The sequence below is a fragment of the Vipera berus genome (assembly GCF_964194415.1).
Source record: "Vipera berus genome assembly, chromosome: 5".
Lineage (NCBI taxonomy): Eukaryota > Metazoa > Chordata > Lepidosauria > Squamata > Viperidae > Vipera > Vipera berus.
Genome location: NC_138207.1, coordinates 98027721 through 98090144, shown reverse-complemented (window position 1 = coordinate 98090144; position 62424 = coordinate 98027721). Strand labels below are relative to the sequence as shown.

The following is a 62424-nucleotide window of genomic DNA, read 5'->3' as shown; positions in this document are numbered from 1 at the left end:
TGCTGAATACTGACAAACAAGAAATGAAAAGAAAAACTGAAGGAGAAGGATGGAGGCTGTTTAATGAATATAAATGGGTTGAGCGTTCTTCCAAAAACACTTCAACCAAATTGTTTTCCTCATTCCATATAATATATACAAAAACAGAGGAAGAGCTACTTGATGATTTAAATGCACTGACTTAGAAAGTTATTTGGCAAAGGAAGAAAGCTAGAGTAAGACTGAAGAAAATTGAGGTTCTGACCTATTAGATGGGATATTATACTACTGAACAGATGTTTGACTCTGGCTAGGAAAAATAGATAACTGTTAGGAATAAAAGTATTATTATAATTAGAAGGATAGGGACCATGGCGGTCTTATAGTCCAACCTCTTGCTCAAGTCAGGGACCCTATACCAATTCAGACAAATGGCTGTCCAGTCTTTTCTTTAAAAAACCTCTAGTGATGGAGCACCCATGACTTCTGAAGGCAAGCCATCCACTGATTAATTGTTCTCACCGCATGGGAATTCCTCCTTATTTCCAAGTTGGATCTCTCTTTCATTCAGATCCTGCTTTTCTGAAGACATTTTAAGTAATTTATCTGGGAATCATTTTTTTACTTAATCTCCTCAACTATCCTGTAACACAAGTCGTGGTGAGAGACAATGTCACTAGTGAACTTGCTCTGCAAAGAGTTGACTTGAAGTTATTGTAAATCTTCTCAGTCCTAATTCAATGTATCAGCAACTACACCACATTACAATAATTCATTTTAGGGTTTTGTAGTTTTTGGAAATTGTATGCCATTGTATGTCAATTCTATTGTCATTCTCATCTGATGAGAACTAGGTCTCATCTGCTCCTTCCAGGTCTCACCAACTTTTGGGATGTAGAAACTAAGCCTCTTTGATTTCAACTACAAAACTGTGTCTCTTGTAAGTTCATACAACCTTCAGGTTCACAATTCTTTAAAAACTTGGCTATTCCAACTGGCCGTGAGGATGGTGGCTTGAGGTTGGTTTCATGTCTTATGACTGTTAGTGGACTTTGTTGTGTTCTTTGTTGTTGGGTATTATTATTATGGTTGGCCACATAGTCAGACAGATATAGCAGATGGGATTTAGATGGGATGTGACATTTTTAGCCACCTATCGAGTACTTCCCAATGACCTGGAATAGGCAGATGTTCTTGTTTGATGGTGTTACAGGATGTAAGCTGTTCCACGTAAAGCTGCATTTCGTAATTGACTGAAGGTGATTTTTGTCAATGGTGTTCAAGTGGTGCTCCCGATGGTCTGGAACTGCACCCAAGACCCGATCACTATTGGTACTATCTTTGATTTCTTTTGCCAGAATCATTCTATTTGTAGGACTTTGTATTTTGTGACTTTCTATCATGTTGTCCCCAGGTAGTGCCACATCCGCTATCCAAACTTTTTGTTTTTCTTACAAGCAGTTGTTAAATCTGGAATGTTGTGTCTCCTCCTCCTCTCTCTTCTCTTTCTCCTCCTCCTCCTCCTCCTCACTTTCTCCTTCTCCTTCTTCTCCTCCTGCTTCTCCTCCTTGACTTTCTTCTCCTCCTCTCCTCCTCCTCCTCTTTCTTTTCCTCTTCCTCCTTCTCCCTTTTCTCCTCCTCCTCCTCCTCTTCCTCCTCCTCCTTTTCCTGCTGCTTCTCCTCCTGCTGCTGCTCCATGACTGAGGAGGCACACAAGTTAAATTGATCAATCAGTCAATCTAACTATCTACCTACTGACTCATCTGGATGGAATGCTTCTGTTCCTCCTCCTAGCAGGGGCACGGATGGATAAATAGCTAGTAGAGATCTGCACTGTTTGGACCCTCAGCTGACTGCTTCTTTGCTTTCTCCTTCTCCTTCTCCTTCTTCTCTTCCTGCCTCTCCACCTGGTCATCACTGGAGTCTTGACGGCACAGTCCCTCTTCACTGCCTCCTGGCAAACTATCAAATTTGCTTTTGGTATGAGCACTTTGGATGCCTCTGCCCCACTTCTGGGCCCAGCAGCTGGCCCACTTCTCTTTGCAGTTGCAGCTGGCCTCCGAGGTGCACAGGTACATCCCGGCAGGTACCGCCAACACCATGGCACATATAACGACAATCATATGGATCACCTGCCCCCTCTGTTCCAGTTCACTGACGTCACTTCCTGTCACAAACACAATGCACTGGCTCTTTGGGGGCACCTGCTTCCTCAGACTTATGCACACTTCATATTTGGTAGCTGGGAGCAAATCATTAATGGAGTACGTATTGATCCCGGGCCCAATGTAAACGGTGTCTTTCTTAGCATCGTCATATTTGCCAAAATGGAGGGTATGCCAGGTTTCTTCTGGCTTTTCAGCTGAGGTATGCCATTCCAGAGTAATCCCGTAGACTCTCTGCTTGGCAATCTGCACATCAATGTAGGCCTTTTCATCTGTGATGGAGGAAGAATAAGAAGAGGTCGCTCGTTCAGGAGCTAGAACATCCAGCATTGTGGTAGCTGAGGCGTTGCCAAGGAAGTTGGCAGCTGTACATGTATAATTCCCATCATCCACAAGACGGGCCGAAGGAATCACCAGTTCTGATTCGAAAGACTCTTCGCTCACGTGAGTAGTGGAAACTAGAGAAAGAAAGACAGAAAGAGAACAGGAACAAGCAACTCAATTTCTATGTTCAACTATAACAGACATGTCAAACACAAGGCCCGGGGGCCAGATCCGGCCCGCGAAGTGGTTTCATGTGGCCCGTGAAGCCATCCTGGAAACAGTGAGGGAACGGCCCCCACTGCCTTGGCCCTGGCCCAGAGACCCTCCTTCTGCCAGAGACCCTCAGATCTGTCCCACTCCTGCCCCGGCCCCCATAGGCACCCTTGATGCCAACGATGTAGAGCTGGCCACGCCCACCCAGCAGGCCATATGCACTCTAGCCACGCCCACCCAGTAGGCCATGCCCACCCAGGCCACACCCACCCGGCCCCCTGAGGGCAACCGCAATGCTGATGCGGCCCTCAATGAAATTGAGTTTGACACTCCTGAACTATAACGACACCATGGAATGTGTGACCCCCCCTCTTCAAAATTGGCTTGGCAAAATGGACCCAGACAACACATTGTTTACTAAGCACGTATGACTTTGTAATAATAGAAAATTTTAAAAATTGGTTTGTTTGTGTTTTTTTTTTTAAAAAAACTACTGGTTTGGGCTTGGGAAAAGGATCATCTGGGAGATATTTGAGGGGTCTTTAGCGCTCTCTGAGCTTGGCTGTTTCCTTGCAGACGTTTCATTACCCAAACTAGGTAACATCATCAGTGTTAGACGAAGATGTTTATTTTCCAGGTATATTACAGTAGATGTGTACAACATAACTACCTGGCGGTAAAAAAAAAATCCATTTTTGAATTGAAAGTCCCATTGCTTGATAGAGAGAGAGGGCCAGCATACCAATTTAATTAATAAATAAATAAATAAATAAATAAATAAATAAATAAATAAATAAATAAATAAATAAATAAATAAACAATAAACAAAGGAAAGGGGGAAACCCCCCAAAATAGCTAATAATAATAATAATAATAATAATAATAATAATAATAATAATAATAATAATAATAATAATAATAATAATAATAATAATAATAAGTTGGAAGGGACCTTGGAGGTCATCTAGTCCAACCCCCTACTCAGGCAGGAAATCCTATACCATTTCAGGCAAATGGCTGTCCAGTCTCTTCTTAAAAACCTCCAGTGTTGGAGTGTTCACAACTTCTGGAGGCAGGTTGTTCCACTGGTTAATTGTTCTCACTGTCAGGAAGTTTCTCCTTAGTTCTAGGTTGATTCTCTCCTTGATTAGTTTCCACCCGTTGCTTCTTGTCCTACCTTTGGGTGCTTTGGAGAACAGCCTGGCTCCCTCTTCTTTGTGGCAGCCCCTGTGAGATTGGAAGACTGCTATCATGTCACCCCTCACCCTTCTCTTCGTTAAACTACACATACCCAATTCCAGAAACCGTTCCCGATATGTTTTAGCCTCCAGTCCCCCAATCATCTTTCTTGCTCTTCTCTGTACCCTTTCTAGAGTCTCAACATCTTATTTACATCGTGGTGACCAAAACTGGATGCAGTATTCCAGGTGTGGCCTTACCAAGGCATTGTAAAGTGGTATTAGTACTTCACTTGATCTTGATTCTGTCCCTCTGTTAATGCAGCCTAGCACTGTGTTGGCTTTTTTGGCAGCTGCAGCACACCGCTGGCACTTTCAGAGATTGGTGCCCCTTGCTCGAGATCTTTTTGTGAAAAATGAAGACTTCTTGATTTGTTTGGTGTTAACATCTCTAGGCTGCTCTTTTCCCACCAAATCTGATTGGTGTACTTCATCGACAAGGATTAAAAAGAACAGAAAAAGCTACATCAGCTATAACAGAGTTGCGCCATGAGGGAGATGGGCAGTTTCTAAATATTATATATAAATGTTAAAAAAAATGATGTGACCAATCAGAAGCGGACACCCCTAAAAGCTCTCTCTCAGAAACCAGGTTTTCGCATCTCTGCAGAAATACACGATCATCATCTATATACTGTATCTACGAGAGGGAACCATACAGGTAGGATTCTCTTGAAAAATTAGTTCCCAAGTAGGCCATCTCTTCCAAGCCTTATTGTATGGACAGATTCCTTTCTAAGCTAATAGTCTTGAAAACAGCCAGACCTTGATAGGGGATGGCTGTTCCCAAATTTAGTTGGTCATACATGTTTTATTCACCGTCAAGGCTGCTGATATTTCTGTTTGCAGTCATTAAATGTGTCTCTTATTCTTTTTTTGCCAACTAATTTTTTTTTGCTCACCAATGAGGTTTGCGTACCAATCTATTATATCTGCTTATTTCAGCAGTCTCCCATTTTAAAAAAAAAAATAATCCAAATGGGTTAGGGTTTGGGTAATATTGACTGATGGTTGACAGCTGGGTTTGTGAAGGGATGTATCCGCATCATAATCATCCACACCCATAACCATATAGGAGCCGTGACCAGGGGGGCTTGCGACCCTATCTGGACCGAGATGCCCTACAGACAGTCACTCATGCGCTCGTGACCTCCCGTTTAGACTACTGCAACACTCTCTACATGGGGCTGCCCTTGAGGACCACTCAGAGGCTTCAGCTGGTGCAGAATGCGGCCGCGCGAGTTGTGATGGGGGTTTCCCGATACTCCCATGTAACACCTCTACTCCGCGAGCTGCATTGGCTTCCGGTTGCCCTCCGGGTGAGATTCAAGGTGCTGGTGATGACCTATAAAGCCCTAAATGGCTTGGGTCCGGGATATCTGAGGGAACACCTGCTGCCGGCATCAAGTTCTCTTCGTCCAGTGTGCTCCCACAGGGAGGGTCTTCTCAGGGTGCCACCGGTAAGAGATTGCCGGCGGACGACACCCAGGGATAGGGCCTTCTCAGTGGGGGCGCCTGCCCTTTGGAACCAGCTGCCAGTGGAGCTGAGGACTGCCCCCGACCTCTGTTTATTCCGCCGGGGCCTGAAGACCTGGCTCTTCGAGCTCTCTGGCCCAGGCTGAGGATTAATCTTATTTTAACTGGGGTTTTATTTATGCAGGGACAAATATAATTTTTTTTAAATTTGTTTTTAACTTTTGTATCTTGGTTTTTTAATCACCTTGTAAACCGCCCTGAGTCCTTCGAGAAAGGGCGGTATATAAATGTAATAAAATAAAATAAATAAATAAATAATTAACCAAGCATGGCGGCTCAGTGGCTTAATGATTCTGGAGATGGTCTCAGCTCCAGCGGTTCGAGCCCTGATGCTTCGTGGCAAGTTGAGCTCTTGTCCCTCATCTCAGCTGCTGTCCACCATTGGAAAGCATGTTCTATGAGAGTAGATAGATAGGTACCACTTTGTTGAGGAGACGAGCTGGTGTTCTGTGCAGGCAGGCAGAGTCCTGATGACGCTGAACTTTCCTGGTTGCGTGTCTAGATTCCCAAGTCATCCAGGTCATAGCTGTCCCAAAGGTGCTTCTTCACGAGGCAACTGGACTTTCTCATTTTTCTCTTGAAGACGTTTCACTTCTCATCCGAGAAGCTTCCAAGAAAAACGAGATAGTCAAGTTGCCTCGCGAAAAAGAATCTTCGGGTTTCCTGGTTGCGGTGCCCGCTCGCAAGGCAGTTCCAGGAAGGGAGCAGCCTTTGGGTGACACTGCAAGAAGAGCAGTTCATCTTTCTGTCTGATCTGAAGCCAGCTTGCCCTCCTGTGGCTCACCCTGGGAAGCGTGTAAACATGTCCTATAACAGGGCAGGTAGCTGGGCAAGCCAAACTACTGCTCTTTAATATCATTGTGGTCTCCTGGCTACTGTAACAATGCTGTGAGCTAATAATCAACATCATAAGGTTAATATACCAATCAACTATGCCCATGTTGGGTGGACATGAGGTTTTAACACTAGTGGTGGTCAAACAAGGAACAAAACCCCTCCAATTTCCCCACACAGTGCCCTGACCCAGTCACTAAAAGGCAACATCTGAATGAGTGGCTTGATTCTACTCTGATCCTTAAATATGTAAAGATGAATAATGTAATATTGCCTAATGCATCCGTATCTGCCTTTCAGCTTTCGATAATGGCAAACAGGACGGATATGTTTTGAAAAAGCATGAGTCCTCATGAAGGATGGTGAAGAAAGGAGAACAGGATTGAAGTGTTACTCAGCTAGGTCAAATTAATGTCAATTGGAGGTAATCGTGATTTTCTTTGCTCAATGATAGCAGCTCAGTGCTGTTAAGAAAGCTTAGTTCCTGTGATTCGTATTCTGTACTGAGTGGCAGCTGATGTACAGAACAGACTTCAAAAAAAATAAATAAATAAAAGTAAGAAAGCAGATAATGTACTGTATATCGACTGTCTACTACAGTGATCAATGGTTCATCAACACTGGAAAAAATCCAATTAAATCCAATCGGGGTCCTCTAAATTGGACATTTAGAAGTTAGTTTATTGTCTCAAACACTTTGCCTATGTAAATCAGTCATGTCTATTCTTGTAGGCAGCAATTTTACAAGGCCTTTAGACAAGACTTACCAGTACCTGTGGCTTCATTATTTTAACCACAGACGACAAATATTAAGTGTGGGACTTCTTGTAAAGAAAATTATCCATCGGATAAAGATCCTGCCTTGAAATCAACACCGCATGATTGACAGAAGATTAAAGTTGGAGTTAAGAGATATGATTCAACTTATCAGATGGAATATTATATGATTAAACACTTGTTTGAATACAGTTAAAAAATATAAAGTTTGGATATAAAGAGGCCCTATAGTAAGATTATTAGATGGCGTACTATATGATTAAATATTTGTTTGAATATGGTCAAAAGAACAGACAACGCTTGGACATAAAGAGGCCCTAAGGCAAGAAGGGTAAGATATATAGGTAGTATAATGCTTTTATAATATATGAAATGTAAAAATATTGAGACGGTGTATTTGAATGAAAAGTTTGGATATTCAAAGGTAATGAATTTTGAGAAAATTATTACTGATAAGAGTGGTTTGAATACTGAGGGGAAATTAAGTTTCAATAAGAATCTTGAAAACAGGACATATAACGACCTAATAAGATGAACTTTATAAATACAATTGAAACATAAGCTGATGAGAAAAGATCTTATATGTTGATGTTATTATTATATGTACAAATACTAAAAAAAGTTTATACTCAACGTGGCATGCATTGAAACTATTAAGAATTATATTTGTTTAATCTAGATAAAAGAAGAATATTACTGTAAGAAGAGAGGATCAAGGAAATATATTGTTAACCGACATGTTGATTAATTTTAGAAATGAATTATTGTTGTTGTTAGCTGCGAAGTCGTGTCCGACCCATCGCGACCCTATGGACAACATTCCTCCAGGCCTTTCTGTCGTCTACCATCTTCTGGAGTCCATTTAAGCTCACGCCTACTGCTTCAGTGACTCCATCCAGCCACCTCATTCTCTGTCGTCCCCTTCTTCTATTGCCCTCGATCTTTCCCAGCATTAGGCTTTTCTCCAGTGAGTCCTTCCTTCTCATTAGGTGGCCAAAGTATTTGAGTTTTAGCTTCAGGATCTGGCCTTCTAAAGAGCAGTCAGGATTGATCTCCTCTAGGACTGACCGGTTTGATCGCCTTGCAGTCCAAGGGACTCGCAGGAGTCTTCTCCAGCACCATAGTTCAAAGGCCTCAATTCTTTGGTGCTCAGCCTTTCTTATGGTCCAACTTTCACTGCCATACATTGCAACTGGGAAGACCATAGCCTTGACTATACGCACTTTTGTTGACAGGGTGATGTCTCTGCTTTTTAGTGTGCTGTCTAGATTTGTCATGGATTGTTTTTAAATATATGAACCCAGACGACGCACCTTTCACTAAGCACCAAACATTGTTATTGTAAAACGTAATGAAATATATCACACACAAAAAAAGGAAAAGGCAATGTGTAAGTTTAAGAAAAATTGGAAAGGCAGGGTATGTTATGAGACCCTGTGTTTAAGGATCTACAACTGCTGGGACCATGAAAAGGGGCCTCCTTGGGGAATGGCTCCTTTCTATGGAACATATGCACAGGTATAGTATAGGTAGTACCTTACTCAATAGTAGTAACTGTGAGAGGGATCTCGGAGTCCTAGTGGACAATCACTTAAATACGAGCCAGCCGTGTGCTGCAGCTGCCAAACAAGCCAACACAGTGCTAGGCTGCATTAACAGAGGGATAGAATCAAGATCACGTGAAGTACTAATACCACTTTACAATGCCTTAGTAAGGCCACACCTGGAATACTGCATCCAGTTTTGGTCACCACGATATAAAAAAGATGTCGAGACTCTAGAAAGAGTGCAGAGAAGAGCAAGAAAGATGATCAGGGGACTGGAGGCTAAAACATATAAGCAGGGCTTTTTTTGTCATAGAACGCTCAGAACGGAGTTCCGGCACCTGTTTTGGATGGAACCTTGTAGGGTAGGCAAGGCAGGTTGTATGATGTGTGAGTTCCGGCACCTTTTTCTTTTACAAAAAAGCAGTGCATATAAGGAATGGTTGCTGGAATTGGGCATGTCTAGTTTAATGAAGAGAAGGGTGAGGGGTGACATGATAGCAGCCTTCCAATATTTAAGGGGTTGCCATTAAAAAGAGAGAGTCAAGCTCTTCTCCAAAGCACCTGAAGGCAGGACAAGAAGCAACAGATGGAAACTAACCAAAGAGAAAAGCAATCTAGAACTAATGAGAAGCTTCCTGACAGTTAGAACAATTAACCAGTGGAACAACCTGCCTCCAGAAGCGGTGAATGCTCCTACACTGGAAGTTTTTAAGAAGAGACTGGACAGCCATTTGTCTGAAATGGGATAGGGTTTCCTGCCTGAGCAGGGGGTTGGACTAGATGACCTCCAAGGTCCCTTCCAACTATTATTATTATTATTATTATTATTATTATTATTATTATTATTATTATTATTATTATTATTATTATTATTATTATTATTATTATTATTATTATTATTATTATCAAAGTACGAATGAATCCCCATACTCCTACTTTTATGAAATGCCCTTTAAAACCTGCTTCGGTCAGCAGGGCTGGGCCTCAGAAATTAACATGGTGTCATGGTTCCGATGAATGAGACAAATCAAACAAATGTCAGGCATATTATTAGTCTAAAATGTCTTAGTTTGACACATGGAGCTGATCAAATGGTTGAGTTGATTGTATAGTTTCTTCCATGGGAGGATGGGCTAGAGTTCTTTATGTTGTCGTTTTATGTGCTGGATTTTTAAATGCTGTAAACTGCTTGGGGTCACCTGTATATTAGTTGGGCATCTACATAAATTTGTTTAATAAATAATAAACAAATAAAACCGAAGATATCCTGATAAAAAAATATATATCTGATACCTCTGCTCTAATTCTGATAGCAGACTCAGGGCGACTTTTACTTGTATGAAAATGGTTCAAGCCTTGGGTAAGCTTTGTGTTGAAGCACTGACAACTCAGTACACCAACAAAGTAGAATAAAATGAGATAAACAAACCAGCCTAACTGTTATAGGGACCAATCCCCAATGAGAAGAATTTCCAAGAAGAGGAAGGGGGGAAAAATGACTTGCCAAATATTTACAATTGTTACAAAATAAGAATATTTTACGTTAGCCTGGAATCACACTCACCATTAAACCCCCGCAAGTGTTTTAGTGGATAGTTCCACCAAATCTTTGGAGAAGGATTAGCTTTTACCAAACAAGTCAACGTTGAATTTCCTCCAAGAAACACAGTAATGTTTGGTTTGGAAGATGTCACAGAAGGACTCCTGCAGCTGTTCAGCTCCACTCCATGGAAGTATTTCCCTGCCCTAGATTTAGGACCTGAGCACATTAAATAGGAATTTATGAGAACCATGGGTGGGCCTATGGAATTGATGAACTGGACAAACCCTCGCAGACGGCAGTCACAAATCCACGGGTTATCATGCAAAGACAAGACGGTACTAGAAACGGTTTCTGCTTTCTTCTCCAGCTGCTGGAGTTTTTGGTAGACAGGCCAATTATAGAACACTTCTTTGGAGATGACAGTAAGCTCATTGCAAGATAAGTCTAAGTAGGTCAACCTCGAAAGGTAGCGTAAAGCATGCTCTGGTAGGACATCAATCTTGTTACATTTGAGATCAAGAATTTCTAGAACGGGTGTCTCTCGGAATGCTGTCCATGGTACTGAACGCAACCGGTTCCCCTGAATTCTCAGCTCCTTCAGCTCTTTCAGGTGCTCAAGACTTCTTAGATCCATCACTGTGATGTTGTTAAAATTAAGCCACAGGTATTCCAAGGTGCTAACGTTAGAGAAGGTGCCGCGAAACAATTCGGTGAGCAGAGAATTTTCGATTCTGATTTTTTTGATATCTTGAGGGATCTCCTCTGGGATCTTCCTCAAAAATGTTGAGATGCAAAACAAACTCCTAAAAATCAAATCAGAAAATGAAACAATGTTGTGAGGGGTAGCTTGCATTCATTTTTAATTCCCTCTGTGTTGTGTCATACAGCGCAGTGGGTTTTCCCTTCCCTCCCTCATTCAGGAACCCTAACAGTGATAATGGTTATTCTTCATTTCCAAGTTATAAAACACAAACCATTATTTGTATAATAGCCAAAATCTCTCAATATTACAGGAATAAATCACATAAATATAATTCAAGCATACAATTATATACATATATAATATATAATATATAATATATACAATTATATACATATATAATATAGGGACTTCTGCCTGAGCAGGGGGCTGGACTTGAAGACCTCCAAGGTCCTTTCCAGCAATATTCTGATTATTATTATTATATCTGGGTTGAATCTGGCTGTTGGCTGACAAACATTTCCGCTGAAAACCAAGGAATGGTGTATGCTGATCAACCATATCCAAGTTTATTCAATTTCCTGTCTTCTATATTGAAATCTGGATAGGCCGTCAGTCTGGATATTTACTAATATATCCATTTCATGATAAGCCTCGGCTGAATTTCCCCCATAGGAAGCTATTCAATATTATGCTGTTGTCAGATATTCTTACCTTCCAAATGTATCGTTGAAACAGGAGCATCCTGTGACACAATCCGAAGTTGCCAGATATGTCTCGGAGAAGTAAAAGAGCAAAACAAGGGAAAACATGTGACTGGCGAGTTCCATCTCCTTCCTCAGTAAATAAATATGGTTTGGTTTTGCAACAGAGAGAAAGAGCTTCCCATAATCCTATTAGCTCTAATCTGTCTAAGCAGTAGGGCAAAACTGCTTCTGAAGGACTTGTGTGCAATGTGTTTCTGTGCAAGAAGTATCTGTGAAGGTTAGGTAATTTGCTGCAATGCTAAAAGGAGAATATATTCCATTCAAATGAGATTGAAATGAGTCACTAGCCAAAACATTCATGGCAGTTAAGACAGAACAGGATAACAGAGTTGCAAGGAATCTTCTAATGATTAGAATCTAATCCAACCGCCTGCTCAAACAGGAAACCCTAGACTCCGATAAATCTCAGTTTATCAGAGAGTTCTCTGTGCAGCCAGGCTGGTTTCTTTTGAAGTCTCTTATTTTTCTTCTTTTCTTTTTGTGTTAGACTGGGCTTTTATAATCTCACTTTGCAAAGTTTCCCAAGCTTCTTGGGTTATTTTCCCCTTGAGGATTTGCATCCATGGAATCTTTCCCAAGCTCTAAGTTTATTGAAACCAGTTCTCTTAAAGTCCATAGTTTGATTTCCTTTTTTTCCCCCTATTCCTTGTGCTTTGCATAATGTGGAATTGCAATATTGCTTGATCATTCTTACACACATCCCCAAAAGGTTCCTACAATTTGAATGCCTTTTATTATTTCATCTCTGTTAATGAGGATTAAGTCCAGTATGACTGGCTCTCTAGTTTCTTTCTCTACCTTTTGGGAGACAAATTTGTCTGCTAGGTTTGTCACAAATCTATTTGATCTTCTACTACTATGGGTGCAGTTTGACTCCCAGTTGATGTCGGGGTACTTAAAGTTCCCCTTTGCTGTTGTGATGTGCTTCCTACATACTTTAGTTAACTGATTAGCAAAAAGCTCATTTATTTCTTCTGCTAGGTTGACTGGCCTGTGGTACCCTGTTTCCCTGAAAATAAGACCCAACTGGAAAATAAACTCGTAATATAAGCCGTACCTCAAAAATAAGCCCCAGTTAAGATCGTCAGCCAGACGGACACATTTAGTAACCTTTTTCCCCAAATATAAGACCTAACAAAAATTAATATAGAACCCAGACTTATTTGGGGGGCAACACGGTATATGTGTTGCAGGAAAACTGCATGGGTTTGACTATGTAGTCACCAGGAGTAAAGATTGACAAAAATGAAAATAAAAATAAAAATAATCAAAACAAGAATCCGAAAGGAAGCAATAGCATTGACGCAGTTTACACTTAGTTAGCCTATATCTTGACTGGTGTTCGGAGTTGTTTTTTGCAAAGCAGCTTGTTAAAAATAATTGGAACAGAAAACAAATTTGAAAACAGACAACCTGGCTCAGAAATAGTACCTGTGAAAGGGACTTTGGAGTCCTAGTAGACGATCACTTAAACGTGAGCCAGCAGTGTGCAGCAGCAGCCAAAAAGGCTAATACAATCCTTGGTTGCATAAACAGAGGCATAGAATCAAAATCACATGAAGTCTTAATACCGCTCTATAAAGCCTTAGTATGACCACACCTGGAATACTGCATCCAGTTTTGGTCACCAGATTAGAAAAAAGATGTTGAGACTTTGGGGGGGGGGGGAAGCAAAGAAGAACAAATAAGATGATTAAAGGCCTGAAGATGAAAAGCATATGAAGAATGGTTGCAGGATTTGGGTTTGGCTAGTCAAGAGAAAAGAAGGACTAGGGGGGGGGGGACATGAGAGCAGTATCCCAATATTTTTAGGGGCTGCCACAAAGAAGAGGGGGGTCACATTATTCACCAAAGCACAAGAAACAAAGGATGGAAACTAATCAAGGAGAGAAGCAACCTGAAATTAAGGAGAAACTTCCTAACAGTGAGGACAATTCACCAGTGGAACAGTTTGCCACCAGAAATCGTGGGCGCTCCATCGCTGGAGGTTTTTAAGAAGAGACTGGACAGCCATTTATCTGAAATGGTATAAGGTGGTCTTCTTGAGCAGGGGGCTGGACTAGAAGACCTCCAAGGTCCCTTCCAGCTCGATTCTGATTCTGATTCAAATGAACGATAGGACCTCTGGCCAAGTTGATTGGTATTCCTCCCTGATGGGTGTGAAAGAAGTTTGGGTTGTCTGTTTCGTTGTGGTGATGGTGGTACTTTTTAACTGTACTTTGTTATTGCTTGCTTGTTTGTTGACTCTACACTGCCCATAATCGCAGTTGTCCAAGATGGGCAGCCGTAGAGGGTACAATAAATCTGACTGCTAGTTATCCCCCTGGCACGCAGTTCATCATGCAAAAACAGTCTCTCTCTGCAATTTGGTCTAATTGGCAAAGAATCACTGCTGAGACTAGGCAGGGTATTTTATTGTGTATGAAAAATCTCTCCCAAATCTGTCTGCTATCTCATTAGGCAAATACCTTCTCTATATATTTCATCAGCTCATCCATCCATTAAACCCTTAATGTGGCAGTTCATTGAGAATATTGATGATGTCTATGGAGGTGCTCAATCACGCAGCTCATGGCTGTCCAAAGGTGCTTTTTGTTTTCTTCCCAAAAGCAACCGGACTTTCTTGATTTTTTTTCCCTTTGAAAATGCTCCACTTCTCATCCAAGAAGCTTCTTCAGTTCTAACATCAGCTCTACGTTTAGTTAGAACTGAAGTTAGAACTGAAGACGCTTCTTGGATGAGAAGTGAAATGATTTCAAAAGGAAAAACAGAGAAAGTCCAGTTATTATATCCAGTTAGGATATTGTTGATAGCTGATAGACCTATATTGGCCTTCACAGTGCTTTGCAGCCCTCTATAAGGGGTTTACAGAGTCAGCATATTGTCCACAACAATCTGGGTCCTCATTTTACCGACCTCAGAAGGATGGAAGGCTGAGTCAACCATCAGCTTGTCAGGATCAAACTGCTGGCAGTCGGCAGAGTTAACCTGCAATACTGCATTCTAACCACTGCACCATCGTGGATCATGAGGATGATAAAAGAATACAGCTAACTAACTGCACAAAACTTTTACCCCACTATGAAAATGCCAACTTCATTGCTAAGAGGTCATCTCTTGCCTTGCTTGTTAGCATCAGATATCAAACGTCTTATGAAATTTTGAATCTGTCAATGCAGAGCTAGCTGGCACATCTCAAAGGGAAAATCCCTTAATTATCTAATGACATCTAGAGACAGCAGCTGTTATGAACACCATATTTGAAATTCTTTTTCATAACGTGTACAATATATATATAATATATTGTACCAGTGGTAAATCTGCATCTCTCGGAAAAGAAATTGAAAACAAGTCTGAACTTCTTAACCTGCAAAAAAAAATTGATATAAAGTAGGACACTTTGGGGGAAAATCTCCATGGTTTTGCTGCCCTCTGCTGTCTTTTATTTAATCTTTTCAGAAAAAGCAACATTGATAAAGGGAAAAGATTAACCAACATTGTCCCAAACTCAATGGAAATCAGAGTTTTTTGTCTAAACCTGCTTTACTACCACCCTATGGGACACAAAAGTTAGTTAGTTAGTTAGTTAGTTAGTTAGTTAGTTAGTTAGTTAGTTAGTCAGTTAGTCAGTTAGTCAGTTAGTGGTAGACAGAGGGAAAGAAAGAGTAGCAAAATTGTCATCCTTCTCTTGCAACTATGCTTCTTGAGGTGGGCTTTGGACAATGGGAAATGAGCTTAAAGTTTCGAGTGGGAAGTTCAGATACCACCTAATGTAAGGACCTGTCTCAGCTATCTTCTCAGGATAGCATGACTCTTGAAACGATCAAAAGGATTTTTTACTGAGTCAAAGTGATTGCAGCGAGGTCAGGTGGAATCTGAAGTTCCAGCACAAAAAGTGAAGCTAATTTCCCATGGTCCAAACCACCCACCTCAGTGCCCAGTCCAGGGCTAGGCAACCAGATGTTAGCTAGACCAGGGGTAGGCAACCTTGGCTCTTTTATGACTCGTGGACTTCAACTCCCAGAATTCCTGAGCCAGCATGGCTCAGCATGGAAACCTCTCCCTTTCCCCTCAGCGTGGCTGGCTCAGGAATTCTGGGAGTTGAAGTCCACGAGTCATAAAAGAGCCAAGGTTGCCTGCCCCTGAGCTAGACCAAAATGGTGTCTGCCAAAGAACCAGAGGAACGTTTTGCTTTACCGCTGACAGATGAATTGTTGAATAGGGAAGCAGAACCACAAGAGATATGGCTGCTTGATCACTCATCTTCTCTGAAGGATTGATAAGGCACTCATTTTTTTTCATCATTATTATTGTTTTCAGAAACAACCAACATTTCCATGAATCCTGGTGTAAAAGAAGGACATCAAGAAGAACCGTTACCAAGGTGTGAGAAACAGGCTGGTCTGAGGACATATCTCAGATGGGACCTATCCAAGTTCACACCAAAATCAAGCAAGGATGAGGGGGAAGCACATTGGGGCTAGATTCTGTTGTTGTAGCTATTACAATCTAAGTATTTTTCAACTATACGGCATTGGATTCTTACTCTGGTCTAATTAATAGGGATGACGCCTGGCTTATAACAGAGAGGTGGTGAATGCTCCAACACTGGAGGTTTTTAAGAAGAGACTGGACAGCCATTTGCCTGAAATGGTATAGGGCTTCCTGCCTGAGCAGGGAGTTGGACTAGATGACCTCCAAGGTCCCTTCCAACTTATTATTATTATTATTATTATTATTATTATTATTATTATTATTATTATTATTATTATTATTATTATTATTATTATTATTATTATTATTACAAAATAAACTGACTTGTCTGCATTTTGGCCTCGTCTTTTGACATCTTAAGGGACGCGGTGGCTCAGTGGGTTAGGACGCTGAGCTTGTCGATCAGAAGGTCGGCAGTTTGGTGGGTCGAATCCCGAGTGCCGCGTAACAGAGCGAGCGCCTGTTACTCGTCCCAGCTTCTGCCAACCTAGCAGTTCGAAAGCACGTAAAAATGCAAGTAGAAAAATAGGGACCACTACGGTGGGAAGGTAACAGCGTTCCGTGCGCCTTTGGCATCTAGTCATGCCGGCCACATGACCATGGAGACATCCTCGAACAAGCGCTGGCTCTTCGGCTTTGAAACGGAGATGAGCACCGGCCCCTAGAGTCGGAAACGACTAGCACGCATGTGCGGGGGAACCTTTACCTTTACCTTTACCTTTGACATCTTGGCTAGGTAACGTCATCAGTGCACTACCCAATCTGGTGGAAAACATTTTTTTTTAATTTATCTATGGAGATTCTCAATCATCCAGGTCATGGTTAGTCCAAAGCTGCTTCTCCAAAAGGCTCCTGGATTTTCCTGTTTTGTTTCGTTTTGTTTTTCTTTTGCTTCTCATCATTTGCTTCTTGGATGAGAAACGAAATGTGTTCAAAGGAAAAGAAGACAAAAGTCCAGTTGCCTTTTGGAAAAACACCTCCGGGACAATTTTTGGTTTGTTGTGGGTTTTTTTGCCTTTAATATTTTGGTTTTATAAGGGACGTGGTGGCTCAGTGGGTTAGGACGCTGAGCTTGTCAATCAGAAGGTCGGCAGTTTGGCGGGTCGAATCCCGAGTGCCGCGTAACAGAGTGAGCGCCTGTTACTCGTCCCAGCTTCTGCCAACCTAGCAGTTCGAAAGCACGTAAAAATGCAAGTAGAAAAATAGGGACCACTACGGTGGGAAGGTAACAGCGTTCCGTGCGCCTTTGGCGTCTAGTCATGCCGGCCACATGACCACGGAGACATCCTCGGACAAGCGCTGGCTCTTCGGCTTGGAGACGGAGATGAGCACCAGCCCCTAGAGTTGGAAACGACTAGCACGCATGTGCGGGGGAACCTTTACCTTTACCTTTATTTTGGTTTTGACCTCTTTGATTGTCATATTTTTTAATTGGGTGTACCTGGGGTTTTATCTCTCGGCTGTGAGAAGTCCAGAGTTTGGTACAAGGAGGGCGGCTATAAATAAACAGTTTCTGGAACACCAAGATCCAAAAGTTCACGTCTGAGCTAAAGAGATTCTCTACTGTCATGTAATGGACTTCAAAAATGGGCAAGGATGGGACACCACAATATACATCTGCATCATCATAGATATGATCTGGATTTATTTTGTCAAAAGAAAAAAAAATCAGTCTAAGATGCCAGATGGGTACATATGACATTTCAGTATCTAACTGACTTGGTTCCCTCTGATCGTTTGCTTGAAGAATCCCTTTTAAAAGCAACGCACAACACTGAGAAACTGATACGGATAAAACAGTGTGAGGCTGTGGAAGAGAACTTGAATTTACATCGGAACTCCAGTCCTAAAAAATGGCCATTAGTATCTCTATCAACACAAGAGTAACTCCCTTCTATACCCAAATGCAGCTCTACTCAGCCTTCATGCCCTTAAGGCACTGGGATGGAATAAGAAAAACTAAAACAGTTTTTATTGTTAAAAGATCAAGGAACGACGTGCACTTTTGACAACAGTCACCCAGAGACAACTACATCCCCCAAAAACGGATGCGAGACAACTCAAAGGAATACGGCCGGCCGGCAACAAACAGACGGGTGATGTGCTCCATGAGTGGAGCGCAGAGACACCAACAGTATAAACACGATCTCCCCACCCCAGTGTTTCCATCCTGATGACGTTGGCAGTTAGCCAATGAAAGCTTGCTCTTTTAACAATAAAAACTGTTTTAGTTTTTCTTATTCCATCCCAGTGTTCACTTACTTTGTTAATTTTAATATGCCTCAGATTCGCATTTGTAATCTTATCAAGGAATACACAAATATGAGCTGTCACTGTTGTGACTAACAAAGTGAGATAGAGCTTGTGGCCTAGAGGTAAAAACAACTGCCTAATGTGCAATCAGCCCAGGTTCGAATCTCAGAAGTGTATGGTTGACTGATGAAAACAAATAAGTTTGAAATGCATATCAGTCTCCCTTTAATTCTTTGTTAGCAATCTAAAATTTACACAAATATGAGCTGTCACTGTTGTGACTACCGCCTGTCGATGGCCTTCGGTTAGGCTGAAACAGGAAATAAAGATTTGTCCCATGTTTGGGGCCTAGCAAGGTAATCTAAATAGTTAACAAGCATTTAACATATATATATATATATATATATATATATATATATATATATATATATATATATATATATATATATATATATATATATATATATATATATACATATATACATATATATATATATACACACACACACACACACATACATACTATACTGTACATACATGCACACACACATATATACACACATATACATACACACACACACACACACACACACACACATATATATATACTGTTCTTCCAAAGAATATTAATGGAGCCATCCATTATTGGATTATTGGAATCTCAGAACCAAAGCAGTGGGGGGGAGTCCCAGGAAACTTGCTTATAATATATTTACAGTATTGAGATTTTTAACTTAAAAAAAGAACTTCGGTAAAGCTATACATTGTATTTTTTGTATGAAACATGCATGTATGGAATGAGAGATCTCCGGCAAAAGAGGGATTGCCAAAGACAGAACTACATTTGTCAAGTTGTGAAGAAAGCCGCGTCAGCAGAAGTACTCATTCAGCTGTCCGTCTGCCTTTGCAACTGCTTCAGAGTCCACGCTGGACCTTGCAGAGAGTAACCTGTTAGACTCGTCAGGTATGTGGTGTGCCAAGTATTCTCCTTCTATCTCCTTCGTTCTGGTCCCTGGAGAGATGGCTTCAAAAGTGACGTAAGAGTCCTGAAGGTCCTTGGGTTTCTGAACAAAGTATTTTTTGCAGCGTCTTCTCAGGGCCCCACAACAGACCACCAGGGTGAGAGGGAGAGCAATGACGCAGGCCACGCTGATGACCACCACGTTGATCAGTTTTTGGGTCCCACCCGCACTGGCAACTTGGTCTGTTGAAAAAATGATGCATTGTTCCTTCTTGGGTATGAGTCCTTTCACGCAAATGCATGCGATGTACTTGGTCTTGGGCGTTAAACCGTTGATGGTGGTTCTGGTCTTCATCGGCTCCACGTTGATCCTGCGCATGTCCCTTTCTCCAAAGATGGCATAAAGGATGCTGAACACGGTGCTAGCGTTGGCTTGAGGAGCTTTCCAAGCTAAGGAGACACTGTGATCAGTATCTCCAATTACTCGGACCGACCTCACTAGGCATTGGGACTCTTGGTTAGTAGCGGGCAGACTTTCTAAGATATTTTGGGGGTCACTTTTTAGGGCCTGATCCCGAAGCACCAGATTCCTCTCTGTGTTGGCCTGACCTGAAATGATACGCAAAGTCGGAAAAGTTGAAGTTATCATGCTGTGTCCTCCGAGCAGATTGTCCTTGTAAGCTGCTGTTTCTATCCCCTTGCGGTATCCTTGCCACACTCCTTTCAAATCTGCCCCAGGGTCATCTAGGCTCTTAGAATCGGTGACAATCAAGGAGATAAAAGCTTCTGTGGCTCCAAGGAAGTTTGCAGCCTTGCAGATGTATTCTCCAGAATCAAAGTAAGAGACAACCGATAATTCTAAAATAGACCATCTTATTCCATCACTGGAAATTTCTTGATGGACTAGAGAGAGAAGAAATAAAAAACGAAGCAGATAAAAGTTGCAGAAAATAAACTGTTGGAAAGATATTGTATTTGATGGCTTACATTTCTAAGGAATTTATTTTTTAATGGCATTTGTATTTTTAATCTTGTTTTTGCTTCAGGGGATTATTTCAATTAATTAGGAGCTAACTGATTCAAATCATTCTAATGGCGTAGTTTGGAAAAATGCAATCAATTAAGAACAGAAGTGCTTTTTCAAGGGCTACTAATTTAATCTATTATATTTATATTGTTATGGAAAGGGACAAGAAGAGATAGTATAGAAAATAAGATTGTGACACATCTTAAATTCCAAGTCAAAAAGGTGCTTTGGAACAAAATAGATATATCTGTGTAGCATTGACCTGCATATCTTTAAAGCAAATGCATATTTTTGTGGAACTGCTTTGCAACTAATGTTCCCTTTCCTGGAAAAAGATGCGACTGCTTTAAAGAGTTGCAGACCGATCAGAAAAACGTGTTTCATGACCTGTGTTCACTGCCACCCCTGCAGCCACATGATTGCAATTTGGGCACTTGTTTTCCAGCGAAATGTATTTGTATATGTATATGATGTATATGTATATGTACATGTAAATGTACTATGACTCAGAGGCAAATAAATGAACAAATACTATTTCCATCACAGAGACGATACTTAAACACCAAGGACTATGGCCCAGCAACAACAGCCAGCCCATCAAACAGCCCAAAACCAGACCATGACTCAGAAACATCCGGACAAATAAAACCCACACCAATTTACATGACACAAAAAGGTATTTAAAGGCCAGTGCTCCGACAGGCAAGCACAAAGCTGGATTTTCCTTAATGACTGCATGGTTAACTTGATAATTGTGGTGATTCACTTTATAACCACTGTAAAAATGGTTGTAAATGTCATGTCATGTGATGACTCAGTTTACAACCGCACCAATGTGTGACCAAAATTCCAGCCCCATCTGTGGTCATAAATGGAGGCCTATCTGCATTTGTTTTGTCCTACGCCCAAACATTATAACTGCTTCCCTCTGCCCTTAACTCAGGCAGATACGATGGAAAGGGAGAACCAACCTGTCCCATTGAATGGTTTCCCATCAGCTCTTCTCCAGCTCAGATCTGGAACTGGCACCCCTGTGGTTCCACACCGCAGCAGAACTGTGCTTCCAAGGATACTCTTTACTTTAGCCACCGAGGTGTGCACAACTGGGCTCTGGCACTTCCTTAGTTCCACTTGACTGAACAAGAGCCTAGTCTGCTTTTCAGGGTTAAAGCATCTCAGCTTTGACTCGATGAAGGCTACATTGGGGGACTGGAAGTTGAGGAAATGAGCCATTTCATAGACACTGCAGTCACACGTCCACGGGTTGTCCTGTAGGCCTGGGAAGAGAAGCCATTGGAAGGGTCAACCATTACATTATCAAAAGCGTTCCTCAACAGTTGCAGGAGACCTGTGAACACTCAAGTGGGGCTTCTATCTAGCTCATCTTTTTTCTTCATTCTGAACAGTGCTGTTCAGTGTTTGCAATGTACAACAAAAAGATTTGCTATTCAATTATTCAAAAATTGCTTGACCCTTCCACACAGAGGCCGTGGGGAATGACACTGGCTGCAAAGCCTTTTCTGCTGTGTCCCTGACCCTGTGGAACACTCTACCACTGGAGGTGAGAACTGCTTTGACCCTTTAGATACCAGAAGGGTATCAAAACTTGGCTCTGCTAGTTTACTTTGATCCCCAAGGGCGGCACTCCCCATTGGAGGTGGTTGAGGGGGTAAGAAGACCTCATCCCCATGCTGTCCAACTCTGAGTCTTGGTGTTTTGCATCGTTTTAGAATTTTATAGCTTTAATATGATAATTATTTTTATGTCTTTTTTATTATCTGTAAGCTACACAGACTTGCCTTATAGGGGAGATGATGACATAAAAAGTAAGTAAATAAGAAGGGAAGGGAAGGGAAGGGAAGGGAAGGGAGGGGAGGGGAGGGGAGGGGAGGAAAGAAAGAAGGAAAGCATGAGTTACAGAGTTTAGCAGCTAACAAATTCCCATCATTTGCTACCCATCAACACCTGCTATAAGGTGCTTCAATATCAATATCAGGGTTGAATTGGATATCATGAATGAAATCCCACAGCTCCTATGGAACAAGACAGTGATGGTTTCAGCTGTCCAGTTGGCATTTCCATAAAAAGAAACTCCTGGGACATTGTCTTACCAAGAGTATAATACTTTACTGAAAATTTACATTGGCACTGAAGAAAGCAAAACCAGCTCTGGGTTTTCCGCTTGAAGGCTGCTTAGTTAAATGATAGACTCCTTCACTCCCATCTACTGGGTGTTCACATTGTCCAATAGTAATATTTCTTCTTCTTATGGAAACAGTCCACTGCACTGGCCTTGGCTTTTGGTTGCCTAGACATCACTTTCCCCCCCCCACACACACATACACCTTTGCATTCTGAAATGAAATGAACCTTTATTGTCAAAGTACAACTATGTGTACATTGAGATTAGCTGAGCCTCCCTTTGTGCTCCCACCCCCCCAATACACAGTGACAACAAACCCTCCATCTTACTACACCATGTGAACCAACTACACCACACACCGACCTCCCAAGTCAATTCTGCATAAGTTCACAGAGATTATATCCCATTCAAAAGCCTAACAGCACACGGATAAAAGCAGTTTTTCAGCCTGTTGGTGTGGCTGGCTATACTCCTATATCTCCTACCTGATGGCAGGAAAGTAAAGAGATACTGTCCAGGGTGTGAGTCATCCCTGAGGATTGTCCTCACTCTTCCAAGGCAGCGAGCCCTGGCGATGTCATCCGGTGGTGTCAGGGGACAGCCCACAATGTCTTGTGCTGTGCTCACCACCCTCTGTAATACTTTCCTATCCGCGGCTGTCAGGCCAGCATACCAAACCACAATACAATGCGAGAGGACGCTCTCTATAGTAGACCGGTAAAAGAGGGTCATAAGCCGTTGTTCTACCCTGTTCTTCCGCAAGACCCTGAGAAAGTGAAGCCTCTGTTGGGCCTTTCTAGCCACCTGGGTTGTATTAACCTTCCAGGTCAGATCTTCACAGAGGTAGACTCCCAGAAATTTAAAGGAGGAAACTCTCCACACAATCCTCCCCGATGTAAAGTGGGGCAGGTTCCTCCTTTTTTCTCCGGAAGTCTAACACCATCTCTTTCGTCTTACCAATGTTCAGGTGCAAGTTGTTGTTACTACACCATATGGATAGTTTTTGTACCTCCGCCCTGTATGCTGTCTCATCCCCATTCTATTGTCAAGATATGAGCAAAAGAGAAAATCTAGGTGAAAAGGTGAATCAGTCTTGACAGAATGGCTTCCCAGGTCTTCCCTGGATCCCAAGGAAAACAAATTCAACTAACTTCCTCTGGTCCAAACCCAAGGATCCATAAGTCAGCAGAGTTTTCTTTGTCTTTTAAAATAAAGGTAAAGGTTCCCCCGCACATGCGTGCTAGTCGTTTCTGACTCTAGGGGGCGGTGCCCATCTCCGTTTCAAAGCCGAAGAGCCAGCGCTTGTCCGAGGACGTCTCCGTGGTCATGTGGCCGGCATGACTAGACGCCAAAGGCACACGGAACGCTGTTACCTTCCCACCGTAGCAGTCCCTATTTTTCTACTTGCATTTTTACGTGCTTTCAAACTGCTAGGTTGGCAGAAGCTGGGCCGAGTAACAGGCGCTCACTCTGTTACGCGGCACTCGGGATTCGACCCGCCAAACTGCCGACCATCTGATCGACAAGCTCAGCGTCCTAACCCACTGAGCCACCGCGTCTTTTACTCATCCCCAAATGTCTTACCTAGGATGACCTTGGAGTTGTCATTAAGGAAGTATGGAACAGCTTGGAGATTCGACCACAGCACAATAATTTCTTGAGGGAGCATCCTCAGTTTATTGCTTGAGATGTCTAGGTAAGTGATGTTCCGGATATACTGAGCAGCACGGGAGGGTAGAGAGGCAATCTGATTATTATGCAAATCCAGCAACCTCAACTGAGGCATGTTGAGAAGAGTTTCCCATGGAAAGGAAGTGAGAACATTGCCAGCCAGTCTAAGCTCCTGAAGCTGGTGCAGGCCCCTGAAGTTAGTCCCTCGGAGGCTTGTCAAGGCATTATAGGGCATCCAGAGGAACTCCAGGTGGTTAAGAGAATGGAAAGACTCCCCAGGAACTCTTCGGATTGCTGTTTTTTCTATCCTAAGTTTGAAAGTGTCTCCTGGGAAGTTGACAGGTGTAAGGGTCATCTCCGGGTCATTGCACAGAATAGCCCTGCTGGGGAAAAAAAGATTTGTTGAAATTATACATGGAACATGAAGAAGATGACCAGGCTGAGTCCTAAGGTGAGGATCAAACACGTCATCAGCCTCGAGTCCCTTCACAGCCACAAAAGATCTAAGTCCAGCCCACCTTGAATTCTGTTGACTCTTATTTACCACCTATTTACTTTGACTTTTAGTAGCTATGATCAATGTAGAGAGCATAAGCTTGCAATAAACCTTTATAATCATTGAATTGCCTGGATTTCCCGATTCTCACACACACGACAGAACACTTTTAACCAGCGGCTTTAATTGTGGATGTATTTTGTTGTCTTTTCCCAGGCTCCCCTGACTATAAAACCTGTATCTATCCTATAAAGGTAAAGGTAAAGGTTCCCCCACACATGCGTGCTAGTCATTTCTGACTCTAGGGGCTCATCTCTGTTTCAAAGCCAAAGAGCCAGCGCTTGTCCGAGGACGTCTCTGTGGTCATGTGGCCGGCATGACTAGATGCCAAAGACACACGGAACACTGTTACCTTCCCACCGTAGTGGTCCCTATTTTTCTCCTTGCATTTTTTTTACGTGCTTTCGAACTGCTAGGTTGGCAGAAGCTGGGACGAGTAACAGGCGCTCAACTCTGTTACGCGGCACTCAGGATTCAACCCACCAAACTGCTGACCTTCTGATCGACAAGCTCAGTGTCCTAACCCACTGAGCCACCAAGTCCCTTATGGATCTATCCTATAATTCTCCATAAATGAGTTCACAGTCATTAAGCATGCTTGGCTGATCAATCTTTGGCTGAACCTCTGCTGTGTCAGTCTTGAAATGTCTTCCTTTTCAACCATGGCTTTCAGAGGTGTCCATAGGGTTGAGCTGAGCCCCAAACCTATGTAATTGGTTAAAGACCTTGGCTGACTGAAGAATTCTGGGAGTTGAAGTCCACAAATCACAAAGTGGCCATGTCTGAGGAACTCTAGACTAACCAATTTCTACAGTAGTAGTACATAACTAAAGCACATTTATGTAACCCACTGGCTTATCCGCAAAGAAGGCAATGGCACAGTCCAGAATATTTTACAGCAGTAGCTGCTTTTGAAAAGGGACGCGGTGGCTCAGTGGGTTAGGACGCTGAGCTTGTCGATCAGAAGGTCGGCAGTTTGGCGGGTCGAATCCTGAGTGCCGCGTAACAGAGTGAGCGCCTGTTGCTCGTCCCAGCTTCTGCCAACCTAGCAGTTCGAAAGCACGTAAAAATGCAAGTAGAAAAATAGGGACCACTACGGTGGGAAGGTAACAGCGTTCCGTGCGCCTTTGGCGTCTAGTCATGCCAGCCACATGACCATGGAGACGTCCTCGGACAAGCGCTGGCTCTTCGGCTTTGAAACGGAAATGAGCACCGGCCCCTAGAGTCGGAAACGACTAGCACACATGTGCGGGGGAACCTTTACCTTTTACCTAGCTGCTTTTGACTGGTCAAAGATTCTTACCGCCTGTTAAGTGCTGGAAATCTGTCCTTTATCTCATCTTTTTTTTTTTAATTTACCAGGAATGGAAGTACTGTATATGTTTGTCTGTGTTTGCTACCATACTGTACATCAGAAGGTGCAGAGGTGGAACAAGACTTGTGAAAATTGTTTACACAAGCTGTTTTTAGGTGACCCTTCTCCGAAATCACGCTTCTTTCAAAAAGGATTCGACATGTGCAGTGCCCAAACATTATATAAAAAAGTAAAGGTAAAGGTTCCCCCGCACATGCGTGCTAGTCGTTTCCGACTCTAGGGGCCGGTGCTCATCTCCGTCTCCAAGCCAAAGAGCCAGCGCTTGTCCGGGGATGTCTCCGTGGTCATGTGGCCGGCATGACTAGACGCCAAAGGCGCATGGAACGCTGTTACCTTCCCACCGTAGTGGTCCCTATTTTTCTACTTGCATTTTTTACGTGCTTTCGAACTGCTAGGTTGACAGAAGCTGGGACGAGTAACAGGCGCTCACTCTATTACGCAGCACTCGGGATTTGACCCACCAAACTGCCAACCATCCGACTGACAAGCTCAGCGTCCTAACCCACTGAGCCACCGCATCCCGTAAAACATTATATAAAAACATACAAATCTTGCTCAGTGTAAGCAATCTCTCTGTGAAGCCATGCTGATGTGTGGGTATTATTGATGCTTTCAGAGACAACAGTTTTAATTTTGAAGAGCACTTTTACTCAAACTCTACATGTGAAGGTTTTGTTTTTTTTTCAAATATACATAAACGTATCCTGCGCTTTTAATACGCTTGCTCCAGACCATTTCTCAGGGCTTGGAGTGAACTTTTATGCCGTAGTTAATTTCCAAAAAAAAAACCAAACACCCCCAAAACAGCCAATAAACTAGTAGAATATATTGTCCCTGTACACTGTTTTAAATTTCTAAAATACTGATTATTATTTTTTATATATATTTTTAACTATGTTTGTTTTTTTACACAGTTCAGGGTTGGTCGCTTTCCCTGTAATATTGTGTAATGTTGATTATACTGCGGCTGCCTTAGCGTGAAAGACCATCAAATGGCATTTCAGAAAATCAGATTATGCTGTACTCTCTCGTTAATCCCACAACACACAAAGTCCTTGTGCTGCAAGGAAGCAATTGGGGAAATAACATCGGCCACCCAAAGGGCTGAAGTAACTCTCCTCTTCCACCAAGAAGAACGGTGGACCAAGCTGTGCAAAAAGAAAAACCGTTCTTGGCACCCACTGAGTCGTGAAGAAATGTTAGAGAAGTTTTACCTGGCTCTCATCCTTTCGCTGATGCTGTAGAACGAGCAGCTGCATTGAGAAGGGCAGAAACAGAGAATCCAAGGCAGACTTCCGAAGGTCAGGCAGCAAAGGAAACCCACGGTGACCCCCCACATCATGATCCGGTCGTGAGTAAGGCATCCAACTCCTGGTCAGAAGAGATGGCGTTCCTCTCTGATGACATCCAGAAAATCCTTCACATTGTCTCTCTTCCCTCATCCGCAGTGATCTCCCAGCCTTCCTGCTGAAGTCACCAGATAAAATCGGATAGGCAGGGGATTAAGAATGAGGCTACTTGCACAGAGATGCTTATGGCTTCCCAGAGCGATCAGCAGAAGGATATGCTTCCCTCCCCTGACTGGATCGTTTTGAAACAACGCTTGAGTAGGAGCTCAGCTTTTGCACATGGAGATTTTTCTTCTTCTTCTTTTGGACTGTGCAGAGTTTGAGTGATGTTTAAGCTTTTCCTTCAGAGCACTCAGCCTCCCTGGAAGTGACCTTCCTCAATGTCAAATGCCAAGAAGTATGAATTGGAAAAGGTTGTTATGATACAATAGATACAAACAAGACGCTGAGATCCTAGAACAGACATGTCAAACACAAGGCCCAGGGGCCGGATCCGGCCCGCAAAGTGGTTTCATGTGGCCCGCAAAGCCATCCTGAAAACAGTGAGGGAACGGCCCCCACTGCCTTGGCCCTGGCCCAGAGACCCTCCTTCTGCCAGAGACCCTCAGATCTGTCCCACTCCTGCCCAGGCTCCCATAGGCACCCTTGATGCGAATGATGTAGAGTTGGCCATGCCCACTCAGTAGGCTATACGCACTCTAGCCACACCCACCCAGTAGGCCACGCCCCCCCGGCCATACCCACCCGGTCCCCTGAGGGCAACCGCAATGCTGATGCGGCCCTCAATGATATTGAGTTTGACACCCCTGTCCTAGAAAGAGTGCAAAGAAGAGCAATAAAGATAACAATAACAATAAAGTTGGAAGGGACCTTGTAGGTCTTCTAGTCCAATCCTCTGCTCAGGCAGGAAACCCTGTACCATTTCAGACAAATGGCTGTCCAATCTCTTCTTAAAAACCTCCAGTGTTGGAGCATTCCCAATTTCTGGAGGCAGGTTGTCCCACTGATTAATTGTTCTCACTGTCAGGAAGTTTCTCCTTAGTTCTAGGTTGCTTCTCTCTTTGGTTAGTTTCCATCCATTGCTTCTTCGTCCTGCCTTTTGGTGCTTTGGAGAATAGCTTGACACCCTCTTCTTTGGGGCAGCCCCTGAGATATTGAAACACTTGCTATCGTGTCACCCCTCGCCCTTCTCTTCATTAAACTCTTTATAAAAGATGATAAAGGGTCTGGTGTCTCGGTCATATATTGAACGATTTATGAGACCTAAGGGAAGTAGTTATGTTTAGCGTAGTGAAGAGAAGGCTTAGGGGGTGACATGATAGCCATCTCCCCATACTGTCACAAGAAAGAGGGGGTCTATTTGTTCTGCAAACCACTTGAGGACAGGACAAGAACCAATCCCAAAGGTACTTTTTCAAAAAGCAATAGGATTTTGTTTTTCCAGTTTGGAAAAACAAAGTGCAGTTGCCTTTTGGGGAAAAAAAAAAACTTCTTTGGGACAACCATGACCTGGATGACTGAGAATCTCCGTAGACGAGAAGCAATGGGTGGAAGATCATCAGAGGAAGATCTAACCTGGAAATAAGGAGGAATTTCCTGACAGTGAGAATAATTAATCAGCGGAACAGTTTGCCTCCAAGAATTGTGGATGCTCCATCGCTGAAGGTTTAAAAAAAAAAAAAAAAAAGATTGGATAGCCATTTGTCAAGGATGGTATAAAGACTCCTGCCTTGATTAAGGGGTTGGACTAGAAGACCTCCAAGGACTTTTCCAACCCTATTATTCTATGCTCTATGTCAGGGGTGTCAAACCCAATTTTATTGAGGGCCGCATCAGCATTGCGGTTGCCCTCAGGGGGCCAGGTGGGTGTGGCCTGGGTGGGCGTGGCCTACTGGGTGGGCGTGGCTAGAGTGCGTATGGCCTACTGGGTGGGCGTGGCCAGCTCTACATCGTTGGCATCAAGGGTGCCTATGGGGGCCTGGGCAGGAGTGGGACAGATCTGGGGGTCTCTGGCAGAAGGAGGGTCTCTGGGCCAGGGCCAAGGTAGTGGGAGCCGTTCCCTCACTGTTTCCAGGATGGCTTCGCGGGCCGCATGAAACCACTTCACGGGCCGGATCCAGCGCCCGGGACTTGTGTTTGACATGTCTGCTCTATGTTCTTTCCAATATTCTCAAACAAGACCATGTGGCTATAAAGGATCTGCATCAAAGACTAATGCAAAAAGATGTTCATAAAAATGGATAAATGAGTACTCAGATGTAATTCATGAGTTTAAAATATCTCTGATTCTCCAGTGTTCTTGTTCTTAATCCTTAGGCTCCCAGAAGCATAAGCGTTCTGCTTCTTCTGCCAAGGAATCTCTTGGCAGAAGAGATTTGCCAGAACCTTTTTCCAAGATTTTCCACAGGTCTCCTAGGCAAGAATCTACCAGGACCATTTCTGGTTAGATTTTCAAGATGAGTCAGCTTTGAATAGGTGGTAGCACTTAGTCTTGGGAATAATAATAGTTATAGATAGGCTGTCGTGATTAATAAGGCTGAATCAGGAACTCCTCAAGGCAGTGAGATGTTTTGGGATGCAAAGAAACAAAGCAATCTCAAACATACTTCACAAGCCTTTGATAGATCACCTTTAGTGATCTATCCAGTCCTAGAGGAGATCAACCCTGACTGCTCTTTAGAAGGCCAGATCCTGAAGCTAAAACTCAAATACTTTGGCCACCTAATGAGAAGGAAGGACTCACTGGAGAAGAGCCTAATGCTGGGAAAGGTTGAGGGCAAGAGAAGAAGGGGATGACAGAGAATGAGGTGGCTGGATGGAGTCACTGAAGCAGTAGGCGTGAGCTTAAATGGAATCCAGCAGATGGTAGAGGACAGGAAGGCCTGGAGGAACGTTGTCCATAGGGTCGTGATGGGTCGGATATGACTTCGCAGCTAACAACAACAACAACAAGTGATCTATCATCTGCAGAATCACCACCAAACTTCTTTGACACTTAGAAGACCCGCCTCCTTCCAAATATGGCTGAAACTATAGTTCCCGTTGGTCAGGCCAATCAGATAGAGTTAACTGTTCAGTAAACTCTGACTGTGGTGGAATGTAGTCTGGATTCCCAGGAGGGAGTGGCTGCATAACAGAGGATCAAGAGACAGCAAGGTTTAGATAGTTTGGTTGGGAGGAGGAGACTTAAGGCTGCTCCTTCCTAGAAAGTTCTCAGAGCATACCCTTGTTGATGCAAGTAGTTGCTTTAGTTTGGCAAGATTCCATCTATTAGTAAGGAACTATAAAGGAGACTGCTTTGGAGTAACTCAACATATCTATCTTGGTTTTGTAGCCTGGCAGAGACTCTTTGCACCCTATAGGCCAGTGATGGCGAACCTTTTAGAGACCGAGTGCCCAAACTGCAACCCAAAACCCACTTATGTATCGTCGGGTGCAGGGTGGGCATGGCCCATTGGGTGGGCGTGGCTGCGGTGGTAACAGCAGACTGGGTGGGACTAAAAAGTTCAATCAATCAATTCCAACTTTGCGAAATTTCTTTTTTTTTCCCGTGAGAAGTTAAAATTGATTGATTGAACCTTTTTTTTTTTTTTGCACATGGCAGCGGAGGCCTAAAGTGAAAAGGTTTTATAAAACCAGGCTGAAGGCCTGGGACTGGGGTAACTGCGTGTGTGCCCATAGAGAGGGCTCTGCGTGCCACCTGTGGCACGCGTGGCATAGGTTCGCCACCACGGCTATAAGCATATAGGGATCACCATCAGTGGCCATTGTTTCCATTGTCAAAGGAGGACCCCCTCCTCATTGTTTGCAATCCTCTATCTGTCAAGGCAGAAGCAGAACCACCTTATTCAGGGGCGGCAGAAAAATAGAAGGAGTTTGGTAGCACCTTTTCTGATTGATGTATTGCATTAAGAAGCGAAAGCTTTCTGATGAACCTGCAGCTCCCTTCACCTTATTTACTGGTTTGAACTTCTTATTCTCTTTTGCATCTGAGAAGGAAAGAGTTTGTTACACAAGATATTAGCACATCGGGGATTAGATATTCTGGCAAGGAACACCATGAATGAAAAAGGATTATTAACGATGTTCTTTGCCAAAAAACACAAGCAGGAATCTGATGAAATGGACAGCAACGTGCTGATTTGATATCATTTGTGAGTCAACATTAAAAACACCTCTTACTGGTGACATAGCAAGTCCAACACTTTAATTGGGCTCTCATCTGCTAATTAATGATAGCAGTTCCTAGCTATCATTGTAGATATTGGTGGAGGAAATTCTAATAATAATAATAATAATAGTAACAACAACAACAACAACAACAACAACAACAACAACAATAATAATAATAATAATAATAATAATAATAATAATAATAATAATAATAATAATGAAGTTGGAAGGGACTTGGAGGTCTTCTAGTCCAACCCCCTGCTCAGGTCGGAAACCCTATACCACTGGTAACTAAATGCTGGTAGCTAAAAACTAGGAGAGTCTGGCAGCATCTTTTCAGACTAACCCATTTTATTTAATAGGCCTGAACTTTCTGCAAGGAATATTTTGCAAACGTCCTAGGAATTGGAGAACGTTCTCCAAGGCACCAAGATGCTCACCAACCTCCCTATCCCAGACATTTCTCATGGTACCTTCTCAGAAAATTGGTTTCCGCTACAACCGGCCTTCCTGGAAATGAGCCCAGCGCAGGACTTTTAGCTGCAATTACATTTTTATTTTTCTGTCTAGATTTCCCTGGCAGAGAGGTCTCAAAAATTCAGAGTTGTCTTCCTTTGCAGCCAGGGTGGCATTTTCACTTCACATTCCATTCTCTTTCAGCAGCTTTGAGCACTAAGAAGCTTAAATGGATTGACAGAACAGCTCACATCACATGCCCTGACTTTTGCTAGCATAAGAATGTTGTGCAAAAAATAAAGTGACTGCTCCAACTGTGAACTTTGTGAGGCTTTTATTGCTCTATGGCTACAGCGTTTTATTCTTCTGGTCTCTGCCGGGCAGACTCCCTTGACGAGAAAGAAGAATGATAGTCATAACTTGGAACAGCTGAGTTCCTGCGACAAAACCTTTCACACCGTCAAACAACCACATCTGCCTATCCCAGATCTTTGGTGAGGACCCGATAGGTAGACAAAATGCTAAATCCACTCTAAACATCTGGCTGATCATGCAACCCATATATTATTATTATTATAATAACAAAACTGGTGGGACCACAAAATAGACAAAGTTATAGTAAAGACCGCATTAACAGAGGGATCGAATCAAGGCCACCTGAAGTGTTAATACCACTTTATCATCCCACACTTGGAACACTGCATCCAGTTTTGGTTGGCATGATATTAAAAAAAAAGATGTTGAGACTCTGGAAAGAGTGCAGAAAAGAGCAACAAAGATGAACAGGAGACTGGAGGCTCAAACATATGAGGAACGGTTCCTGGAATTGGGGATGTCTAGTTTAATTAAAAGAAGCATTAATAAAACATTACAATGCCTTGACTGGAGGCTAAAACATATAAGGAACAGTTGCTGGAATTGGGGATGTCTAGGTTTAATGAAGAGAAGGACGAGGGGGGACATGATAGCAGTCTTCCAGTATCTCAAGGGTTGCCACAAAGAAGAGGCAGTCAAGCTATTCTCCAAAGCGCCTGAACGCAGGACAAGAAGCAATGGATGGAAACTCATCAAGGAGAGAAGCAACCTAGAAATAAGGAGGAATTCCTTGACAGAACAATTAACCAGTGGAACAACCCGCCTCCAGAAGTGGTGAATGCTCCAACACTGGAAGTTTTTAAGAAGAGACTGGACAGCCATTTGTCCGAAATGGTCTAGGGATTCCTGCCTGAGCACAGGGTTGGACTAGATGACCTCCAAGGTCCCTTCCAACTTTATTATTACTATTTACATGGTAGCAGTATTCCCGTATTTGAGGGGCTGCCAAAAGGAAGAGAGAGTCAACCTGAAGCCAGGACAAGAAGTAACGGATGGAAGCTATTTGTGGAGAGAACCAATCTACAAAGCTAAGGAGAAATTTCCCGACAGAACAATTAATCAGTGGAAGGACTTGCCTCCAGAAGTTGTGGATGCTCCAACACTGGAGGTTTTCAAGAGTAGACTGGACAATCGCTTGTCCAGAATGTAATAGTCTTCTGCTTGAGTAGATGGTTGGATTAGAAGATCTCTAAGGTTCCTTTCAACACTGTTATTCTGTTAAGAAGAAAACGACCACCCTTCCAACACTAGGGCAAGCTACTGTATATAAACAAGGATCATATTCCACATGCAACAAGTTCTGATAATGTTACCTAGTTGGGTAATGAAAGGTCTCCAAGCAAACAACCGAGGTCAGAGAATACCAAAGACTCCAAAACATATTTTTTGCTTTGTTTCACGTTCAGGAAAGGAACGTCTCCACCCCCATTTCTTTTTCTCCTTTCTTCCCCAGTTTAGTGATTTAATCATGTTCGTTTATTTCCAGTGTCTCCCTAATTACACAGCATTTGCTTTGGCTGCCATTCCTGTATTCTTTAGTTCTTTTCTTTTTTTTCTTTTCTAGAATTAAGGTAAAGGTAAAGGTTCCCCCGCACATGCGTACTAGTCGTTTCCAAGTCTAGGGGCCGGTGCTCATCTCCGTTTCAAAGCCAAAGAGCCAGCGCTTGTCCGAGGACGTCTCCATGGTCATGTAGAATTAGCAGGGTCCATTTTTAAAAGCTCTCTCTACAAAAGGCCTCGTGTGATTGCCCAGAATAATTTCCTTTTTTGCTTTATGCAGTTCCAGGCATGGGAGGGATATGAGGAAGAATTTTGTAAGGATTGTCGGGTCAGGATTAACACGCAAAGCTTTTCTGTAAGGATTTCCACGTGGCCAGGCCCTTTAAGAAGGTACAATTTGTAGGTGACTGGACAGAAGAAAGAAAATTCAAGACAAAGAATTGACCCAGGGCAGATACTGGAACAGTTAGAAAATCCAGACATTGGGGGAGACTTTTCATTGCAAACATGGTTAATTCAGCATATCCTATTCCTGATGATTTTACTGAAACTGAAGTCTTCACCATTGGCACAATCCTGCTGGTTGAAGGTAAGATGGGCTACTTCAAAGAGTCAGGAGACTGTTTCTGTCATTCTCTGCCAATTCGGGTTTTAAGAATGGAACAAAGGAAGAATTTAAGACAGAAATTACCTGCAGGCTTTGACTATCTCTCTTTCCTAAGGATATTTCCAAAGCCTTCTGCTTAAGGACAACCCGGGTGGGTTCTGAGCTTAATTTTAGTACAGCTGTTTAAGGCTCAAAAACATGTGAGCGAAGTATCGGAAGAAGCATCTCTTCCTGCTCAACGCTGCTCAAAGTATTTGTGAGACGCTGTGTGATATCAGTGAAGATAGGTGTGTTGTTCTTGTTGTAACTCTTCACCATCTCTCCCTCCCATGCGTGCAAATACATTAAAAAGGTAAAGGTAAAGGTTCCCTTGCACATGTGTGCTAGTCGTTTCCGACTCTAGGGTTCGGTGCTCATCTCCGTTTCAAAGCCGAAGAGCCAGCGCTTGTCCGAGGACGTCTCCGTGGTCATGTGGCCGGCATGACTAGACGCCAAAGGTGCACGGAACACTGTTACCTTCCCACCGTAGTGGTCCCTATTTTTCTACTTGCATTTTTAGGTGCTTTCGAACTGCTAGGTTGGCAGAAGCTGGGACGAGTAACAGGCGCTCACTCAGAGTGAGCAAATAAATTAAATAGTACTAAATCATACAGTACAGGAGGCTCAACCGTACAATGAACTATTAGGAGAACTAGGTAAGTCTAATCTAATGAAGAGAAAGACTAAGGGTGATATGATAGGTGTCTTGCAGTACTTGAGGGGCTGCAACAGACAAACGGGGCACAACCTGCTCTGCAAAACACCTGGGAACAATACACGAAGCAACAGGTGGAAGATTATCAAAGAAAGAAGCAAATTAGAACTAAGGAGAAATATCCTGACAGTGAGATAAATTAATCAGAAATCCTTTCACTGGAGGTTTTTAAGAAGAGACTGGACAGCCACTTGTCTGAGATGGTATAGGTTCCCCTGCTTGAGCCGGGGGCTGGACTAGAAGACCTGCCACAAAGAAAAGGGAGTCAAGCTCTTCTCCAAAGCGCCTGAAGGCAGGACAAGAAGCAATGCATGGAAACTAGTCAAGGAGAGAAGCAACCTAGAACTAAGGAGAAACTTCCTGACAGTGAGAACAGTTAACCAGTGGAACAACCTGCCTCCAGAAGCTTTGAATGCTCCAACACTGGAAGTTTTTAAGAAGAAGCTGGATAGCCGTTTGACTGAAATTGTATAGGGTTTCCTGCCTGAGGAGGGGGTTGGACTAGATGACCTCCAAGGTCCCTCCCAATTTTGTTGTTGTTGTTAATTATCATTATTACCTTCAAGGTCCCTTCCAGCTCTTCTATTCTATTCTATTCTATTCTATTCTATTCTATTCTATTCTATTCTATTCTATTCTATTCTATTCTATTCTATTCTATTCTATTCTATTCTATTCTATTCTATTCTATTCTATTCTAATCCCAACCATGTTATTTCTACTTTCCTTAAGAATAATTTTCCTTTCCCTTTGCTAACAAGCAACTTGACCTCTCTACTTCTGCCCAAGCTATTAATGGTGTTCTCTCTGTGAATTCATAGAGGAGATATTAAGTGGTGCAGCAACAACAAAAATCCAATTCCTAAGCAGATTTTCCCTGAAGGCAGAGAAAAAGCTACATGAAACAGAAATAGTTCAACTGATGGCGAAGGAATATTAGAGCACTGTTGACTTGTGTTAAAAGCATTTAGAAATAAAGAGATATTTCTGTCTAAGATGTATAAGTCATGAAGGTTATATTTGACCTATCCTGCCTTGTGCCTGTGTACGTTGCATGTAAAATTTATTTGTTTATACTGTACGTTTATTTACCAAAGCTTTATTCCAGTGTATTATCTGAAGATTCCTGATGGTCTGTAATGAAAATCTTCTTTGTTCTTTCTATATCTGCATTCAAAGTAGCAGCCTAAACTACTTTGGTGAAATATTCAGAAACATATTTGAAACCTGTAGCGAGCTACACTAAATCCTAGAAAACATGCTAAACCACAGAACTTTGCATTGTGCTATTCAAAACAGTCCTTTATTCTGAAGCTTGCTTGAAGACAGTCTTCCTTTTGTCTGGCATCTAAATCCTAGAATCACAGGGCTGAAAGGGACCTTGGAGGTCTTCTAGTCCAACCCCCCCCTCTCCGAAGGGAGCTTTAAAGCCACGATCCTTTGAAAGGCTGTCAGAGAAATATACACCTCGATAGTAAAGTAAGCAATTCACTCTTGCTATAGTGAGATGCATTATTTTTACTGTTGAGCTGTTAAGGTTTTCAATTTAAAGCTATATATGTAAATTAACATCTGTTCTTTTTTTAACATAGATATGGCCTTTGTGGTTTATCTCTTTCATCTCTTTTGGCTATTCTAATGCCCTATAAAAGGGGTATGTGTTTTTTTTTCTTTTAACAGAAACGTTGCATGATATATTAGATGCAGTTTTCAAAATTCAGATGGCAACCTTTGGCTGATCTTGGCTGATTAAGGTTGTCCTGAATGGGGAAACCACTGAAATTCTAGGCTTGGGAGTCAGAAAATTAATTCCCAAGAGCAGACTTGCCAAACTACTTTTATAAGACTGGCAAGAAAAAACTGCATGGAATCATCCAAAGCTGTGCTTCGTTCACGAAATCTTTCTTTTGAAATCCAAGCTCATTCTCGACAATATTTTAGCCCTAACAAGGGGGGAAAAATGCTGTTCAATAAACCTAGTGAAACATACAGCTGAGATCTTTTTCACTGACCTTTCTTTTCAAACAAACCACCCACAGATGTGATCAAAACAGACACGCTTCTACGTCCATGTCAGAAATGCCTTTCTGAAATGAAGTGATTCAGTGACTCAACCCCCAGGCAGGCCGTGCTTGCTCCAGATCATCCGAGCTGTTTTTTTTCCCTCTCTTTCTGACATTTTTCTTTTCTTTCGTGAATGATAGACACTGGAGAAGTGAAGGCAGATATATAGTTACTGCTACTTCTTTTCAGGAGAGCTAAATTTGGCAACGGCCAAACACTTTAAGAAGGCAATTGTTGTCTTGGGCATTTGAAGAGCATAAAGGCAAAGAGAGGGGAGGGGGAGGAGGGGGAGGGAGAGAGAGAGAGAGAGAGAGAAGAGAGAGAAAGAGGGAGGGAGGGAGGGAAGAGGGAAAGAGGGAGCAAGAGAGATAAATCAACAGACAAGATACAGTCTAGGTTAGTCTGGTTTTGCAGCTCCAAAGATGTCGGCACCTGACTCTCTTCCGGAAGGATTTACGGAGTTTGAAATGATTAGTTTTGGCACACTGATGCTGTCTGAAGGTAAGGTGGGATGGTTATGCAACCAAGATCAAGCGGGATCAGGTCTTCTTGAAATGGCATTGCTTCAGAAACAAAAATTTTAAAAAAGTTTCAGAAATCTGACAATTGGACTTCACAGAGTTTATAGCAAGGACTTCATCTACCGTAGTAATGCAGCCTGGATCATTATTATTATTTATTTATTTATTTTTAGAACTTAACCAGATGGAGAATTCATAAGAGGTTCGTTCTGATAGTGACGGAAAAATGCACATTTTCCACGCTGTCTTGCATATTTAATCCGTGTGAGATATCCAAGTTGTTTGTTGGGTTTGTTTGTTTTGAATAAATAAAGCTGCAGTGTTTTACAACCTTGGTTGCCATTTGGGTCTGCGGTCGTCAACCTCTTGTAAGGGTCTGAGACAAAATTATAAAGCACAATAAAAGGATCCTCTTTCATATTTTAGCTTTGTCTGGATTCTCTCTGAATGTGTTGACCATCGTTGCTTTCTGGAAGATCAAGGAGATTCAAACCCCGGGCAACTTTCTGATATTCAACCTCGCCTTGTCTGATTGTGGCATTTGCATCAATGCCTTCATTGCTGCTTTCTCCAGTTTTTTACGGTAAGTTTTATTTACTTGTCCTTCCGCTTAAAAATAGCACAGGACGCAAAAAGAAGAGAGCTGTGCGCCCTCTGGGCATACACTGTCTCCCGACCGATGCTCGCTCAGAAAAGCAGAGAATAATTTTCACTACCTAATGTCTCATTCATGGCACCTTTCATGCAAATATAGGTCTTTGGCCATTCTAATTTGAAGATATATACTTCCTGGACGCAGTGGCTCAGTGGGTTAGGACGCTGAGCTTGTCGATCAGAAGGTCGGCAGTTTGGCGGGTCGAATCCCAAGTGCCGTGTAGCAGAGTGAGCGCCTGTTACTCGTCCCAGCTTCTGCCCACCTAGCAGTTCGAAAGCACATAAAAATGCAAGTAGAAAAATAGGGACCACTCCGGTGGGAAGGTAACAGCATTCCGTGCGCCTCTGGCGTCTAGTCGTGCCGGCCACATGACCACGGAGACGTCCTCGGACAAGCGCTGGCTCTTCGGCTTTGAAATGGAGATGAGCACCGGCCCCTAGAGTCGGAAACGACTAGCACACATGTGCGGGGGAACCTTTACCTTTACTTCCTGTCTGAGGTAGAAGGCAGTAAGGAAGACCAGAGTAGAGCAGTTCTATTGCCAGGCAGAATTGACAAGGAGGAGTCACCACCCAAAAGGGCTTGGTTTAGTCTTAAAAATGCTAAGCACTGGTTAATATGTGGGTGGGAGACCACCAAAAAGCACGGTTGAAGTGGTAAAACCAAAATATACCCAGAGAAGGCAAAAAGTGAATAATCTCAGTGTTGAAATGAGAAGGGGGGAAAAATAGAAGAAAAAAAAATATCGACAGAAATGGAATATGCCTCAAGAGAGTCATGTTCTAAAGGTAAAGGTAAAGGTTCCCCCGCACATGCGTGCTAGTCGTTTCCGACTCTAGGGGCCAGTGCTCATCTCTGTTTCAAAGCTGAAGAGCCAGCGCTTGTCTGAGGATGTCTCCATGGTCATGTGGCCGGCATGACTAGACGCCAAAGGCGCACGGAACGCTGTTACCTTCCCACCGGAGTGGTCCCTATTTTTCTACTTGCATTTTTTTCGTGCTTTCGAACTGCTAGGTTGGCAGAAGCTGGGACGAGTAACAGGCGCTCACTCTGTTACGCGGCACTCGGGATTCGACCCGCCAAACTGCCAACCTTCTGATCGACAAGCTCAGCATCCTAACCCACTGAGCCACCGCGTCCATGTTCTACCCAACACTAAAATCACGTGAAGTATGAGTACCGCTTTATAAAGCCTTAGTAAGGCCACAGCTGGAATAATGATATCCAGGTTTGATCACCACATTACAAAAAAGATGTTGAGACTTTGGAAAAAGTGCAGAGAAGAGCAACTAAGATGATTGAAGGCTTTGGGATTAAAACATGTGAAGAACAGTTGCAGGATTTGGGTTTGGCCAGTCTAGAGAAAAGAAGGACTGGGGGTAGATGATATCAGTATTCCAGTATTTAAGAGGATTCTTCCTCACGAAGATGAGGAAGCCAACTTATTCTCCAAAGCAACAGAGGGCAGGACAAGAAACAATGGATGGAAGCTAATCAAGTAGAGAAGCAACCTAGAACTAAGGAGAAACTTCCTAACAGTGAGGACAATTAACTAGTTAGAACAACTTGCCTCCAGAAGTTGTGGGTGCTTCTTTACTGGAGGTTTTTAAGAAGAGACTGGACAACCACTTGTCTGAAATGGTATAGGGTCTCCTGCTTGAGTAGGAGGTTAAACTAGAAGACTTCCAAGGTCCTTTACAGCTCTATTCTGATTGATCTCCTTCAATAGCACATTCAGACATTCAAACGTGGCTCATGGAAAGTAGCAGGAATCGGCATTTGCAAAGGAGAAGCTGGAGGCAGCGAAAAGAGTTAAGGACCCCTTTCTTGTGAAGCTGCCTTACATGTCTCAGGTTAGGAGGCATCTCAGAACCTTCCAAAAAAGGAGCTTTGACTTTGTTTCTTGCGTCCCATGCTTCCTCACGCTCAGAAAGAGAGAGAAACATGACCCACTTTCACATTACCTTATATAATTCATGACTCTCTTTGTTTTAGCAGCGCGAGCTGTGAATTTTGAATGCTGTCATCTGAAAGTCATCTGACACGGCCAGAAGGAATCTTTAGAGTGTCCATTTTGCTAACATTTAAGAAAACAACTGCTCAAGTCCTTCTTCTGACATGTTTTCCCACCGTGTCATTGCTTCCTTTTCAGATATTGGCCCTATGGCTCTGACGGCTGCCAAATTCATGGGTTTCAAGGATTTTTAACAGCCCTAACAAGCATTAACTGTGCAGCTGCAATTGCGTGGGACCGATATCATCAGTATTGCTCCAGTAAGTCCTCTGGGTGGTTGTTGTTGTTTTTTAAATGTATTAGTTGCATAATGGAGGGATAGTTTGACATACAGAAAATGAGAACTGTGGACAAAAGGCACCCGTACATTAAAAGAATAGAATAGAATAGAATAGAATAGAATAGAATAGAATAGAATAGAATAGAATAGAATAGAATAGAATAGAATAGAATAGAATAGAATAGAATAGAATAGAATAGAATAGAATAGAATAGAATTAGAATAGAATAGAATAGAATAGAATAGAATAGAATAGAATAGAATAGAATAGAATAGAATAGAATAGAATAGAATAGAATAGAATAGAATAGAATAGAATAGAATAGAATAGAATAGGAAGGGACCTTGGAGGTCTTCTAGTCCAGCCCCCTGCTCAGGCAGGAGAACCTCTACCATCTCAGATAAGTGACTGTCTAGTCTAGCCTCTTCTTAAAAAGTTCAAGTGGTGGAGTGCCCACAATTTGTGAATCTGGAAGGATGACCAAACAGTAATTTAAAAATAAGACTTCTCGACTTCCGGTGGCTGCGCGGTGCCGGAGACAGCCTTCCCGGGCTGCCCGCGGCTCAGCTGAGTAATTTTCACCCGAAACAGCGCCGATCAGCTGTTCGGGTGAATTTGAAGCCCCCTCCTCGGGAGAAGAGGAGGGGGTGAGGCCCCAGGTAGGGGTCGAGTTCTCCGGGGCCGCCTGAGCTTGTAGCTTGGGCGGCTGAAGGATTGAACTCCCCCGTAGCCTGGGTCACTCCCAGCTGGTCAGCGTCTCTGCTCCGGATTTCTTGGAGCAGAGCCAGGCGTTTGCGACCACCCCTGCCTGAAGGAAGGACTATGGAATAAAAGGAGCAGGCAGAGCGGTACAAGAGGAAAAGGTGAAGAGGATTATTATATTTTACTCTCGAGCTTGATGGACTTTTTAAATTTAAAGTGAAAGTGTGTCACAAGTGAAAGTAAAAGATGGCGGCTAAACCTCCCCCAAAAACTCTTCGGAGTGGTGGAACTTCTCCGGTGCAACAATCATCATTGCAGGCGTTGCATCCTCCTGATGTATTGACACCGAAGCATTTACAAGATGCTCTTGAAAAACATGCCCAGGTAATTTTGGAATCAATGGGTGATAAATTTGCACAGATGGAGGAGAAATTGGAGAAATTGGAGGAGAGAATGGAAGAGAGGATGGAACAGAAGTTCAGTGTGATGAAGGTAGACATTTTGTCTTCAGTGCATAAAGTGGCTGAATGTGTGGAAGATCTGGATGAAAAAGTGGAAGATTTGACTCAAAAGAATGCCATATTAGAAGCAAAAGTATTGGAGAATGAAGATTTAAGAGACAAAATGGACAGAGAATTGAGTCTTGCTCAATATTACCAGATGCAGTTTGCTGTTAGAATCAGAGGCTTAAAAGAGAATATTAAGGAAGATTTAAAGCAGCTGATTTCTGAGGCTCTGGAAGTGGTATTGAATCAGCCAGCATCTGAAATAAAGGGAGGCATGGATAAAGTGTTTCGTGTGAATTCATGGATTGCTAGACAGAGAAAGCTGCCTAGAGATGTGGTGGTTTATTTTGCAAAGAGGGAAATTAGAGATGAAGTTATACAAGCTGCCTATGATTCTAAAGTTGTGATTGCTGATCAAGAAGTTTTGGTTCTAAAAGAAATCCCTCCAAATATTTTAAGGAGGAGGAAGGATTTTACATTTCTTGTGCAAGAGCTCAAGCAACGAGATATAAGGTTCAGATGGGAGATTCCAGTTGGGTTGATGGTGATGCATGAAGGTAAAAGGTACCGTCTGGTTACTGTGATGCAGGCGCGTGATTTTTACAATAACGTTTTAAAAGCAACCTCATTATCACTTCTGGAAGCTGCAAAGGGATCTGGAGAAGGAGAACATCAAAAGGCTGAAGATGGACAGACAGAGGAGAACGGTGCTGGAGGAGATCAAGCTACAACTTCTTTGGATGATCCTAGAGAGCAGAGGGTGACGCGTGCTGCTTTAAAATGATCAAAAAAAATAAAAGAACAAGATCAGCAGAAGTCTATGGAACTTCCACAACGTACTTACAGCCAAGCAGTGGGAGGAGCACGGCCTAAAGAAGATAGTCCTATCAAAGCAGTGCTCCAAGAGCTTTGGGATGATATGCATGGCAACTAAATTTTTAACTTGGAACGTTAATGGACTAAATTCACCACAGAAGAGGAAGAAAGTTTTTCAATATTTAAAACAATTCAAGATAGATGTTATATGTTTGCAAGAAACGCATATTAGGGTTGTGGATCAAAAGTATTTATCGAACTCAAGGCTGGGTACGCAATTTGTTGCTTCTGCAATGAATAAGAAAAATGGAGTGGTTGTTTATGTTAAAAGTGCTTTAACAGCAGACTTAATTGAAGCAGATAAGCATGGAAGATACGTTATGATAGAGCTGCTGCTAGAAGGTAAAAAGACGCTTTTAGTTGGATTATATGCTCCTAATCAACAACAAGCTGACTTTTTTAATTTACTTCATACAAAGCTTACCCAGTTGGATTATAAATCTTTTATTTTTATGGGGGATTGGAATGGTGTTTTGGATGTACAGATGGACAAGGCTGGAGCTTTTAAGCGCGTCCCAAGTCATGCTAGACTGCCTAAATCCTTTTTTGAAATGAAGGATGACTTGGAACTGCGAGATATTTGGCGCGAGAGACATTTGCAGGAAAAGGATTATACTTTTTTTTCTGACAGACATCAATCTTTTTCTAGAATTGATTTTATTTTGTTGACTAATGATTTTTTTTTAAGGACTAAGAAGGTGAAGATTTGTGCAAGAACTATTTCTGATCACAGCCCAGTTTGGCTAGAGATTGATAAGGAGAATAGAGATAGGCGCTCGTGGCGCGTAAATGAGAATTTGTTTAGAAATCAGAGAAATGTGAAAGAATGCAAACAGCGGATGAAGGATTTTTTTGAAATTAATATGAATAAGGGCACCTCTATGGACATGGTTTGGGATGCTAGTAAGGCCTATATGAGAGGGGTGTTGATATATATGAATAATAAACATAGACGTGCTGTGGAAGCTAGGAGGAAAGAACTGGAGAATGAAATAAAGGAAAAAGAAAAGGCTTTGATTTTGAATTCAGAGGATGTGAAGATTAAGAAGGCTATTAAACTGTTAAGAGGACAATTTGATAAATTAATGGCTGACCAAGTGGCAACCAATTTGCGGTTTGCCAGGCATAATACCTTTTGCAACGCCAACAAACCAGGTAGATGGTTAGCTTATAGATTGAGGAAAAAGCAAAGGGCTTCTAATATAGACAAAATTGAGCATAAAGGAAGGGTTGTGTTTCAACAGGACCTTATTAAGGATGCTTTTGTGGATTTTTATTCTAAATTATATGCTAAGGAGAAGATTAATGAAAAAGACATTGATATATATTTGGAGAATGCTAGCATCCCGGTTCTTACGCAAGTACAAAAAGAGGGGATTAATCAATTAATTACAGAAGAAGAAATTTTTACAGCAATTAAGGAATTGAAGATGGATAAAGCACCAGGTACGTATGGTTTGTCTGCGGCTTATTATAAAAATTTATAATTAGAGATGATGAAACCGTTAAAGGAACTGTTCCAGACAATCCAGAGGGGGGGAAAGGTGCCACCGTCTTGGAGAACAGCTTTTATTTCCTTGATTCCGAAGGAAGACCAAGATGCTACTCAAGTTAAAAATTATAGACCGATATCGCTTTTAAATACAGATTACAAGATATTTGCTAAGGTGTTGGCTAATAGACTGATGAGGGTTCTGCAACAGGTGATTCATGGGGACCAAACGGGGTTTATTAGTGGTAGGCAAATGAAAAATAATGTGAGGCATATAGTTGATGTGTTAGAGTTTTTGGAAAGGAACAACCAGATCCCTGCGGCGTTAATCTTTCTAGATGCTGAAAAAGCTTTTGATCAATTGAATTGGCAATTTTTGATGAGAGTTTTAGACAAAATGGATTTTGGGGAAAATTTTTTACAACCGATTAGGGCATTATATGAAAAACAAGCTGCCCGAATTATAGTTAATAATAGTCTGACAGAAGCATGTAATATTGAGAAGGGCACAAGGCAAGGGTGTCCGTTATCGCCCTTGTTATTTGTATTAACATTAGAGATATTATTGGTTAAAATACGGAATTCGGAAAAAATTAAGGGTATACAAATTAGAGATCAGGATTATAGATTGAGAGCATTCGCAGATGATCTGGTTGTTACAGTGACCCAGCCAGAGAACTCTGTTGTGGACCTGATGGAGATAATAACACAATACGGGAAGGTTTCTGGATTTAAAGTTAATATACAGAAAACCAAAATTCTGGCTAAAAATATGACAGTTTCGCAAAAGGCTCTCTTAGAAGGATTAACTGGATTTGAGATTGTTAAAAGGGTAAAATATTTGGGGGTGCTTTTGTCACCCTCTAATACAAAGTTATATAAAAATAATTATGAAAAACTGTGGGGGAAAATTCAAAAAGAATTGGAGAGTTTGGAAAAATTGCAATTATCCTTGTTGGGACGGATCGCAGCAGTGAAAATGAATGTCCTGCCTAAATTTCTATTTTTATTTCAAATGATACCGATTCTTAAGAAAGATTCTAATTTGGAGGAATGGCAGCGAGGTATCAATAAATTTGTTTGGGCAGGGAAAAGGCCATGAGTTAAACTTAAGATTATGCAGGATACTCGTGAGAGAGGTGGTCTTAAAATGCCCAATCTTAAACTATATTATGAAGCTGCTGCATTAGTAGGAATAAGTGATTGGATTAATTTGACACAAGAGAGATTATTAAATCTTGAGGGCCACGATTTGTTGTTTGGCTGGCATGCATATTTGTTGTATGACAAGAAGGTAGACAATGTGTTTAGAGTGCATATTCTAAGACAGGCATTGTTGAGAGTTTGGAAGAAGTATAGACATAAGCTAGATTGTAAAATACCACTGTGGGCAATTCCAAAACACGCAATAGAAAATATACATGCTGGTTTCAAACATGATGTGACTACGTACAAGGAGATTCTGAGCTTGGAAAGAAATGTCTGGAGTTTGAAATCATATAGCCTCTTGCGAGAAGAGAAGGTTGTTCAAAATTGGTTTCAATATACTCAGCTACGGGCCAGGTGGAAAGAAGACCAGAAAATTGGTTTTACAATGACTGATGAAAATTTGATAAAACAAATTAGAAATCAGGGTCCCGCACATATCAAACGGATATATCTTGCATTGATAGAAATTGACTCAGAAACAGAGCTTGTTAAAGATTGTATGATTAAATGGGCCCAAAATATTCAAGAAGTAGTTACAATGGATACGTGGGAAAGGATTTGGGTGAGGAACGTAAAATTTACACAAGCTCAAAATCTAAGAGAGAATTTTTACAAAATGTTTTATAGATGGCATCTAGATCCTAAAAAGCTTGCAAGTATGTATCCGAATTATCAGCCTAAATGTTGGAGGTGCGGTGACGAAGACGCAACATATTTTCACATATGGTGGACTTGTAAAAAGGTTAAGGCTTTTTGGATAAAAGTCTGGTGGAACATGCAGAAGATTTTTAAACAGAGGATAAAGTTTTGTCCGCAACTTTTTTTGTTGGGAATAATTACAGATGCTACTGTTGTGGACACTAAGTTGATGTTGAATTTAATTACGGCAGCAAGACTCTTAATAGGTCAGTATTGGAAGAAGGAGGAACTGCCGACTATAGGAGAATGGACTTTAAAGGTTTCTGACCTGGCAGAGATGGCAAAGATATCGGCCTATTTGAAAGATCATTCGCAAGAACGTTATATTATGGAGTGGAGAAAATGGATTGAGTATATCCAGAACAAATATGGGACTAAAAAGTTTCATGTAGCATTTGAATAAGTCTTCCCTTCTTTTCTCTTTTTTTTTCTCTTTTTTTATATATTTTATATTAATAGTGTTTGTAGTTATCCTATATGAGCTAGAGAGTGATAGATTTTAGAGTTTACGGTTGTTAGCATATGATTGTTTATGATTCTTTTTTTGTTTTTTATACCTTGTACTTAGCTCTGGGAAGTCGGGGGGGGGAGGGGGGGAGGGGTAAGGAGGGAGGGATAGGGGAGGGGTAGGGGGGTTTGTTAAAGATAAAATGTATGATAAAACTTTTCAATAAAAAAAAAATAAGACTTCTCAGACTTTTAAGGAGGGAATCTTGAAAGGAAACTTCAGGATGGTATTTCTCAACCACTTTGATATGTGGAATTCCTCTCAGAATTCTGTCAGAGGGGGAATTCTGGGAGTTGAAGTCCACCCATCTTAAAGTTGCCATGGTGGAGAAGCACCGCTTTAGCATGTAGCATTTGCCGTATCATTTCTTTGTTATGCCCTTAGGTTGCAGGCCTCGTTTTATAACAACAGCAATAATAATCACAGTCAGTCAGATGTTCAGACTGGGTTTGGCATTTTTGTCTACCTATTGAGTCCTTACCAAGGATGTGGGATAGGCAGATGTGGATATTTGATGATATTACAGATATCGTCTCAGGATGGAAGCAGTTCCTAGTAAGGCCACCTTTTGCAATTGACTAATGGCGAATTTTTCAATGCCGATGATGGTGTCCAAGTGGTGTTCCAGTTGTTTTGGAATTGCACCCAAGGGTCCTGTTACTATTGGTAATAGTATTGCCTTTGCCAAAGTCATTCTATTATTATTATTATTATTATTATTATTATTATTATTATTATTATTATTATTATTATTATTATTATTATTATTATTATTATTATTATTATTATTATTATTATTATTTCCTGGGTTGTATAAACAAAGGCATAGATACCGCTTTACGTATAAAACCCTAGTAAGACCACACCTGGAATTCTGCAGCCAATTTTGGTCACCATGTCACAAAAAAGATGTCGAGAGTTTGGAAAAATTTCAGAGAAGAGCAACTAAGATGATCAAAGGCCTGGAGGCTAAAACATAGCAAGAGAGGGCTACTGGACCTGGGTTTGGCTAGTCTAAAGAAAAGAAGAAATAGGGAAGACATGATAGCAGTATTCCAGTATTTGAGGGGCTGCCACAAAGAAGGCTTCGGGGTTTCACAAGAGAGCTTGAAGTTCTTCTCTCCCAATTTGCAGCTCTGCTCTACTCTACTCTTGAGGGAAATCTGAAGAGGTTGCCCTTCCATCCTGCACTGTAATCCCACTGAAAGTTGGTTGAATATCCAGTTTGAGAATCCAACTAAAACTCCAGATTAATTCTGTTTCCGGAATTCTTTCTGGTTATTGAATACACTGCATGGCTTTGTCAAAGCAAAACTAACTCTGAGGTTCCCACCCCAATTCATAGACTTCAACAACAGTTTTCCCAGACAAACCCCCAATGTCTTACACAATCGATATCAACAAGTCCACTTCATTATGGGAACCGTCTGCTTCAAACCCACACTTGTTCTGGTATCCTTGACAAGGCTTCAGGCTCCCACGGTCTGCAGCTGAATCAAAGTTTGATTTCTCCATTTACCCACTTGAAAGTAACACCTCTCCCTTTCTCCCTTTTTCTAAAGGCAAAGTCGAAATGCAGAGCCAACGTTTCATCCCTGACACTTCAATTTTCTCTTGTAGGGCGAAAATTACAGTGGAATTCTGTGTTCTTCATGGGGCTGTTTGCTTGGTGTTTCGCTGGCTTTTGGTCCGCAATGCCCCTTTTGGGATGGGGGGCGTATGATTATGAGCCTCTGAGGACCTGTTGCACTTTGGACTACACCAAAGGAGACAGGTAAGTCCTCCTGAGGCCTAATTATAGATTCAGGGACTCTTTGGGACGGGAGGTTGAACCAGCCCAAATGAAAAACCAGTTCTTATGCTCTTTCTACTCTTTTCGATAGAAGATTCTTCTCATGACAAGGCGAGTTGGATTATGTGTTTTAACGGTAGAGTCAATGCAGGGCTAATAACTCCTACGCATTCCATGGAACATTTTCCATTCCTATATATTCTTTCTGTCCTCATACGTCTTTGGGTCACAAAGTGGTACAGTCACCCACGCACTCATTACCTCCCGTATAGATTACTGCAATGCTCTCTACATGGGGCTGCCCTTGAAGTCCACCCGGAGGCTTCAGCTGGTGCAGAGTGTGGCCGCGTGGGTAGTGATGGGAGCACCCCGATACTCCCATATTACACCCCTCCTGCGTGAGCTGCATTGGTTACCGGTTGCCCTCCGGGTGAGATTTAAGGTGCTGGTACTTACCCTTAAAGCCCTACATGGCTTAGGCCCGGGATATTTGCAGGACCGTCTGCTGCCGGGAACGACTTCCCATCGCCCAGTGCGCTCACACAGAGAAAGCCTCCTCAGGGTACCGTCGGCTAGACAATGTCGGCTGGCGACCGGATGGCCCCAGATCTCCAGTCCTTTCGCTGCGGCCTCAAAACACTCCTTTTCCACCTGGCTGACCTTGACTGACAGGGATTTTAATTATGTTTTTAATTTTTAACTGTAATTTTTAACTTATTTTAATTTTTTAATTTTAATTTATTCTACAGGGGCCATTAATTTAATTTTCTTTTAACTTCTGTATTATTGTATGTTATTGTTGTTAGCCGCCCTGAGTCCTTCGGAAGATAGGGCGGCATATAAGTCCCAAAAATAAATAAATAAATAAATAAATAAATAAATAAATAAATAAATAAATAAATAAATAAATAAATAATTTTTTCTTAGGGCAAAATAGTCACTGGGAGTTTCTAACTGATGCTGCTCCAACGAAGTTTCCATTATTTTTACAGTAGTAACTGCGAGAGAAATCTTGCGATCTTAGTGAATAGTCACTTGAACATGAGCCAGCATTGTGCTGCAGGTGCCAAAAAAGCCAATGCAGTTAGGCTACATTAACAAAGGGACAGAATCAAGATCACATGAAGTGTTAATACCTCTTTATAATGCCTTGGTAAAACCACACTTGGCATACTGCATCCAGTTCTGGTCACCACAATATTAAAAAAAAATGTCGAGACTCTAGAAAGAGTGCAGAGAAGAGCAGCAAAGATGATTAAGGGACCGAGAGGCTAAAACATATGATGAACGGTTGCAGGAATTGGGTATGTCTAGTCTAGTGAAAAGAAGGACTAGAAGTAACATGATAGCAGTCTTCCAATATCTAAGGGGCTGCCACAAAGAAGAGGGGGTCAACTTATTTCCCAAAGCACCTGAAGGCAGGACAAGAAGCAATGGATGGAAACTGAAATCCAGCCTAGATTAACAGTCAGTTAATCAGTGGAACAACTTGGCTCCGGAAGATGTGGGTGCTCCAATACTGGAGGTTTTTAAGAAGAGATTGGACAACCATTTATCTGAAATGGTATCAGTCTCCTGATTGAGTAGGGGGTTAGAAAATCTCCAAGGTCCCTTCCAACTGTTATTCTCTTGAAAGAATAAGACCAGCCCTTTGCCTTCACCATTTCGATCGATGGCTATGCATCACCTCGATGGTAGTTGGGAAGAACATCTTCTTTGCAATCAACTGCTATGGACCTCACGGTGCTGTTCCCTACCTCAAAAGCCAACATGGCAAGTGATCTGGATAACCTAACTTGAAGGGCTAACCACCAGTTTGACATCCTTTGTATCTTCTAGATGATAAGAACTCGATAGCCGAAGGCTCTTTTCCTGCCCATTTCCACTTAAGAGGCAGAGACACAATGAAGCAGATGAGTGCTTCTCAAATTTTTCTTTACCGCAGACCCCCCTTTTAGATACCTTTGGTGGCCAAGGACCATGAGCACGGACCCCCAAAACCTAAGATTTAAACCATAACATTTCTTCAGGCCTTTGCAGGCCCCCTGTGATGACATCACAGACACACACACACCCCAGGGGTCTGCGGACCACAGGCTGAGAATCATCAATCAGGGCTTGGCACCCTACAAGGAAGCTTTTCATCAAATCATTTGATCCAGCTTTCATTCACCACAGCCCTCAATGTCAGGTGGAAGTTTTAGTGTTTTGGTATCTGTTTTATGGAGATATTCTGATCGTTGACTACATCAGCTTTCATGCAATAGAATAATTCGCCATTAACTGTTTTTCTTTCTCCCCACCCCCAGAAATTACATCACATTTCTTATTCCTCTGGTGCTATTCAATTTTGTGATCCCGATTTTCATCGTATTAATGTCCTATCAATCCATTGATAACAAATTCAGGAAAACATCACAGCTGAAGGTAAGAAAACATCCTAACGTGGAATTGTTTCCAGCGAAACAAAGCTAGGTTGTTTTTGTTTTTTTTCAACTTGAGTTTTTTGACTTTCGGGGTGTTTATATACTGTCAATCCTGTACAATATGGTGTTTTCAGTTATATTGAGCATAAGGAGACAGTAATGCAATTGGTTTTATCCTTATTGAGAATTGTCAGAAGTAGGCAGATGGAGGCAAATCTAGACAGCACACTAAAAAGCAGAGACCTCACCCTGTCAACAAAAGTGCGTATATTCAAGGCTATGGTCTTCCCAGTTGCAATGTATGGCAGTGAAAGTTGGACCATAAGAAAGGCCGAGCGCCAAAGAATTGAGGCCTTTGAGCTATGGTGCTGGAGAAGACTCCTGCGAGTCCCTTGGACTGCAAGGCGATCAAACCGGTCAGTCCTAGAAGAGATCAACCCTGACTGCTCTTTAGAAGGCCAGATCCTGAAGTGGAAACTCAAATACTTTGGCCACCTAATGAGAAGGAAGGACTCACTGGAGAAGAGCCTAATGCTGGGAAAGATCGAGGGCAAGAGAAGAAAGGGACGACAGAGAATGAGGTGGCTGGATGGAGTCACTGAAGCAGTAGGCCTGAGCTTAAATGGACTCCAGAAGATGGTAGAGGACAGGAAGGCCTGGAGGAACGTTGTCCATGGGGTCGCGATGGGTCGGACACGACTTCGCAGCTAACAACAACAACAAGGCAGATGGATCCTGTTCTATAAGTCTATGGAGATTCTCAGTCACCTAGGTCATGGTTATGCCAAAGATGCTTTTTCACGAGGCAGTTGGACTGTCTTGTTTTTCTTTGAAGACGTTTCACTTCTCATCCAACAAGCTTCTTCAGCTCTGACTGGATGGTGGGGAATGGAAGGATTTGTACTCCTTGCAGACCGCTGGCCATTTACACTAAAACAGGGGTGTCAAACTGTCGGCCCAGGGGCCAGACGCATCATGACGAAACCGCACCCACCCCATTGCCGGCAATGGGGAAAAAGTTCTGATACGTCGCGCGACGTGACCAGTTTGACAGGTCTGCTCTAAAATAATGCAGATGACCTGCTGCCTACAAGGATCTTTCCACTTCCCCACCATCCAGTCAGAGCTGAAGAAGCTTCTTGGTTGAGATGCGAAACGTCTTCAAAGAAAAGGCATCTTCGTGAAAAGGCATCTTTGGGATCCTATGCTACAGGAGCTCTATGGAGATTCTCAACTATCCAGGTCAGGGTTGTGCCAAAGGCACTTTTCCAAAAGAGAACTGGACTTTCTCGGACTTTTTTTTCCTCGAAAACGTTTTGCTTCTCATCCAGAGAACTGGAAAGTCCAATTGCCTTTTGGAAAAGGCACTTTGGGGATATTCTGTGGGATCCAAACGTTCTATGAGGAATTGATTTGGTAGACCATTGAACTGGACCTTGAACTTTAAATGAGCATCTGTGTTAAATTAACTTGAGGAGCTACTGTGGACCTGACGCTCAGCCACGCTAAAATGAGTACAAAAATGAGTTTTTTGAGGATCAAGAACTTTGCTCTTCAGATACGATTATATGGGTTTTTATAACCCAGTAGGGCAGACATGTCAAACACAAGGCCCGGGGGCCAGATCCAACCCGCAAAGTGTTTTCATGTGGCCTGCAAAGCCACCCTGGAAACAGTGAGGGAACGGCCCCCACTGCCTTGGCCCTGGCCCAGAGACCCTCCTTCTGCCAGAGACCCTCAGATCTGTCCCACTCCTGCCCAGGCCCCCATAGGCACCCTTGATGCCAACGATGCAGAGCTGGCCACGCCCACCCAGTAGGCCATACGCACTCTAGCCATGCCCACCCAGTAGGCCACGCCCACCCTGGCCATACCCACCCGGCCCCTTGAGGGCAACCGCAATGCTTGATGCGGCCCTTAATGAAATTGAGTTTGACACCCCTGCAGTAGGGCATCTATGAGCAGGCTGGACAGGATATGATAATTGAAGAGACACCAGTCTGTTTTGGAAAGCCCTGGAAAGAGAGATTCGTGTGTCCCAACTTAGAGTCTTAGCAAAAAAAAATGTTTAAAATATACTGGTGGAAAAGGGTAAGACCATGGCAGAGTGAATGAAGGAAGCTGTTGTGATTCAGGGTCAGCCTGTGGGTTCGGCAGTTGGGTCGGACGACTCAGAGGAGGAGGGGGGGTGTTGAAGAGCTTGCTGAGGGGATTGGACAGCTTGACGAGAGCCCCCAGCAAGGCCCCTCTCATCTGGTCACGATGCAGACCCAGCTGTGTGAGCCTGACAGCGTGGATGAAGATGACCCACAGCTGGCCCTGTTCAAGGACGCCCGACGCAGGAGGCAGTTAGTCAGGAGTAAACAGAGGAAGGCAATGGGGCACCTCGGAAGGAGGCACAGAGAGGCCACGCCCTGAACTGTATTTAAGGGGAATGTGTGGGAGGGCTGGTTTGCTGAAGGCAACCGCTTGGATTGTTCCTGCTTCTTAGCTCGTGTTTTATGGTTGGTGTCTTGTCTTGCTCTGTTTTATGTGAATAAATTTGGCAGGCTTTATTCCAGCCTCTTGCCGTTTGTAAAGGGGTTGTCCCTGCTTTTGCTGCGGGGCCGGTAGCAGGCTGGTACAGAACAGAAGCCAGGCTGTGTAGCTAGAGAAAGTGCTTTTGAGAAAGTGTTTTTCTGTCTTAAATGATGAGTCATTTATGGCCAATGTGGTAGAGGGAGCAATGTCAGTTTGAAGGTTTTGAGAACTTCAGTTTACCAGTCACTAGGGTGGGAGATCAGATACATCCCACCCACAGTACTTTCCCTTTCTATACACATATTATTGACTTTCTTCAGGGGGAAAGTTCTGAAAAGTCCCAAGTGAAGAGTGTCAAACATACACACACACACACACACACACACACACACACACACGTATAATAAATTTCAAAAGAATGGCACCCATAGGAAGAATTAGGACTATTCTTAACTCTTCAGAACTGGGAGGGCAACCACAAGAGCTTTCAGTGACAATCCATCTAAAAAAACCCCAATTTGCTTTTTTTTATATCTGACTCAATTTTTTTTAGGTTGACCACAGTTCATAGACTACTCTACTCTTTCTTCTTTTCCCAGTTTAATACTGGTTTACCAGTGAAATCTTTGGTCTTTTGCTGGGGTCCATACTCAATTTTAAGTATGTATGCTGCAGTTGAAAACGTGGCACTCGTTTCTCCCAAAATCCTAATGGTAAGTAAGAAAACATATTATTTATTTCTAACATGACCTGCTTCTCCATCTCTTTATAGCATCCTCTCAGCCCACCTTGGAAATGTCTTTTTTCTGGGGTTTTACTGAAGAGTTAGAAGTCAAAGGGGCTGAAGACGGTGCCTGGAGAAGAAGGAGGGCTGCCAGACCTGCAGTTTTGATATGAAATTGATGATGATGATGATGATGAGGAGGAGGAGGAGGAGGAGGAACAGGAGGAGGATCAGGAGGATGACCAGGATGATCGTGATAATGGTGATGCTGATGATGAGGATGATTGATGAGGATGATTGATGAAGTTGATTGATGAGGAGGACGGTGAGGAGGGTGGTGAGGAGGAGTAGGGTGGTGGTGGTGAGGATGATAATGGTGATGATGGTGATTGATGATGAGGAGGAAGATGGTGAGGATGATGATGATGAAGATGATGATGATGATGATGATGATGATGATGTGACTTTCTCACAGATTCCTGCTCTTGTTGCCAAGACTTCACCAACCGTGAATGCCATCATTTACGTCTTGGGCAATGAGAACTTCCGAGGAGGACTGTGGCAGTTTCTCACAGGAGAAAAAATGGAGAAACCCAAAACTGATGACAAAATGAATTAATCCATGTTCTGCACGTGGATCGGAGGTGTGGAGGTGAGGCCCGACCTTCAAAATGTCACATGTGACAAAGAGAGCTAGATGCCTCAACTTCCTAAGGAGAGGCAGAATTGGCTACTGCTCCCTTCGGTGTTTCAAATATGGGTTTCTTGCTACATAATGTGTCACGTGATCCTTCACTGAGAACCCCCCCAATGCAGGTAGTCCTCAACGTATGACCACAATTGAGCCCAAAATATCTACTGCTAAAGGAGAGATTTGTTAAGTGAATTTTGCCCCATTTTATGGCCTTTCTCACCACACTGCAGCTCTTCCGTTAGCATCACGGTTGTTATGTGAAATCTGGTTTCCCCACGGACTTGGCTTGACAGAAGGTCACCAAAGGGGGCGTCACGTGACCCTGTGCGATGTGGGTCGGTCCAAAAAAAATGACCCTAAGTCCCTTTTTCCATGGTAACTTCAAACTGTCACTAAGTGGCCTGCGGTCGTAACGAGCTGCAACTTGCCCCCCCCAAAAAAGGGCAACCTCACCAAAGCAGGATCCGTGCCACCCGTGTTTCCCCCCATTGTCTGCTACGTTGTTAAAAGAGTTGCGTGGTCCAGCACTTGTCACTCAACCTGTATGTCGCCACCCTCTGCAGCTGCCTTTCCGTCCATCTGTCGCTGCAAATAAATGGCCACGTGCCAACAGTCTGGCTGCCTTCTTTCTGCGGACGATGAGTCCCACTTCAGAAGCAGGAAAGCAAATTATCGGAAGGGAGAATAAGCTGAGCAGGCGAGATTTCCTGTGTGGGTTGTTTTTTTTCTAGGTTATTCAGAGATTAAAGTGGTATCGGCTAGGGGTAGTGCATGAAGAAGAAACAGGGGTGACATGATAGCAGTATTCCAGTTTTTGAGGGGCTGTCACAAAGAAGAGGGGGTCACATTATTCTCCAAAGCACCAGAGGGCAGGATGAGAAACAACGGTTGGAAACTGACCAAAGAGAGAAGCAACCTGGAATTAAAGAGAAACTTCCTGACAGTGAGGACAATTTACCAGTGGAACAGCTTTGCCTTCAGAAATTGTGGGCGCTCCATCGCTGGAGATTTTAAGAAGGGACTGGACAGTCACCTGTCTGAGATGGTATAGGTTCTCCTGCTTGAGCAGGGGGCTGGACTAGAAGACCTCCAAGGTCCCTTCCAGCTCTATTCGATTCTAAATATGCTTGGCCTGTCTTTGCCATTTCTACCCAATGGATCCATGTCTGCAAAACCCAGGTAATTGGTCACCAGGATATAAAAAAACATGTTGAGACTTTGGAAAAAGTGCAGAGAAGAGCAATAAGGATGATTAAAGGCCTGGAGACAAAAACATAGGAAGAACAGTTGCAGGACTTGGGTATGGCCAGTCTAGGGAAAAGAAGGGCTAGGGGTGTCATGATAGCAGTCTTCCAATATTTGAGGGGTTCCTGCAAAGACGAGGGGGGTCAATTTATTTTCCAAATAGTGATAGGACTTATATACCACTTCGTAGTGATTTACAGCTCTCTCTAAGCGATTTACAAAGTCAGCATGCTGCCCCCGACCATCTGTGTCCTCATTTTACCGACCTCGGAAGGATGGAAGGCTGAGTCAACCTTGAGCTGGTGAGACTCGAACTGCCGAATTGCTGGCAGTCAGCAGACAGTAGAAGTAGCCTGCAATACTGCACTCTAACCACTGCGCCACCACAGCTCCAAAGCACCTGAAGGCAGGACAAGAAGCAACGGATGGAAACTTATCAAGGAGAGAAGCAACCTGGAACTAAGGAGAAACTTCCTGATAGTGAGAACAGTTAAACAGTGGAACAACCTGCCTCCAGAAGCTTACGTTCCTTTCGTAAGAAGAGGAATTACAGCACTGTGAACATTTATAGGTTACTTGTATAAGATAGATAGATAGATAGATAGATAGATAGATAGATAAATAGATAGATAGATAGATAGATAGATAGATAGATAGATATAGGTAGATATATAGATAAATATAGATATAGATATAGATATATAGAGATAGAGATAGAGATAGAGATAGAGATAGAGATAGAGATAGAGATAGAGATAGAGATAGAGATAGAGATAGAGATACAGTATGGATATGGATATGGATATGGATATGGATATGGATATGGATATGGATATGGATATGGATATGGATATACAGTAGATATAGACAGTGCTTTTTTTGTAAAAGAAAAAGGTGCCAGAACTCACACATGTCATACAACCCGCCTTGCCTACCCTACAAGGTTCCATCCAAAAAAGGTGCCGGAACTCCGTTCTGAGCGTTCCATGAGAAAAAAAGCCCTGGATATAGATATAGATATAGATATAGATATAGATATAGATATAGATATAGATATACAGTATAGATATAGATATAGATATAGATATAGATATAGATATAGATATAGATATAGATATAGATATAGATATAGATATAGATATAGATATATAGATATAGATATATTCTTTTAACAACCCTGCAATTCCTTGCTTTGGGGTGGGGTCAGGCTGCTTGGAAGCTGGGTATTTACTGACCAGATGCCCTTGTATAAGTTATATAAATATAATTAACACAGCGCTGTGCAAATTAAGTGTTCTACAAAACGAAAGAAAACAAAACAAGCAGTTTTTCCCACACCGCTTTCTCTGTTTTGAACTGTTGAGAAAAGGACTGGGAAACCCCCACCCCCATCCACCCACCCATTCAGTCAATCCAAATGAAGGCTCTAAAAGAGTCGCCTATTAAGGGATGATCTGTGCTCTTGTTTCCTGCCTCCATTCTGCCTTGTTTAATCCTCTTACAGCTCTTAACTGACGTAGTAGCAGCCATATCAGGCCGTTCCTTCAAAGTCTCAGCTGCTACAAAGCAGAGAAATGAGTTCGTTTCTTTCCATCCCTAACTTTTAGTGTGGGGGTGAGGGGATTTGAGAGCCTATTCTGAGCCTATTGGGTGCCTGGGCACTTTTTATTCATACATGCAACAGGCTAACTTAAGTTTAATGTTACTATGAATTTTGAGTCAGCCCCACTGGAGTGAACTAAACTGCAGACTCGGCAACTGACCTCGATAATCCCTCAAGGCTGATCCTGCACACAATATACAATTGCGGGCTGGATGTCCCTTCTGCTTTCAGAAATTAAGCCAAACATCTGGACAGCTACGAGAGAGGGAAACCGCCAGCCCTGCATCTGCCAGGACCAAATGGGTTTATTGCTCAAAACATGTGCATTCCATTCCTTGGCAGACCAGCGCTGTTTTTATTATTATTATTATTGTGGATCCACACATTCAGAGTATAAAAGAAGGAAGGAAGGAAGGAAGGAAGGAAGGAAGGAAGGAAGGAAGGAAGGAAGGAAGGAAGGAAGGAAGGAAGGAAGAAAGGAAGGTAATGCTCGTCCCCATCATCTGAGACATTTCAGTTTTGAGCACCATACCTACATTTGCACACCAAAACCAATCCAACCTTTGCTGCCAGTTAGTCTTTGAAAATCAAATTTGAGTGAGAGAGAGAGAGAGAGAGAGAGAGAGAGAGAGAGAGGAGACACGAGAAGGAAGAGAGAGAGAGAGGTGTTAGGAACATCTGGAAAAAGAGGGAAAAGCTGATTTCTAAGATGCTCGATTGATTAGATTATCCAAGTAGTTAATAAAAGATGTAAACCATCCTTGCTTCTGTGACGCACAGAGGCCAATTGGAAAGAGGGCCCTCCTGGAAAAGGGCCACGAGCAGGTTGCCATGTTTGTAAAAGGTAAAAAGCTTCTTCCGGATCCATCTTGAAGCTTGCACTGTCTGTTTCAGAGCCAGTTCTGTCTGGAAATGGGATTTGGTAGTCTCCGTGTGTCTAGCGGGTGAGCGACTCACAGTGGCCCTTTGCTTAGTTAGCTTGCCCTGGATTTCGGCCAACAGTTGGGCGGTTTTGCTATCTTCAAAATCAGAAAGAGAAGGCCACAATCTACTTAAAACATCAAGAAGGACGGTCTGTAGATTCGCAAAGGAGCTCTAAATCAGAGAGACGAACGCTCATAAACCTATTATGCCTCTATGTGGTTATGCTGATACACCATGGTTAACATAAACCAGACATGTCAAACACAAGGCCCGGGGGCCGGATCCGGCCCACGAAGTGGTTTCATGTGGCCCACGAAGCCATCCTGGAAACAGTGAGGGAATGGCCCCCACTGCCTTGGCCCCGGGCCCGGCCGGCTGGTAGCCAATATACAATTTCGTGGTGGTCATCTATGCTGAAATACATTCAGTCCTAGCTCCACCAGGCTGTCTGGAAACAGCGAGGGACTGGTCCGTGCCGTGTCGGCACTGCCCTCTGGACACAGGCTGGGGAGGTATCACCCTTTGTGCCATACGCACTCCAGCCACGCCCACCCAGTAGGCCACGCCCACCCTGACCACACACACACACACACACACACACACGAGGGCAACCGCAATGCTGATGCGGCCCTCAATGAAATTGAGTTTGACACCCCAGCAAAAGAATACGCACAAAGAACATGTACATATGGATTCACGTACTACAGTAGTGGCCAAAATTGTGGAAAACTTTTGGGGAAAGTGTATTTTGGAGGTTTTGATGGCTAGTAACAGCACTTTGTTTTTGGGGAGTAGTACCATAAAATTATATATCAATGGAAAGCCACTTTAATCAAGAATGCAAGGCAACATAGTTTGTTCAATTATCTGTACAGTATTCTATGAAAAGTTATAGCCAAATAACCAGGAAAAAGGAATCACAACTTGCTTAGGTTGATATTGGCTAGCTTTCCTTCATCTGATTGTAGCCAATGAGCACAAGTGTTTAGAGAGCTAGTCGGGCGTCATCTTGTTTTGGCAATGAGCCAATCAGATCACAGTAGGATTCAGTTATTGATGTCATGTCTTGAAGCTGAGAGAAGGACATTTGTCAGTGTGTTATGTGATTGCTATCAAGTCGGTTGGGGTGTGTGTGTGTGCTTGTGTTCTTTCATTTAGTGAGCTTGTAAAACGTAATAAAATTAAAGCAATGGTGCAAAGAGTTGACTGGTTGCCCAGAAAGCGATGTAAAATAGTATTGTTAAGTGAAAAAGGCTACAGTTATAAAGAAATTAGAAGAAATATTGGTGGGAACTTAACCCAAGGTGCCATTTCTACTGTACACTTTTCCCAAAAGGTGGTTTCCACAACTACTTGTAGATGGCCAAGAGTCTCATTTGTCCAAAAGTTGCTGACAATATATGCACTTCTCTTCCTATCTAAACAATATTTTAAATATTTGCGTTCTCAGTTTTCAGTCTTCCATTGATAAGGACACCCATTGGACAGAAGACATGACCTACCATAAGTACAATTCGGTGACATTTATTCTTTGAGGGGAAAAAATTGTCATTTTTTTTATTTTGTCCTGCCTCGTTGAATGCCACAATGAAAAGATGTCTGCCATCTCAAAGGAGCATAAACTGAAAATGTGAAAAAAGATAATTTAGCCTATTGATCACAGGCATCTGATGATTTTGTACCCAGTGCAAATTTCTTTTCACTTAATCACAGGTGGGAAACTTTGAACTTGGAATGTAAAAGCATTCACATAAATCCAAGTGAACATTTTCTTCATTGGCACATAATAAATATTCTAAGAGTTTTTTTAAAAATAAGGATAACTGATTCATCGAAAATATCGTGGTGTCTGGAACATGATCAAGACGCTTTACGTTTTGAAAAATATATCCGAGAACAATTGTTTTGTAATTAATTGTCCATCAATATGTTGCTGAACATTGCACGCAACATATTTATAAATGTAGGTAAGGCTAAATTCCTATTTTGGATAAAATATCATTAAAACCAGGCCCATTTGTAAGTAGTGGCATAAATGTTCTCTGTGTGTGTTTAGCTTAATATGAGATTCAAAAAATATATATCTGGAAATAAGGTATGAAAATTGATATTAAAGATTATCAGGGCAGAGAAGCAAATGATGTAATCATGTACACTGTGATATCCAAGGACTTTTAAATGAGCTATATTTAAAAGAATCTGCAAATCCTAATTTACAAAAGGTAACATGGATTTAAATGTAATTACATCTCTCTACCACTAGGTGGCAGTAGTTCACCACAGATAATGCTGGACCTTTTTTAATTTAAAAAAAATGCGCTGTCCACTAGTTGGTGGTTCTGAAGTTGCTTCTCTCTTACAGCTGATCATTATGTCTGATAAAAAATGTGGATTTGTCATTTCATGGAAACATTATTAGAATGAAACCCAGTCCTAATTCAATGATATGTTATTCGCGCACAGACACACACACACACACACACACACAAAGACACATACACACATACATATACACATGAAAAGACAATACTTGGAATAGCCCACTCTTTAAATTAATCCATCTAAAAAAAAACAATGCATCTCTGATACTATGAGTTGGAGAATGAATGAATGAATGAATGAATGAATGAATGAATGAATGAATGAATCCCTTCTACAGTTTCTGGGTTGTAAACTATCCTTTTGGAGAATGGATGCCTTGAGGCTATACTTAGGGAAGAGGGGATGGGAAATTGGGATGGGGAAGAGGAGGAGGAGGGGAGGGAGGGAGGGAGGAAGGATGGAAGGAAGGAACGAAGGAATGAAGGAACGAAGGATCTTATTATTAAGGGCATAATTCATCCCACATAATCTGAGACATCTTTCATTTTTGAACAACATGCATCAATTTGTGCACCCAAATGATTCCATTTTTGCTGCCAATTCGTGTTTGAAAGTCAAATTTATTGCCACGAGAGATCTAAAGAAACAGGAAAAAAACCTAACCCAGAATTCAAAATTTTCCTGCCATTTCCCCTTAGCGCACCAATCTATATATTAATATAATTGTATTGATCCTCACTATCCTGTTAGTTCTTTTAATTGCCTCTAAGCCTGATTTCCCATTGGACACGCCATGTACCTTAAGTGCCCTCCATTTGAATTATGGCAATCTTCAAGATATCAATCAATGGTTTCAGAGGTCAGTTGATGGCTGACTGTTAGAGAGAGGTCAAAACAGAGAATTACGTCAGCATCTGCTTCTTCGACACTCAGATCCAGCATTGAGGGTCTAGAATGAATTCAGAGAGGAAAAACTACTATAAGAATAATTCTTCCTTATTTATCTCATTAGCATGGTCCAATCAACTGATCACACTCTTAGGATCAGCACTATTGATTTCCATCAGATTTTAGAGGGTTGACTGTGCAATTATCAAAGCAATCAAATTCACACGTTTGACATAATTTTCTACACTGATGAATTGTCTCATCACCTTGCTGGCTGGCCCTCTGTGGGGTTGTCTGAATGCTTTCTGGAAACCAGGCTGTTTTAAATGGTCCCAAATTCTTTCCGTAATGATAACATTATGTCTACTCATCACCAGCTGGGATCAAGGTAATTTCAGAGAGAAATCCGTCTTCCACAGTTCAGTTAAAAGCAACTTTTCAA

The 62424-nt window shown here is 42.4% G+C and overlaps 3 protein-coding genes across 3 annotated transcripts; 1 reads left to right on the top strand and 2 right to left on the bottom strand.

The window, feature by feature from the left end:
• Positions 1-1796: 1796 nt before the first annotated feature.
• LRIT2 (leucine rich repeat, Ig-like and transmembrane domains 2) lies at positions 1797-11686 on the bottom strand (the record flags this gene model as incomplete). Its single annotated transcript, XM_081328619.1, has 3 exons — positions 1797-2602; positions 10178-10959; positions 11571-11686. 3 exons carry the CDS (start codon positions 11684-11686, stop codon positions 1797-1799), a joined length of 1704 nt encoding a protein of 567 aa, XP_081184745.1.
• Positions 11687-19239: 7553 nt separating this feature from the next.
• On the bottom strand, positions 19240-27442 carry LRIT1 (leucine rich repeat, Ig-like and transmembrane domains 1; the record flags this gene model as incomplete). The annotated part of the gene is made up of 4 exons (XM_081330139.1): positions 19240-20234; positions 21330-21635; positions 24086-24552; positions 27318-27442. 4 exons carry the CDS (start codon positions 27440-27442, stop codon positions 19240-19242), a joined length of 1893 nt encoding a protein of 630 aa, XP_081186265.1.
• Positions 27443-34463: 7021 nt separating this feature from the next.
• On the top strand, positions 34464-54925 carry RGR (retinal G protein coupled receptor; the record flags this gene model as incomplete). The annotated part of the gene is made up of 7 exons (XM_081328618.1): positions 34464-34545; positions 38329-38485; positions 40710-40831; positions 48465-48618; positions 50946-51063; positions 54182-54295; positions 54782-54925. 7 exons carry the CDS (start codon positions 34464-34466, stop codon positions 54923-54925), a joined length of 891 nt encoding a protein of 296 aa, XP_081184744.1.
• Between the last annotated feature and the right edge of the window lie 7499 nt (positions 54926-62424).